Source organism: Rhamphochromis longiceps, linkage group LG2, assembly GCF_057381845.1.
Source record: "Rhamphochromis longiceps isolate RC_006_pf linkage group LG2, R_longiceps_female_GT1.1, whole genome shotgun sequence".
In the NCBI taxonomy this organism is placed as follows: Eukaryota; Metazoa; Chordata; class Actinopteri; order Cichliformes; family Cichlidae; genus Rhamphochromis; species Rhamphochromis longiceps.
The window spans coordinates 29,222,382-29,294,470 of NC_140558.1; the positions used below are offsets into that span (position 1 = coordinate 29,222,382).

A 72,089-nucleotide genomic window follows, 5' to 3' on the forward strand; every position below is an offset into this window, starting at 1 on the left:
AATTAGCTAATTACTAACTGTGTGCATCCAATTTAGCTGCTTAACTGCATATTTAGACAACCTGAACACAAATGTATGTTGTTGTTGTTGATGATGTTTTTTAGGGGGCTATGGTGTGAGTCAGGCTGCAGTGAGGGAAATCTTACTGCACTGCACTTTATGAAATAACTCAGCACAACTTTTTGCAAGCCTAAACACAAACAACAAGAGTGTCTAATCAGATTTAACTGCCCTGTAGTTTTATGTAAATAAGATCCAACTGCAGTATTCAGCAACAGGTTATCATTACATATGTTTATGAATTCAGACAAAAACTTTTTTTAGATTTCAAGCTTCTCATGGATCTGAGCAGTGACCAGCTACTAAAAGCTACAGTGTGCCACCTACAGGTAAAGCTAATAGTTTTTAAAACTATTGTGCCACCTGAAGGCAATGAGTGGTACTGCTGCTGGTTTTAATAGCTACCGCTTTTATTCTCCTATAGTTCTAAAAAAGAAAGCAGCAAAAAAAAGTCAAACGTATACTTAGTAATACAGTTTTTTTTAAACTTTTTTAACTTTAACATAAAAAGCTAGATTTATAGAGAAAACAAAAAGAAGCCAAAAACAGAATAAAGTTTCCATTTTTCCCAGTGCTCAGCAGAATAACTGTACCAGCTACTTAAAAGTTATTTTGATAGTTTAACCCCATAACTTCCGTGCTACTCTTTAACCTTCCAGGGCCCACCCGTGGGCTATAATAGCTATAATGACTTTAATGACTAGAGTTATTACCCTTTTAGATGCAACACTGGCTGTGTTGAACTGACAAATCTTATATATGACCAACAAGTGGGTAACAATTAGTAATGAAAAAAGATTAAATTCCTAGCTAGCAGCTGGGGGGGGGGGAAATGAAGCAAGAAGTAAAGTTATCTCTGCTGAGAATCTATATCTCCCACGGAGTGCCAGAGGGTTTAGAAAGTCTCAGAAACCTAGAAAACCACTTACTCGCCATGCTCCGTGCTGAGGTCTGCGGGACAAATGGTGGTACTCTTTTCATAAGAAAAAAGTGCTTCTGAGCATAAGAGCGCTGTTACCCATGCTGCAAACCCTAGTGGGGATGCACCCCAGTAAAAAGTGAGCTACCTTTACAATACAGAAAAAGGCAAGGCAAGTTTATTTATATAGCACAATTCACCAGCGAGGTCATTCAAAGTGCGTTACAGAGACACTAAAAAACAAAAGCAAATAAAAAGCATGATTTAAAATGGGAAAAAAGAAAGAAACAATAGATAAAATCAGTAGTTAAAATGTAAGTTTTGAAATTTAAGCTTAAAAGTAAAACAGTGTGGATTTGGTGCTTTATTCAAATGCAGCTGAGAACAGGTGAGTCTTCAACCTGGATTTAAATAAACAGTGTTTCAGCGGATCTGGGGCTTTCTGGGAGTTTGTTCCAGATATATGGAGCATAAAAGCTGAATGCAGCTTCTCCGTGTCTGGTTCTGGGAACTGATAAAAAAAACGGATCCAGATGACCTGAGGGATGTGGAAGGTTCATACTGGGTCAGGAGGTCACTGATGTATTTTGGTCCTAAACCATTCAGAGCTTTCATTCAAAAGCTGCAGTTAACCCACTAACCCAAACCCTGCTTTGTTGTACAGCCCTCTGGAGAAGCTCTGTTCATGTTACGTGGATACAGAGATGTCCTCTCCCAAAAAGAGACCTTATAGGTCTGTCAGGCTGTTATCAGTTTAATGTATGTGTCTGAAGAAGTGTATGTACGATGGGTGTTGGTGCTGGCATCTTTAGATTTGGAATTGGCACTGTGCAAGAACATGAAATAGAGCTTTCTAAAAATGCTTCAGATGACCGGAAACTCCTATTATTCCTACAGCGTAACCTTCCATGCTTTTTAAGTCGTTGTGGTATGCATCAGCCCGACATGTAGCTAGATTTCTCGGGAGGTGCACGTCAGGTTAAGTAGGAGGTTGCGGTCCAGGGTTAAAATTGGGTTGCAGTTATGGCGTGAGTTACGACGTAGATCTGACTCAGCAGTATGATTCACATGTAGCATGAATCTCAGACCATGATCTTTTCCAGACTTCAAGCAGGCAGCTTTCAGTGAGTTGATGTGACACCAAAAAAAAAGGGTGGGTTCAGATCAATACTACTAGTATTATAAAGCTGGTAGTCCTGGTCACTTTTCACACTGCAGCTTTGCTTTATTTCTATTATTGAAAAATCTGATTGTCATTTATTGTTTAACCTTTATTGTTGAGTTATTTTGCCAGAGACTAAATGCTCAATATCTGTTCATTTTATCACGGGAATTGAAGGAAAGGTTTGATGTAGTGAGCGCTGTTATTGGACAAGGGGGATAAGGATATAACAAGAGGCTTTACTTATGCAAGTTATTAAATCTATCCCTATTGTTCTGTTATCATGCCCATCCCGTACTTTTTCCACTGAACTTGGGGGGAAAATAATATCAAAACAAATTTAAAAGATTACAAGCATAACACTTGTGATTAATATTATTTAAGGTGAGAAGGTCAGGCGCTCTGCTTTCCTCTCAAAGATGAAAGGCAGTAACAATAGGGACTGCAGAAGCAGCAGAGTCTGATGTAGCCTTCCAGATGTGAGATACAATCTGGAGATTAAATCTTTAAACGTCTCTCATAAAGGAAATGGAGCATGCATCGAGCAGTGATCTCTCTGAACTGTGTCTTTTAAATGATATCAATTGGTCTGGTTTTCAGTGATGAACTACAGTATGGTATGAAAGCGAATTGTTGGTGCCTAAGATGCTTCCTGCGCCTATAAAAACACAAGGTCAGTCAAATCTATTGGACAGATGATGGTAGCAGCTGCTCTAAATCAAATCAGAAAAGAGGGAGCTGTACTGGCTGGTCTGTCCATGAAGCTGCATGCTTTTTTTTTTTTTGGTAATAAGTTAAGACTTTCGGTGTATTCGTTTTCCCCCGTGGCCAGAAACGGTAACAAAGATGGAAAAGACCAGTGACATTTGTCTGTTAAGTTATTTGTTTACTGCCAGGGAAAGAACAGCAGTGCGTGCATAACTATGAAGTGTTTCATCTCTGAGATGCGTAAGAAAATGTCTCTGAAGTTCACGGATTAAACTAGTTGATTAATTTTTCTCTTTGATCTTGTTATCATAAGGCAGAGCTGCAACAGCAGGTCGACGGGATGGGTTTGTATAGATCTGAGCTGTTCTACAAAAGCTAATAACATCAAGAATACAATACAGAAACGCACAGCTTTTTGCACGGCGTTTTCTCTGACTTTCAGGATTAGCAGAGGAGGTCACAGCAGCACTGTGTCAGCATCTGAGCTCTGAATCACTATTTGTCTCCCTCTATTGGCTAAATTTATCCAAATATGATGAATTAAAAGGACTTTGTAAACATAGGAGACATTAACAACACCCCCAGAGTAAGTAAATGAGTAGGTTTAGCATTCATCTTTTGCCCTTTAGGTAGGCCTGCTTCCCCATAAACAATATTCTGTAACATTAGACTTCATGTACAAGTAGAAATAACTTAATCTCAAATACGGGTCAGGATTGCTGAAAGACCTATTACATAAAAAAAAAAAAAAAAAAAGAAAGAAAGAAAAAAAAAATGTTATTATTGCTACTTAGGCTTCATCATAAGGCCACGTATTCATGTACTGGCCATTCATTCCTTTTTCATGTGTCATTAATGATGAATAAGGATTTCGGACAAAAGAAATAAATACATAAGGCCCAGCGTTCATGATTATTTTCATAAACCACAAAGGAAAAAAAGAACACTTTTATCAATAATCCTTTAATATATGAAAGAGGCATGTATTAACAGAATATACAGTGTAACAGACCAAGTCCCACAGTTTTCATTTACAACACTTCTTCACGAGGTTACCCCTCGGAGTAGGCAGATCGGAAAAATACGGCTGATTGTGGTATTATTCTGCTGTTATCCACAAAGCTTTAAACATAAAAAACAAACAAACAAAGAAAACAGAGGATCTTCAGAAATTTTTGTGGTGGTTTATATCAGACTGACAAACAAGTTGTCTTCATAAATGTCATCTCTGTAAAACCCACCAAATCAACACAAATGCGTTTTCATACCAGCTCAAACCACAAATGTGTTCGATTTGGGAACGTCGGTACTAACACGTGTGGTATTGCTGTTCGTATGCTAGCAAACGAGCCAGTTAAGCTGCATTCTGTGTGACATGAGCACGTGCACACGATGAGGTAAGACGTACAAATGTCTGATGTGCTGCTCATTTCTGTTAAACATGCTCGCAGGACATGTCATCCGACGCACTTGGCAGCCACTCTGAATTATACCTGTAAAGCAATTTTTAAAAGGCTCATTCAGATAATTCAATCAGTACAAATGAATAATCGATAATGGTTTATTCCAACCTGAACAGACAAGTTTGTGTATTTAAAGAAAAAGATCCACATATTCAGCTACACAGAGAAACCAGGACGATGTTAACTGGTTGTATCTGCTAATTAAAAAGGTTTTGTGATTGCATATAAATGTAGGTCTACACACACACACACACACACACACACACACACACACACACACACACACACACACACACACACACACACACACACACACGGAGACTGAGGAAAAGGAATGCTCATCCGCTTTCATGCTCGCTACAACATATTTAAAAATGTAGAAATCTTCAAGAAAAGAACATTAAAACATCTCCGCATACTCTTGATTCACATTCCTTATCTCGATTCATGTTATGCATTGCACTGCATCAGGATAAAGGGAAGTTCAAACTGAATGTGGAGCAGTAGGTCCACGCTGATAACAGACTTGTACATTCATGGTATGTATAAGGCTCCTTCTCGGGAATGATTTAAGCACCCACAGGGGGGAAGCAGAGAAAATTAAGAAGGTGTTTCTTGATGCAAGGCCATTATGATAAAGGACAAAGCGTAATTAGCATCGTTCTCTCCCTCCTGCTTTACCCTGCATTACAGGAATACAAAAGCAGAATTAGCCAAAGCCGTTAAAAACAAACATACTTGAGCAAGTTCACCTCTGTGGAGTCTGCATATTTAAATCCTGCCAGGCGGCTACTGCGAATTATTATGGCATCATTATCCTTATTACCAAGGTGACTGTCTTGGCACATCCATTCAAGCATGATGTTGGCTGCAGAGCGGTTTTTATTTAAGAGCTGCAGAACTGTAGTCCAGGAGAATTGACACTCACGGCCTCCGCCTGCGTTCAGCCAGATCCTCAGCATAACTCAAACGGCTGCAGCTCTTCACTTCATCAAACATCACACAGGATCTCATCCTATGCAAATGCACTCTTCTGTTATTTCTCTTTGGTCTTTGGAGGGAACGGTGTGTTAAAGACCCTGAGCAAAGACTTTCCAATTAAGATTTTTAGAAGAGAGAAAAAAAAACCCCAAAAAAACCATGAAAATGCTTCACAGATTTGTTAAACTTTCTCATTTGTTAATTAGTGGCACACATTCGTTTCAACCCACAGATGTATGGAGGGAAGAGAAAAAAGAAAACAACAAAACACACACACACACACACACACACACACACACACACACACACACACACACACACACACACACACACACACACACACACACACACACAGGTTTCATCCAGATTCATCTAACAGACTGAACAGTAAGTGAAATCAAAGAAGCCCACACACAAAGCATGACAAACAACTTTCGCGGCACGTCACGAAAATATAACTCCAGGTGAGAATTAACTGCAAGTACATCCTGTAAAACGACTCCATATTTATTCTAAATGAAATCTGTTTTTGGAGATTACTGGAAGCTGTTACTCACTGATTAGACCTAAAGTGCTGATATAAAAGAGCCTCTCCTATACACACACATCTACCTGAACCGGGGAGAAGTCATTAAGGCTCTGTTGCTCTTGTGCAGATGCATTGTTCTCCGCTGGCGATATTTCTACTTGTGCATTCGCGGCGCCTAAACTCAAATGACTCCCACTTTGTCGTGTGTTCCTCTTTTGTCAAAAGAGCCCGATGTTTAAAAATACATCAGAATGGTAGAGGCTCTGAAACAGGTGCACTATGATCAGGTAGATTTTTGATTTTTCTTCTTTCTTTTTTTTTTCTTTTTTTTTTCCAAAAGGGAGGGGGCGTGGGTGAAAAGCAACATGTGACATGTGCACACGACAGACGATCTTAAGGTGGCGCCGCTGAAAGAACTCCTATGTATATGTATTCTGCAGACCGACTCTGAGAGAGAAGCAGGGAAAGTTTTCCTGCACTGTTCACAGAATATTAATGCTACTCATCTTTCAGCTAGTCTGCATTGCAATTCCAAACATGTTTTCTCATTTTTGAGAGTGTGTGTGTATATATCTAAAGTGTGTATATATGGACCTGTGTGTGCAGTCAAGTAAATCCGTTCCTAATCTAGCTTGTGCAATGTATCCGAATGACATTGTGACAGCCAGAAACAGCTGTTGTGGTTAAATGCTTTGAATAATATACAGAATTACTGAGTGAAGCCAGTTATAGCAGAACTGAACTCACTCCAAGAGTGTTCTGAATGACTGAATAAATGGGGGGGGGGGGGGACCCCATAATAATTAAAAAGGCGGTGACGTATAATGTGTAAACTTTAACATGAAAAACAATGTGACTATTTCCTCAGATGGAAACCGTAGCGGCCAGACCGTTTTCTACAAATGCCGCCACGTGAGATAGATTGTTAGCTCGACTATTGTAATACACCATCAATAATCTAGTCAAAGTTAAAAGCAGCATTCATGTTATATTGAGACTGTCGCTAATATTAAAATGGTACGGCGTGTATTTGCTATTCTATTTAAAAAAAAAAAAAAACAATCCAAAAGGAAAAAAAAAAAGACAACACTGAATTAAAAGATAAAAGCGTTACTGTAACATTGTTTAATTGTCATTTGATTTCTAGGTTCAACTGGCACTTCCCACATGGAGGGACAATGAATTCACATTTTGGCCGTGGAAATGCCATTTGTTATCGTTTGGCATTCCTAATAACAACAGAATTGTGGCCAGACAAAACCTTGGCAGTTAGCTAATGATATTATTTGGTCTCCATTAGGACCGCTAACATTCACAATACGAAGCTAATTTGCAGCTGACTGATGAGCTGGAAGTAAAACAGGTGCCTGTAAAGCTTAACAATGAACCCGAGAACAGATTTATCTATAAATGACAGGAAATGAATGAAGAATTAAAAGAACATCTTTAACAACAGACATATGTTCTTTTGCAAAGACAAAAATATAAGACAAATATGGTACACAGAAGTCAAGTAAAAAGAAAAAAGAAGATAAAAAGGCCCCAAACTAGCAATCCCATGTGCTTGAGGGATGCTCGGAGATAAACAACAACCTCTATCATTAAACCCTCTTTCTCTGTATAGCACACACTTACAATCCTTACTATTTCATGTCATACAATACACTCAAACAGATGATGCAATCACCATAGGGCGAATGGGGTAACTTTTGGCGTTGATCTAAATTCAACAGACACGGATGGAAAAATAAGATATGCTTTTAACTGGCGGAAGGAAACACATTTTTAGCCAGGCCCTGAGGTATAAGGGAAGGGAGCGGTCGAGGTGCACAAGTTCCATGTACAGAACAGGAAGGACACAAAACTGGAAATTAATGGCACTTTTTACATTTGAACTTGAACAGAAAACTCTTGAAGTGACTTAAATTTGCAGATATGACCGACCAGTGTTCAGTTCAGTCTCTCTTTTGTTTGTTTTTTTAGTGGTCATAAAAAAGGTCACAAAGGAGAAAAATGACACGCAGACGAATCCATGCGGCCAGCCAGTCATCGTCCTCTGGAGGAGAAGGAAGTGTGGGTGTGGGTGCGAGCTGACTTTAAGGGAAGATCTTCAGCCCCCTTGCGGAGCAGGACAAAGGCTCTGTGACAACATGTTGCTTGAGTTTTTTTTTTCTTTTTTTTTGAAAAAAAGACGTTTTTCCTCATTTTGTTTTGTTTTTTTGCTGTTGTTGTCTTTTATCCATGGCTTCTGATCTCCGAGTTTTCTGGTGTCCTTGTGCAACTGCGTGCCTTAAATAAATTTCTCGAAAGAAAAAAAATAATAGAGGGGGGAAAAAAGTAGGCAGGACTCTCTTCTGTATATTTGGGTTAAAATCCCAGCTGAGTGGTAAACAAAGTTCTGACTGTTTGGTTTGTCTGTGAAATATATTTTCTTTTTCGAGCGTCACTCACACACATATCAGTGTGTGAGAGCATGTGTGTGTGTGTTGCTTAGCTCAGTGGCAAAAGTTGCCGGCTGTCCGCCTCAGCCGGACGGTGTGCTATGCGAGTTTGGTGCTGGGGCCGCCCCACTTCAATTCTCCTGTCACCAGTTGGCTTTGACAGCTCTGATGTCACTCACGAGGTTTTGAGCAAGGCAGATACCAAAAATCTAGAAGAAAATAAAAACATTTTTTAAAAAGGCCACACAGGATTTTAAGTCACCGGATTAAGGCAAAAAACAAACAAACAAAAAAACCAAACTACAGTTACATGTTCTCAACACTAGATGGAAGCGAAGACATAAAATCAAAAAACTAGAACTATTGTTAGTTTTAATTAAAGGCCTCATTTGCGATACAGCAGGTTTCTTAGTGTGAGAAATCTCCAAACAACAGCTCATTACCTGTAAAAGTGCAATTCCAACAAAGACGCCGGCTACAATAATCAGGTTGTCTTGAAGCCACTTCTCAAACTGTCCCACGCAGCCCTTCGTATAGATAAACTTCTGCCGGTCCAACTCCTTTTTCACAAACATGAGCATAATTCAAGTGCATTAAAGTTTTGAGCGAGAAAACGTGTTTAATTTACAGCATATTGAATGATCTGCTCTCTGAGAGGAAGCTGGCATTGCTCATTATTTAAACAAAAACTGGTACTCTGCCCTATGACTAATGCTGGACACAAACACAAGATAGTGTTTTGCCCACTGACTCCATCACAGTTGATGAGGGCGTGAAGACCTCACGATAAGCTGAGTCACAGCCTAAGATTGCAACATGTCAGTGTTCTCAATTACACTGACTATCAATGCAGTGTATTCTTTTCCACCAAGGACACTGGTGGACTGAACAGACAAAAGCTGTTTCCTGTTGCCTGACAGATGGCCATTTCTGCTTTTGGATCCAGCTGATGATGTACGTGCTTTACTCAGACACGAACATTTTTACAAAAAAAACAAAAACAGGTTTAATTAACGCTGCAACGAAACTAAAAAGGGGATAAGAATCGGTGCCGCTGTACAATTCATTCTTTGTTATCCTTCAGACAAGTCAACCAGGAAAATCTTTTGTTCTCTCCCAGAACTTGAAATCTAGTTTTAGACCAATGAGGTAGAGAGAGCCACTTTGCAGCCAAAAAAAATAGCAGGAAATGCAATGTTGTTATAGCTGTGGACTTCCTCTAAAGCTATTTCAGCCCTTTGCCTTTGTTGTGCTCCTGTCCTTGCCATACTTCCTGCTCTTCCTCTTTCCCACCCTGCTCCCCGCTCAGGTGCTGCACAGGAACTCTCTGCACATCCCTGATAGTTTCAGCAAAATGTCAATGGCCAGGGCGTTAGCGCACAGAAAATGAATTCATAGCAACTCAATGGCAGGTGGTTCACTGTACTGCAGCTCGCCTAGCAACAGCAATCTTTCTGACTGCAGTGCAGTGAGTTGTAACCACCACACCCACACACACACACACAGAGGAAAAGGGAACGGACTGGCATAACCCACTGAGTCGCCAATTACAGAGTGTAGTAAGGCTGCTCTTGAGGCTATAACTGGAGCCTAATTATCCCTGTTAGAAGAACAATCTGTTATTAAGGCAAGAAGCATACAGACTAGTCTGTGTAAGCTACTTAACCCACTATGTTCTCTATATCTAACACCAGCCATCTGGTTTTACCTATAGTAGTTTTAAAGAGAGAATGCAGAGAATGCCATAAAATCTCACATTTAATTGGTTTTCCTTTGCATTTCAAACACAAATTCACTTTTTGATCGACTGACAATCAAGTCCAATACAAATGAACCCAACTGTCACTCTGCGTTCGACAACTTAGACCGTTTCAGTCAAACGGGTTTGCAGGCTGTCAGTCAATTCGCCCTCGGGAGTATTTCTCTCCAGCAGCATTGCATCATTTTAACCAAGATTTCTTTCTTCCTGCAGAACTCCACATTTGCAGCTGACTCTATCGTATGAGAACTGGTTAAGCGTTGCAATTTGTTGGGACTCTAAATTACAGATTTCCTTGATTTCCTTGTCTAAAGAGATCTACAGAAATAGAAGAGATACCAACCATTTGCTGCCGAACATCATAACCACACTGTGTGTTGATGACATCCTCCTGCAAAAAAACCAAACCAAATGGAGATTAAAATGGGATCCTCGACCACATTCATCCGTTACAATTTTACCTAAGGTCAGAAGGTTTGAAATAATGACTCTTTGCATGAGAGAAACTTCTTATGTTGACACACATGATGCATGGCTACAGAGTATTACACGAAACAAAAAGCTGATTATGGACAGTTGTTTGTGCTGCTGAAACGCGACTCACTGCAGGGTCTTTGATGCAGCATGAAAAGGGAACGCCACAGCGCTCCCTACTGGGATTCCTGTCAGTGCAGTTGAAGTAGATGTTCATGTTCCAGTCGTCAGGCCCGTGCGCTCCACAGCATGACCACTGGGACAAACAACAACAACAACAAGCAGAGATTAAACAGCTAACTCTAGTAAACACACAGATGTACCTTCTTTGATCTTGCCATCTGAGCCCTTAACAGGCTGGCTCAGGTCAGCCTAGGTTGTTAGCTTACTATGGCAGGTAATGACTACAAACAGTGAGATTCAAGTATGAACACAAAAGCCAATCTAATCGCCTTTAGGGTGCCTCATGACAGAACCTAGCGTTTACACACAGGAGCAAATGATCTCAACTGCTTCCTCCACATAATTGGATAGCCATTTGACCGAAATACAATCACATTAATCAGAAAAACCACTCCACATTTGCAGCAGCTGAGTCTCTTCATTCTTACCATAACAAGGCTGACTCATCATTTTCTGAGCTCACATGTACAGCCGCATTTCTAAGAAAGGGAGTAACTTCTTCCAGCAAAGAGACATGAACGATTTTAAGATAAGAGATACCATCGGTGGGGGTGAACTCACATATTCCTGGGCAAAGTCGATGAGATTCTGCAAGTCGATGTCATCGCGGTATGCCTTGACATTATTGTTGATGAAAAAGTTAAGCTGGTCTTTGATCCAGTCCTTAAAGACGAAGGCAAGGATCCCTGCAGTCAGCTCCAGGAAGAAGATCAAACCCAGGAACACAGAAAACTGAAAAGTACAAGTAAACACATGCAAACAGAAAACAATACACCTGTCACTTCAAGCAGGGAACAAGGAGCACCAAAGAAAATCCTGTGCCTTTCCCCGCTTTTGCTTAAAAATGAGTGTAAGAACAACTTTAATGTAATGTTCCTGTGCAGGTCAGTTTGTAGGGCCTGCCCTGATTTGCTAAGTGAGAGTGTGGCAATAAAAACTGCACTCCCACAGGTCCTATTGAATAATCCCTTTACAGTAAATGTAGGAGAAGATGCTGATGATAAATGCACAAAAGCCGCATTAGCTCCTCACGCTGATGCCTGATTTACTGCTGCTAATGGACATCTGCTGGAGTTAATAGCTACTCAGAATCACAGGCAGCAACAAGGCGAGTTTGTCTCTGTCAGTCACAGGTTTTTATCAATAAAGCTGAACCCAAATAAATCCTGGTGGTGTTGTGGCTGAAGAAAGAACTGCCTAATACGCATACAAAAAAAAATAGGCTTCAGTGGATCAGTATACCTTTCTGATCATTAAACAGGATTTGGTTTACTGATGAGGTATGATGTGCCACACCACCATTCATAGCATTTGGCTCAGACGAGTCAAAGTGACACCTGCTACACAGATACCTTCAGCCCTGGTGTGAAGTGCAGATCTAAGGGGTGTGAAATAATTAAAACAGTGTCTGTGCACATAAAGCCTAGAGGTGGCTTACAAATTTAAGCAGTAAGGTGTTCTCTCTGAGCGCTCCGATACATCCAGCAAAGCCCAGAATGAACATGACCCCTCCGACGACGATGAAGAGCCATACAGGGTCAAAGCCCCCTAAATCTGTGATGGATGACAGATTGGACAGCACGCCCTGAGGGGGAAGACAAAAAGAGTGGTTAAAATTCAGACCATAATATTTCCAAAATCAATCCTTACCATCCCCATGACAAGGTCTCAGTAAAAATTCTCCTTTTACAAAAACACAGTTAACCTTGAGAAGAGCCTGTGATGTCAAAGAGAAAAAGTGAGATTTAACTAATGTCACAGCCTGCTGGGCCCCGTTCACAGATGCAGACTTGTAGCAGGGAAATTTAATAAACTGAAATACTGTTATTCCATTACATTCTTATATATCAATGTGATGTTTTCAAAATAAAATAAAGAACCTCGCTGAGGTTTTGTTATCAGTTTAAATGCAACATGCACTCACTCTATGGCATTTTTGTGACAAAATTATAAAACAAGTAACTTCTCACAAGAGGCAAACTTCAAAGCCTCCTGAAAATACAGAGACATTTGCCCTTCCACTCTCCTCTCTGAAAGCCACAGTGTGACCACCATCTTATTTTGTCAGCCTCTGCGTTCTTAGAATTATTTACAACAAGACAGACTTCACATGTAATCATTCCCAATTCTTAACTATATTGTATATTGCAACTTTGATGCAATAAATTTGATCTTAGGCTGAATTTTCCAAAATTTTCAATTAAATGATTAGTGTCTAATCTTTATGATAGTTTCATTTTAATGGAGGTAGATAGAATATTATCCAAAATTCGAGAAAAAACACATTACATAAAGTTTGCATTACATATGAAATTATTCATGTCATTGAGCGAAACAAGTATTTCATCCTCTGCAAACCAGCCAGAATTCTGGCTCCCACGAGTGTGTGTTGGCACAGAGCCAATCAATCAATCAGTCAAGGATAGTCCTGATCTCAGCCTATTAAGCGTAAAAAGCGTACAAAGCACACCTGCCAAGCCTCTCCACCACCAAGGGCGAGACCAAAGAGCTGTCAAAGTCTGTCAGGGACAAAGTGTAGACCTGCACAAGGCTGGAATGGGCTACGACACCATCACCAAGAAACTTGGTGAGAATGTAACAACTGTTGGTGCGATTATTCCGAAATGAAAGAAATAGAAAATGAACATAAATCACCCTCAGTCTGGGGCTCAGTGCAATGAGAAAAATCTTACCACTGTGCTTGCCAACTGAGGTTTCTCCACCAAGTACTATGTCATGTTTTGCTTGGAGATCAAATACCTATCTCACTCAAAGCCTTGCAAATCAATTTATAACTGTAAATGTGGGTTTTTTCCCCTACATTTTTGGTTTATATTCTGGCTGTCTTTATTAAAATCGATCGTGGCTCAAGAGTTGGGTGTTCGTCTTGTAATCGGAAGGTTGCCGGTTCAAGCCCAGTCTCGGTAGTTGTGTCCTTGGGCAAGACACTTCACCTACCGCCTACTGGTGTTGGCCAGAGGGGCCGATGGCGCGATATGGCAGCCTCGCCTCTGTCAGTCTGCCCCAGGGCTGCTGTGGCTACAACTGTAGCTTGCCTTCACCAGTGTATGAATGTGAGAGTGAACGAATAGTGGTATTGTAAAGCGCTTTGAGGGGTCCCGAAAAGCGCTATATAAATGCAATCCATTATTATTATTATTATTAAAATGAAAAATAGAGACAGTTTATTTCTTTGGAAGTGAGCAAACATCACACAAATCCAGCAGGAAATGAAATTAGTATTTCTTCCGCAGTAACAGTGGGCGTCGTTATTGTTTCTGGATAGCACACTAAAGAAGGTACTTTGCGAAAGCTCCATAAAAACGAGTTCAAGCTTGTTTTATTAACATATTTTTGTACAACCCTGATCCCTGCTATATTTTTCAGTTATTTTGAAAAAGGAAACCACTATGTGTATCCACTCTCAGTCTGACATCCTGTTTGCTTGTCATATATTGTAGTGAACATGCCCAACACTTGCAGCTAAAGTCGAGACAGCTCTCGTACTGAGTTAATCTCCCTCTGCATTGAGCAAGGACAAAACTGTAGGATGAAGGCAATGCTGGATGCTCATGTTTTTATGGCACTGCTGCAGAATAAACTGCACGCATTTAAATTTTAGCAGGAGGCCCTGAAACAATAATGTAGTCTGGCTGTGCACAGCAGGCTTGAAACTAATCATCTTAGTCACTGAGACCCAAACTCACCATTACGACTTTCCAGCAACCACTATTCATCATTCACCCTAATCCCTTTAAATTATTCACGCTGCTCCACAAAGGTACTCCAGCACAGGCCGATTTGCACAGAGTTCATGACCAGACGTTACTAATCAGTACATGGTTCCACGCTTGTGCAGCGATTTCTTGCTAATTAATGAACAAATTGACTGGTAACTCCTCTGAAAGAAGTTTTGAACGTAGCCATGACTCACTGCACATGAGAGGTTAATGGCAACACCTGATCTTTGTAGCCTGTCCAGCGTTGACAATAAACAGCGAACCAGTTTCTGCGCAAATATACGATCCAATTTATCGTGCAACAGGCTTTCATACGAGACGAAGCACAAGGCATTCAAATCCTGGTAGCTGTAAGTCAAATGAGTGTGTCATTTGGACCCTATGGCTCCTTATTTGCAGCCACAGCCATTTAAAGCTCCACTCACCGGAAAAACAATTTAACCATTAGCTCGATATTGGTTCAACAAAACTTAGTTACACATCACACTGGAGCTGCAGCAGTGAGCATAATTCATATCCTGAGACGTGTTTACCAGGAACATTATGAGGTTATATGCCTTTAAGTGCTACAAAGTGTTACAGGAATAGAGCTTCTATTTTCCACGCCACTCTTCTCAAAAGCTCTGTTTACATCCAAACTCCATCCGATGAATTATACTTCCAGCTTATTACAGCTAGGATATCTGGAAGAATTTTAGCTATGTGGTAACCCGTAGCCAGCGTGTTTGTGTGCATGTGTTTATACATACCTTCTCCGCCCATGCCCACAAGCCTATACCCAAGAATGCAGCTCCTAGTAACTGTAAAACAAAGCACAGAGATGCGGCAGTGAGACGGGAGGCAACTGATACAAACTGAAGCAGTTTATTACAGATGATACGGTTGTTATTGTAGCAAGACCGGGAATGGTTTGGGAGTGGTGTGGATTACACTGGTGTCCCCCTGGCAACATATGTAAACAGCAGAACTGCTTGAGTTTTACTGTGGTAATTAAAAATCTAGTTCATCTTTTGTCATCCACTGCATCCTTTCTAACAATATTCACATAAGAACAAAGGGATCTCTCATTTTTAATTATCAGTGCACTTAAAAAAAACAGAGAGAATCACACTGCTTCAACTTGACTGAAAGCCAAGTGGCTGTGTTACTAGCCCACGGTGTCTAAAGATGTAAAAATGACACAAAAACAACAGAATAGCAACAGGATGAGAAAAATCACCGGTTTCTGGTGTTTACACGTAGAAATGTTACTGTCTAATCAGCTGCTTAGCTGCTACAAAATGGCATTCATAAGAGTTTTAGGATGTCGATGGAGAGAGCTGGGGGCAAACTCTAATGGTAATGCCTGAAATATAATAGCTTCATTGAAATTGTGTTAAATCATTTGTTGGGAAGCTGATTAAATCGCGAGAAGCAGGTAAACTAATGGCAGCCCATTAGCACACACCTAACAAGATCAACGTGACAGTCTTGCAAACAACAACAGCAGTCAGCAGTTGGATTGGGGGGGCTGCCTTGACCTGGTAGTTATATAAGCGTCTGTAGCGAAGGGTGTGGTAGATTCAACTGGAAAGTGACAAGCAGGAAGAGTCAGTGTATGCAGGCAGACATCAGAAGAGATTAGACTGACAGAGTGGGAGTATTACAGCACTTAGCCTTTGACTTCAAGTTTTTCATGCAGATTAAAGAAGCTGAAAACCGTGACAAAGGAAACCACTTGCGTCTTGCGGCATGAAATGCACAGCAACACAATGCATCAGAGTCGCCAGACAACATGGATAACTACTAATTCACTTATTCAAAATAAGGACATTTGTACAAGGCTGCTTTCATTTTTCTATATTTGAATGTTAATAACCAATTTGGGGCACTGAACTACTTAAGCAGCTTTGTCAAGCTTGGCTTCAACCCTAAAATGGAATCTATGGAAGCTTTCATTCATTTTGCTTCTCTACTTCAATGCTGATCAATATTTTTAGGCAAAAAAGAAGACATTTTAGCATCAATACAACAGTTTTATTATCCGAGTCTGAACAGCATATAGGACCAGAGCAGAAAAAGGCAAGCATATGACTCAGGTGTGCAAAAATTCCAATCAGTTTCACATCATTGTTTTGCAAAGTGCAACCTTAGCACGCTTTGACGCACTGATGAAAGAAACTGAAAAGCTTGGAGGCAAAGCAATTCAATAGACTGGACATTTTGGAGCCTGCTCTCAGTTTCCACCTCTAGTGACTACACCCAGAAGAAGCCTTGCTCATAAGTGCTCTGTTTTCCAGTTCTTTTCCATGGTTCAGGAGTTTATTTTAAAAAAAATAACCTTTTCTTGGATATGATAATGGTTCCTGTAGGTCCCTACACTACACCGCTTTACCACAGTTGTGCACCAACACAAAAAGAGCAGTACACAATCTATCCAGGAATCTCATCAGTAGTAGCTTGTTTGCCTGTCCTCCCAACAGAATAGTGAACTTGTAGTCAGCCTCAAAAGCCAGGGCAGGAAAAGGAAAAGAAAAAAAAACCCCAAAAAAACCATACTGTTTTTGCCAATTTTCAATGAACCCATCGCCATGTTTTTAGAAATCTAAATAAAGTTAGGAGTCAGAAAATTTACCTAATCTTTGGCACGCAGCTTTAAACCACACCAAAATCATTGTAGTTCAATTATGCAGTAAGAAACAAGCTGAATGGTAAGCTGTGGCATTTTTCCAGTTCTGCTAATGGAAACATTTTTATCTGAGAGGGTCAAGCGGGACATGCTCAGTCCAGCTACTGCTTTCGCAATATTCCGCTTAATCAGGAAGAATTCATGCCAGTAAACACACAAAACCAGATATTTTCACGGAAATGCATTTAGTTGGCTCATCAGACCTTGGAAACCACAACACATTCTGAGTAACAGTGAAAAACATTACTTGTTTACAAGAGAACTCCATATCACTTTTAGGCTGCATTTGGTAACAGTACCAGTACCCAGAGTTACACACCACAAACATTTATCTACACACAGAGAGGTACACCACACAGGCTTTTAAAATAACTAAATGTCCAAAACCCGATACAGACACCAACATTTTTCGCCCCTTTCAATCGAAGTGTTTGTTGTTATTTCACTAGGGATGTCACTCTGCCTCCTCACTGGATAATATCAAATAACTTGCCAAGCATCCTGGTATTATTTTGGTGAGCATAGTATTAAAATTTTCAATCTTGCATCTTTAAGCTCATCCAGTCTTTTTGATTTCATCTAAGAAATCTAACAAACCAACCCCATCAGTCGATACCAAGGAAGCCTTTAGTACATAATCAAAACATCTCCCATCTAGATTCTGCAAGTCATTTTTAACCTCCTAGGACCTGGCGTTCACATACGTGGACATCACATTTTGGGTTGTCTAGACCTAAAAACACTAAATTTTTCTCTACAAGGGCCTGATATCCACTTACGAGGACATTCTACTGCCACTGTTCTATCAAAATTTAAAACGAATGTCCTTATATGTGGATCTTATACTTGTCAGAAACAAAAATCAGGTAAAAAAAATAAAATAAAATCTGTCAATTCTTTGTTTTTACATTCATGAGGTCCTAATATGCCCAAATATCAAAGAGATATTAAAAATGCATGCCATGGAAGAGCTCGGGTTTTAGGAGGTTAAACGCACCCCACTCGTTCTTGCAGTCCTCTGCAACCAGCCTAGCTTCTGCTCGTCTAGGCAGTAGAAGCTAGGCATTTAAGAAAAACTAACAGGTGATCACATTCATCCTTATTCTTGCTTCGCTGCATTGTCTTCAACTGGATTTTAAAATTCCGTTGAAGACTATTTTAAATGTTTAGTGACATACAAAGCCTTGCTGAGACCTTATTCCATCAGTCAACTTCTCTGACCATATTTTGATTTATTTATTTGACATGTTTTTTAATTCATTACATCACTGAAATGTGAAAGAAAAGAAAAAAACTGATGTGGCAAATACATGATGCAAAATCTGTTCCACTACCAAAACGTCTGGCTACGACTGTGTATGTGTGTGTATTAGGGCTGCCACGATTACGTCGACTATTAAAATCGTCGACGACTAATTTAATAGTCGACGCGTCGTTTGAAGCTTTGTAAGATCCCAAAAGATGCAGGAACACCATGCAGACACCACAAAAGTATTTTGTGATGTCTGGATGGTGTTTGGTTATAGAACCAATTTTATTATTATTTTTATTTCCGTTCAAGAAATAAATCATTGTTTCCCACATCAGGTTGTATTTCCTCCTGCCACAGCTTGAAGTGGCACTGAAGACAGTGTTAAAGAGACATCTATGCCTGGTACTAATTTATTCTTGGGGGGGGGGGTCTGTGAACTGTTATTTTATACTTTATAAAGTTAATGTAAGTTTCAGACGGGATGGATTCCTGAAATTTCTAATTTCTACTGAATGTGTTGTTTTGTTTGTTTTTTAATCTATTGCGGAGATTTGACAGGACAGATCAACTAAACAGTATTGTGAAATATTTACCGTGATAACTGGCAGTATGTGTTTGTGCTCTGTGCTTTTTGGAACCTTATCTGTAAATCAAACTTCCCTTTAAAGACCAGTACATTTTAGACTGAACTTACTGAAAGAATACACAACACAAAAAGAACAAACTGTCTTTGTATAGTGCTTGCGTATTTTGACTAACTTTTCTCACAACCTGAATCTAATTCAGGTGAGCTTGTGGCAATAGAATTAGATATGTGAGACAAATCTCTAAATACCACTCTCTGTGGCAAAACGTCCTTCACCTTATTAAGAAACTCCTTAAGCAAGACAGCTGGCTTTGGGACTTTGTTGATCAGGTGCTTTGATGAAGGAAACCTGCTACCTTTTCCCCAGTAAAGGTTTTAACAGAGAGGACAGGAACAGCGCTGCAGTTCTGGACGGTAGAAACATGTTTTCTTTCACTCAACCTGAGCTCACCATCTGCTGTTGTTGTGTTATCAGTGTTTTTGTTTAAAGTCTGTTTTTAGTCGCAAATGTGGGTTAAACCCTTGCGTCTGTCTGTCCATGGTGACAGTAGTGTGTTACAGAGCCGTGTGCTAAATGAAACGCAGACGCAAAGAATTTCTGTCGAAAACTTTTCTTTTACAATCGAATTATTTGAAATACTCAATAAATCGTTACAGCACTAATCTCTTTGTACAACACAACAATGTACGAGTCACCACCTTTGGTTTTTTAACAATATGTTATTAAAACACTCAGGATCTGTTCATTTAAATCTCACCCGCATGGATAATGCATTTCTTTTGCTTTTGATTAATTTGATCATTCTGTCAAACCTATGTATTTTACCAGAAACTAATTAAATAAAGTCTGAATCTAGATGTCTCTTTATTTGCATTATTATTCAAATCAAGGTTCCTTCGGTGTCAAGTGCTGCTTGTAAAATATGTCCTTCCCAGAGCGAGGGTTTTCTCTCCATGTGGACTAAGAGATTATCAACACTTGAAAAGATGCCTCCCTAAGCCAGCTGATCCCATTAACCTCTACTAACTGTCAGACAAATCAAGCTCCCCACTCCTGCACACGCATGCACACATACACACACAGGATATAGTGTGAATCCCCTTTCCATGACTCCCTAAAAAAATGAATATTTAATGAGGGGGATAGTGTGACACCGTGATTCTCAATCTCAGCAGCAATGTCAACAGGGTGAGCAAATTGTTAAGCTCCTTACATTCCACAACATATATCTTTACTACTAATACTAATACTTTCATTTTGCATCACATGGCTACAAAATATATATACTATTTTTGCAGTTTAATTCTTTACATCAAAACTTAATTCGAACGTCCAAAGAAAATAAACATTAAAGATTCAACACCAGATTCTGAGACAGAATGAATGAATAGAAAAAAGGAAGAAATATCACTAAGCGCACTCTGACACCATGTGTTGGTAGAAGTAGAAAATAGGAAATGTAGCACAAACGACAAAACAGGAGGACGGCAGAAAATGGAAACAGACATTTAAAAAAAATATGATAGCATTTCACAGAAAACAAACCTAAATGTAGACTATGCAAAGCGGCGCTTTCCTTTCACGAACGTACCCCGAGCTGTGATGTCAACTCTGAACGGGTCAATTTTAGAGAGTTAAGTTTATGTTAATAATGTTTATGTTAGATGACCTCTCAGAAACTCCTCAGGATGATACTTGCTAAAGAAACACCATTTCAGTTTTGTTAGCTAATGAGTGAAATGTGATAGTAACCCATTAAACAGGAGTAGCTACACTGTCTCCTAGTCTTTTATTTTTTCCTCACTCTAATATTAGCATTTATTCTACTAAACCTCTTCCACCTTACATTAGGTAGTTATTCTTTGGGTTATAAAGTTTCATTTGCATTGAACACTACACTGTCTGAGAAACTTTGATATACAACTACAGTGATTGGTAACTGTCTTTTCTAATTTTGTTTTGTTCTGTTTTACTAGTATTAAGCACAGGCGTATAGATGAGTTGGTTTTAAAAGGGGGCTCTTGCACCTCTCAAATGGCTGAAGTCATGACAGAGAGGATGTCTAGTTATCAGCAGCTGGGAACATCATCTCAAAGACAAGAGCAAGCCTCATTCCAGAGCACATCCACTGCAATCATGAAGTCATAAACTGAATCATCTGTAAACTTTGCAAACTTATTATTTTGGACTGGAAAAGAAAATCTTTTTGATTTCTTTTAAATATTTATTTGAGTTTGTGGGCAGAAGCCATTTTTAGTTTTCTATTAGCACGTCTTTTGTTTAAATACTGCTGGCACTTTTATTTCGTATTACATAACATTTTTATTTTTTTCATTTTTATTCTGACGGTCCTGTTGAGTAGTGTTAAGAACAGTGTTGGTCAAGTTACTTGGGGAAGTAATCAGTAACTAATTACTGATTACTTCCCCAAAAAAGTAATCCCGTTACTTTACTGATTATTCATTTTCAAAAGTAATTAATTACTTAGTTACTTTTTAAAAACACGATTTACAACCTGAAGAGGTGATAAAGCGATAGATCTTTCAGCCCAATTCTACTTTTTCTACATAATCCATCATATAAAATGTAATCAAATGGAAAATTATCTTTTTTTTAACTTGTTTTATCAGTTTTAATCTTTTAACTTTATGCATCAAGCAGAAATTTAATTATATGCAACATTCTCTGACTGGAATAAATTAGTTTAACATTTAAACCTATTTTCTGCACATTCCAGCACATAAAATAAAATATTTTTTGTGTTTACACTCAGTCTTTCAAATAGATGCAAGTAAAACACAGCAGAAAATAAATAAAGTCAAAGACTCAGCGGTCCTTTTGCTCTATTTTCACCTGTAAAGCAGGAGTAGAGTAGGCGGAGGTTTACACTGGTGCAGGTGTGCTGCGGTCAGTTGAAGAATCCGCGAGTTTCTCTGTGAATTTCCCATTACGTCGTTGCGCACTCGGTGCTTGTTTAGGGGTTTTGTTCGCTGTAAAAAGAAGTTTTCTTCCCACGCACAACGGACACTAATGTAATTGCAAAGCTGTCTGACAAATTTATTTACATATTGTGTTCAGTGATTAAGGCTACATATCAATTCAAAATGATCAATAAGAGATAAAGGCAGAAGTGGCATAATATATCATATAACTGATCAGCTGCCATGTCGCCATTTTAAGGTAGAGTCACTGAAACGGCCTGATATGAGAAATGCTGAAAATAAGGTAGCTTATCAACATTTATTCCTTCATTTCATAAATACTGAGAAAATCTGACTGTCCTCTGTGCCAAAGGTAAGGCAATAAAAAGTCTTGCTCTCCTTAAATGCTATCAGTAATGCAATCAACATTGCAATAACTAGACAAGTTTATCCATGACTAAGTCACAGAGCATGTCTCCGAATAGCGTCACACCTGGTTGTTTACAGGTATGCTCCAGAGCTGTAATCATGCAGCTTGCCTTTTGGTGCCAAATGTGAAAAGACAGAGCTGTAGCTCTCCCTTGCATTCAACCAACTCAGCAACTTGGTTACAGCTTAACAAGCTCTTAATTACAGCGTGCAGAGCTCCCAAACATTTCAGCAGCTCAGGCAGAAAACGTGATTAATTAATTGGATGTGGGGAATGTGTCTATTCTAAGGATGAGAGAAGGTGTGTTGTTCTTGGGTGAGAATGCCTGGCTGTCAACAGCAAGCCTGGGTACTGCGAAACCTCACACCAAAAGCAAGTATTGTTCCATTTTGTTCACAATATTTATGGCCTTACAAGCATTTTGTCTCAATTTAGGCAGCCCTTTCAAGCCTGACAAGATCACTAGAGGAAAGACAAATGGGTTGATTTGTGGAGTATAAACCCCATCTCTTTCTATTTCAGCAATGCACTGGCTTGTCTGTCAAATCCAGTTCTGCAGCACACAGACAAGAGTAGAACATCTTCTAGTGATTATTAACGGAAACAGCCAGCGAGCTGGAACTTGTTCCACTGTTTTACAGAGAATTCAGACACATGACTGTTAGCTTGGCCTAACTGTCAAACACTGCAAAAGAACACAATGAGTCAGATACAATGCTGAAAGCCCATGACTCAATATTTCCTTGTTGATTGCTCATTCAGATGAAACTACAATAAACTCTGTATTTATGTCGATAATAGTAGCCTCTGTATCTACAAATATCATGTTCATGGAAATATGTGGCAGGTATGGTGCACTCATATTTGTTTTTGAAGGAAAAGTGTTGCGGAATGAGGAAGCGATAAGGAAAGTTTGAGCAATGCCAGAAAAGGCAGATATACATGAAGTCCGTGTTCCTTGTGAGTCTGATAGAGCAACCGTATGATGGGAGAAAACACAGACTTACAAGCCCCCCTCCCAGCCTTTGTTCTCACCATTACTCTTTGTGCATTTGTGGGTGTGTGAGCGAAGACAAACAATGCTGTCCCGCACAGTCTGGGTGCTATAGTATAGAGTGAAAGAAAGCATGGAAAGGGGAGGGTTGGGTGGTATTCAGACTGTATGGCCTTTTCCTTTAAACTGTGTGTGGGAAGACCTCCTGGGGCAGACAGACACGCCATTCCTTCACCCACAGACATTATATTATACCAGCCCACAGAGGCGATGCAGATGAGTGAGGAGGGAGGTGTGGGCAAGACTGAACAGAGAAACTTTTCAGAGATGGGATAAAGATGGAGGGAGGGGTATTGTAAAGTAGACGTGCAACCACTTGCCACTGCCCCATCAGTTCTGGTGAGAATTATGCTATTGCTCAGCTCAACTAGGAGCAGAAACTATTATGAAAGAAAATTGCTCCTTTATTTTTCTTTACTAAACTTTACATTTAAATTGAGAAGTTACATTTATAAGTAATCTGTCTCTGATGGCCAAAAGTTTCTAAATGGAAAACTGTAAAGTTTACAAGTAATAAGCAGAGGCACGCAAAAAAAAAAAAAAAAAAAAAAAAATCTAAATCCTAAATAAATGGAGTGTGTAGCTGACATTTTAGGGCATGAACACTGTCCTACATTAAACAAATAATTTCCTCCTCATTTACAACAATCTACTTCTGTGCATGACAACACACTTAAACATCAACAACACCGCATAGATGGATGGGGAAAAAACGTGACTTTCATTAAAATCAAGTGACTCAGGAAAAAAAAAAAAATATATATATATATATATACTAGATGGAGCTCAGCGATCAACTTCCATTGGCCAACTGCAACGGTGCTAACGTTCCCGACGTTTACACGAATGTGCACTTCAAGTTATCACTAGTTACGTGAAATTTCTAATAAAAACAAAAGGAATGAGTAACAACATTGTGTTTACTTACCCAGAATACAATGTTGAATCCAAATAAAACGTATTTCACACAGCAGCTGACTTCGGCTCCTTTAAAATGACGGTGTTTTCTACTCATTCTTCCACGGAAAGTGGTGGCTAACTGACGAGCTAGGCAACTACTATGACTGATAATCAACCAAAGCTACAGTTCTTAAACAACTGAATACAAGGTTAGCTGGCTCCATCAGCTAAGCAAACCCCGCGTTAAGTCTTCCGGGTTGGTTAAAACTCAGACATATGTGGCTAAACTGTCTTTAACTCGCTTTGACTATTAGCTTGCTAGGCCAGCTAGCTCGCAACTTCTATAGTTAGCATTGGCTGCTAAAAACAACAAATCCAGGAGCACTTCAACTAAGGCACACAGATGCGGCTCTGCAGCTCCGTCGACATTCAAGTTGCCTGGTGTTTACGTCGCTTCGCTTGCCGGATGATCGAGATGGCGGTACTTCAGCTACACTTCCCTAATGTTATCTGTGTCGCTGCATCGCCGCTTGTGAGTCTTCATCCTTGTTGTTTTGTGCTGTAAAACAAGCCCCTGCTGTCAAACGGGAAAACCACTGCGCTGGCTTTCGCCCTTTTCGCTTCAAGAGCGGCCTCTTGTGTCTCAGCCTAGCTTGACCACACAGAGAATAAGCACTGTATGTACGAGGTTGCTTCATTAAAAGCTGCAATAGGAAGTGGCCAGGTTTATAGTGTGAGTTCAAATTGAAGGAGTGCACAGTAATTAAAAAAAAACAAAAAACGGGACAGGACAGTATGAGTAATGATATTAACAATCATGTATAATGATTAATAATTAGCTAGATTCTAGCTCATTATTTACACCTTTGCCTACACCTGCCACGACGCATTAAAATATCTGCAGTGAGAAAGGTCGATTAAGAATGACACTCTAATAAACTGGGGTACTCAAGCGCAATTATATATTCATAATTTCAGCCATAATGTTCTGGCATGACAGGCTGAGTAATTTCACTCCTTTAAGTAAGTCAGTGAAGGAGAAATATAGATAACTGCAGAATATTGTGAAAATGTTGTGAAACGTGATCAAATGAAAAAGGAAGTGAACAATCTGTTCTGAACAACTTTGCCTCATTTGAACTTCTGTCTGGAGTCCTACAGATGGCAGTCTATGATCCTGCGATAAATGCATTTCCTTTTCACCTCTGGGTGCTCCACTCTGGGGCATGCCAACCTTCTAACTATTGCCAGAAATGTGTATTATGTTGTACTGACAGTAAACACAGCATAAAACTGTAAAACCAAACAGTATTAGCCTGCATTAGCTATTAGCTACATGTAATATTTTCATCCGGTACTCTACTTTTTCTCAATATGGCATAAACCCGCACCTAATAACAAGACAAAGACATATTATGAAATTACAAATACACTGTCCACATTGTCATATAATTTTAAAGGAGCAGCTGTTAAAGGGCCTTAATGTTGTAGTGATACATTTAATAGTACATTTATTGGCTGATAAAGTTTTATTGATTATAGAATAAAAACACTAACTTAACATTGTAAATGCGGATATGTTACTACTTATCTTCCGTGACCAGCTTCACATTTTATTTAGATACATCATAGCTAGGGAAATGTTATGCCACTGATGAACAATGGCTGTAAGGTCAGTTTCTTGATCATTAATATGTAAATTGTCATGACCATTGATCAATGTACCATTCACAGAGAGTTGGGAAATGGCTGCAATCATGAAAGATGTACCCTTAGGCCCCTTTCTTGATCTAGCTCTTTCCCTTTTCACATAAATGGAATCCTTGACTACCCGTTCAAACCAGCGTTCCTTCCTGTCCAGGATGTGAGCATTCTCTTCATTGAAAAAGTTGGCACTGGCCCGTAGGTGTGAATAGACTGCAGAGTCCTGGCCTGACGACGTAGCTCTTCTGTGTAGTGCCATCCGCTTAGCCAGAGGTTTTTTGATTTCCCCGATGTAAAAATCGTGGCAATCCTCCTGGATCTTAACAGCGTTACTCTGTGCCAGGGGACCGGATTCTTGGGGTGGACCAATTTTGAGGCAGTGTGTTTCGGGATTTAAAAGCGACAGAGGGGGGGTGTTGAGAAAAAATGCATCTCAACTGTTCTGACACATAAGGGATCACTTATGCCGAGAGCATCCTTTAAATTTGCTCAAGGCCTTCTTGATGTGATGTTTTTCTGCTTCCCTGGCTGCTGTACCTGTGGGGATGGTGTTCGTCATGTGTTGTAGCGTCCGGATGTCACCCAGTTTGTGTTCCAGTGGTTGATGATGCGTAGGTTTACAGTACACATCAACTTTTAAATATCCCCATTACTCATGGAAATCTCACAGTCTTTAGACTCAAGTTCACATCAAGTTCGCCAGTTCTGTAAACTTGTTGTGTTGGTCCACCGAGTTTATGTGATCAGTGAATTGTGTTATGTCCTGAGATTTGATTTTCACCCAGGTGTCATCCACATACCTGAACCAATGACTTGGTGGTGTTCCAGGGTAGAATAACGGGCCCTCTTTTTTCAATTATATTCCTCATTAGGGTGATGGTTTTATAAAAGACAATAGCAAAGACAAACTGAAAATATTTAATCTAGTGTGGCATTTTTTTTATTCTGCATAAAATCATTCAAAGATCATACAGTTATGCAGCATGGGTTATAAAATGCAGGCATGCAATCAGCCCCCCCCCCCCCCCCAAAGCACTCCAAAAAAAACCTGCTTTCAAATTCAAAACTATAACAATTCTTGTTAAAGTCTGAGAACTTCTGCAGTCCACCTAGTGGTGACCCAGGTTGAACTCAAGCCGTGACAGTGATAGGCCTAATCCTGCTGAAGGAGCCGGGTCACTGTGTAGCAGGAGTCCCCGTCACTCAAAAGACAAACAGGGTAAATATTTAGAAATGTGCTGATGCTTTTGGCCTGAGTGTCAGGGAATGAAGGAATGATCTGTTGTGCTAGCAAACGACTTGAGAAGGTGGTGTAATATGGCTCCACACTTGAAACATAACATCGTTCTGGCAGCAGTTATGTTTGCGGCTAAGTGCCACCATCATCATGTCAGCATATTGCATTCTCCAGCTGTGGGCTTTTATTTTTTTACAGTATAGAAGTGTTTGAAGGTAACATTTTGAGTGACACTTCTCAAAGCAATCAAGTTTTTGAACAACCCCTTCTTAGCTGATGAAATGGAATGAAAAGAAGTGCAAATCAAGTATGAAGAGAAACAATAAAAATGAACGAGAACATACATTTGATTTTTTATATGCATTTCAAATACATACTGGTCCTCCAATCATCTTCTGACAATCACTTTACAACGTACAACATTCTTCAAAATCTTTTCTCCCTCCTCTCCATAAAAGCACACACTTGTGTGACATCCACTTTTACTTCTGAACTCCTCTCGAACAGGCTCTCAGTGAAATATATAAATTTTAATCCATTCCTTGTCTCAAACCTTAATCAACCGTTTTTCTGTCGACAACAGCAAAAGAAACAAAAAATACAACAATTTTGACATCTTTCTTGGAACTCGGAAACAGTGTTTGATTGAACAGTTGTATCAATGCCCTGTCTTACCTCCACATAAGTCTCTGTATTTAACATTCCCTTTTTTTCTGTCATTCTTCGTCAGTCTGTCTATAAAGCTTACATTCATTTCAGCAAATCAGAGCAACATCTATACGCTTTGCTAAACTCATTATTGCACTGTGATATTTATGCATTTTACTTACTTTGCAGTGGTTACAGCTGGTAATAAATGAGTGTGTGCTACCTAAATACTGCTGTGTTTTTGTACTATGAGAATGCCTCATCCAAAGCAGTTTAAACTCACTTGAGGGGTATATTTACATGTTACTCATTTTCTTCAACATTTTTAGGTCTCAACCCCAATTTTCTACTTGCATCATAACAATAGTTCATTAATGATGTTTAAAACTGATACTTTTTCTTCAAACGCTTTTCAAACACAGTATCGACAGTGAAGATTCTGTATGTTTGTTGTGAAAGTATAATATGTATTGAAAAATCTTTGGTTATTTTGAGTCTTTTGCACTTTTTTTGGCATGTAAGAAGCATACAAGCCACAGCAACTGTGTTGTGTAAAAAGCTTGTTCTTGTCAGGCCATACTACGAATGTGAGCCATATGAAATACTATAAACTACCTCGATACAACATAATACTAATAATGGATACTTTATTGATCCCCATGGGGAAATTACTTGTTTTTCTCTGCATTTGACCCATTCACTCAGTGAAGCAGTGGGCAGCCCACTAAGCAGGCGCCCGGGGAGCAGTGTGTAGGGACGGTACCTTGCTCAGGGGTACCTCAGGGTAGCCGTTAAGTGGATTCGAACTGCCGACCTTCCGATCATGGGGCGACCACTTTACCTACTGAGCTATCCCTGCCCCAACATATACCATTATAGGATTTGCAATCAAAGTTACTTATGTAGTACTTATCTAACATTAGTCTGATGAAATGTCTCTAGAAACTCAGTTACTTGGTGATCTACTTCCACAAAACTCTATGAAATCAGAAACTGTGCTTTTGCCGACACTCAATAACGCCCTCACAGGTCAGTGGAGATGGTACTTCGTTTCACCCTCAGGCTGCCGCCCCAGCCGCGGGGACAAGTGTTGTAGGAGTGGAGGCCGGGCGAGCGGAGGCCTGAGTCTTCGGATTCAACAGATGCGTCGGAGTCGGTCAGGGAGCGAGTGTTGTAGAGACGCACAGGAGAACAGATTCTCTGAGTTGGAGTTGGGGGAGGGCTGGTGAAAGTAGGGGACTGTGCCCCCAGTGACCGTGACTGGAAGAGGTTGACGGGTGGTTTCTGACCGTCGTAGCTCAGTGATGAGATGGGAAGACTGTGACCACTTAGTGCACCAGGAGAAGGGCTGTTTTTACGTTTGGCTGCATTGATGATATTTTTGGCCAGCAGGCGATGGTTGGCTTTAGAGTCCAAGTTGTTAACTGTGGGAGACATGCAGCGACTGTCTTTGGTCAAGGAAACAGGAGAGGTGACGGAGGATGTGTAAAGAGGTTTAGTGGTAGAGAGAGAGAAACTGGTTTGAAAGTGTGAAGGAGACTGAGAACGTGAGCCCCATGGAGGAGACACAGGAGATGTGACTGTAGATGGCTGGGATGGTCTGGATGTGGAAACTAAGAAGCTAGAGGACTGGACCTTTTGGCTTACTAATGGTGATTGGCATCTTGATCCCCAAGGAGGGGTGGATACATTTGTTTTGGAAGGTCTGGACGTAGGAACTGAGGAGCTAGTGTAAGGCTGGGTATTCACCACTGGGGATTGGCATCTAGATCCCCAGGGAGGTGTGTGTGGTGAAGTCGCTGTAGATGATTGGGGAGGTTTAGATGTAGAAAATGAGAAACCAGTGGAGGGCTTGTTGTTCTGGGTCGTTGGGGATTGGCACCTTACACCCCAAGGAGGAGAAAGGGGAGAAGGAGATGTAGAAGTTTGGGAAGCAGGAATTGGGGAAATGATAGCGGACTGGCTGACCACTGGGGACTGACATCTTGAACCCCAAGGAGGAGAGCGTGGAAAGGTGGCTGTAGATGTTTGTGAGGGTCTGGATGTGGAAGTGGAGGTAACTGTAGAAAACAGGATATTCTGAGTGCTCATAGGCGATTGGCATCTTGAATTATTACGAAACGATACAGGGGACGTGACTGAACGGATGGAGCTTGTGAGGGGTGGTGGGCTTGTTTGGAGGCTAGAAGTCCAGCTTCCAGTAGCTGGGCCGCCCGGGTTGCCTGTGAGGTTACGTGTCCTGGTCGGTGTAGATGTCTCACTGGGAACTTCAGCAGGAGTGGACTCCTTTGGTGTCTGTTGGATCAGGACAAGTGTTTCTTTAATCTCTTAGAAATATGTATTCAAAAACACAGTATATTAAATACACAAAAAGTTAGGCTATAGTATTGTTAAGCATGTGGATAAGTAAATGAATCTAAAAGGTTTTTAATTAAACTGTGTCAGGATGTGTTGTTCGGAGAGTCTGTTCAGATGAAACTTCACACAATACACCCAGAAGATCAACTAGGTAAACTTAATAAGTGAACCTGTGATGATAAAACTGTGCCCAGCCTGTGCCTCAGCAGCATTCAGGTTATGTTTGTGCACTCCCTCCATCTGTATGTGTTTATCCAGCCTCCCCTGGCTACCAGCCCACACAGGCCCTGTCTTAAGTGTCTCTCTCGGGTTACTGTCATCTGGCTTTCACGTAGAGGATAACCTTTGCAGAGATATGTAGTTACCTGACAGAAGCAAGGCTCGCATCCATCTCATGTCTATTCTAATTAGGGAATACTCCCACTCAGTATGATATTATGATGAAACTAACCTGCTAGGATCACCTTCCCGAGAAGTTATGGTCTCATAAGACGAATGTTAATGGTCATATTTCAAATGTTCGAGGCTACTTTGAAAGAAAATAAGGCCTAGGTCAGGAGTCATAGCATTTGTCTAAATTTCTGACCCCCTCAAGGCCAGCCAGGGCAGAGTTCAGGCCTTAACATGAACACGCATAACTCAAATTGTTATGGGGGAAAAAAACATCTTGTAATGGAAATCTTCAGTTTTTTTCCCCAGAACTTTAAATGTCACACGCTGTGTAACAAAACAGATCTGCCCCCCCCTGCCGCAAGCTATCTGTGTACTTCAAGGAGGTATAAATTTTATTAGTGTGTTTCCAGTGATTCCTTAAAAGGCAAAAGAGTGAAAGTGACAAACAATTAACATTGGAAAAAGCCAGTGAAGTCAGGAAATGAGGAAAAAAAAGTCAGAATGGAATCCGTGTAGAGGGTTAGCATAAAGCTTTAATCAGAGGAAGAAAAGGTTCAGTCGTACATAAAACAATTGGATAGAACAGACGGAAAAGAGCAGCGAATCAAGGTTTGTGAAATGAAACAGACACAGTCCCTGTGCTCTGAAACAACAGCGTTTGATGACGGAACTACTGCTTCAAGTCATGAAAAACAAAAATATGTATATAGCAGGCAGATTTGAAACACCAAAGAATTCAGGCACACACCATATAGTTAAGTAGAGCATGCTGAAAAGCAGAGTAAATTAGCATGAAGGCATAACGATAGAAAAGTAGTTCTCTTGCTGCAACTTTCATGTCAGTGAACAGCATTAAATTGCAAATCGTAGATCATAAAGCAGATGCTAGACCATCTGTTAAAGTGCTTTGTGAAGCAGCATCACCCGAGTGCCCAGTGGAAAAAAGTGTGAGGCTGTTTCTCATCATATTTTAAAATGTGCTGAAAATGGACGTTCTTGAGTGCTGATGTGCTTCGCGGCTTTGGGAATGGCAGTTGATTTTCATTACGCTGAGGCACATTTTACATTTTCGAAGGATAATTACCAGTCTTTGGGTTTTTTTACTGACAAAAAAGACAAATAATATGCACTGAACAGAAGATAAGACACAGATAGCCATGGCTAAAACTGTTAATCTGTCAGTAGTTTGATGAAGATGTTACATAGTGTCTAAGAGACACATAAATTCTCTATAATGTGTGGGATTATAGTAATAAGAAGCACAAGAAAAAGAAGAAGGCACACGTTAAACAGGCAGTGTAATGAATCGTAAGTTTTAGCCCTATCAAAATCACTTCTGCAATCATGTGTTTAGTATCTAAAAAAAACCAAACATTTTCTTTCAACACATTTTCTAAAAACGGTACAAAGAGGGTCTCCACACCTGCGGTGCAATCCCTGCCTTTTTGGCAGAAAATGTGGGCCTTGGTGCCTGTACTGATGACCGGGGAGAGGACACCCTGTCTGGAGAAAAAGCAGACATCGGAGAGCTGATCCTCGGATGACCAGATGTCGGATTTGAAGGATAATCTGGTCCTCCTGTAGGGCTGAGAGGTATTTGATGAGACATGCACTGGGCACTGAAGTTAAAGGGAGGATTGTTAGGGAGTGAAGTCTGTCTGGAGAAAGTTGGAGTGGCGAGCTGGTTCCTGGCCTGTGGTGCTCCTTTGGGTAGGGTACTGATGGGGTCCTTGACTGGGTTAATGATGAAGAGAGAAGAGTTAAGCTGGTATGGCCGGTGCCTCGACAGATCCATCTCTATCTTGGAGCAACCATTTTCCAAAGGCGGCGGCTCTGGAACTGGTTCTGGTGGTGGAGGTTTTTTCATTGGTTTCTGCTTGACTGCTTGTTGCGCCTTGAGATTTTGTGAAAGTTGAGCACACATGTCAGAGTTTTTAGCAATAGCTTTGACCCTACCAGGCATGTTTGATGGGTAAACCCAAGATGGTGGCAGAGACATTGTAGGAGAAGGAGATCTAATTTGGCCTGCGTTCTGATTCTCAACCACATATTTTTCCATCCTGGACTGACGCTTAGCAAACAGTTGAGCACCTTTTCCGGACACATTTGTAAGCGACTGCTCCGGTTGGTGCTCTGCCCTCGGTCGGGTCCTTGAGCTCTTGAGACAAGAGGCCCATTCTGGAGCTCTTGCTCCCTCTGTCCTGTCCTCTTCCTTGGCGAGGAAGTTGGAGGCTTCTGCACCCAGAGCCAGTAACTCTTCTTCAGATCCTGGCTCAGGGACAGATTTGTGTCCATGCTTCTTTCTTTCATCCGCCCCTTGCACTAGAGAAAGTAGCTCAGGGTTTGGAGCGACCACCGGTTTCTCTTTGAATGTGAACATTGACTTTTTATTTGCCCTCCTGGCAGCACCCTCCTCAAGTATTCCTGTTTTGATTGGTGTTGTCATCTCCCTCTCCCCTGATGGCTTAGGAACAAAAGTGGAGGGTTTCGGGGCTGTGGGGGGGCCATAATGGGGCAATTGTGAATACTGGGAAGCAGAGAAATGGGATGGTGGAGGAGAAGAAGGAGATATGACAGGAGACATTGGAGGTGGACTGGAGTAGTAAGTCTGTGGGGGCTGGTTTTTAAAAGCAGGTAGAGGTGGTGTGGGATATGACGGAGGCGGAGGGGGAGGTGAGGCCACCACAGGCTGGGGGACAGTAAAATCAGGGAGAGGAGGTGTCGAGTAGGAAGGAGGAGGGGGGATGTCCATGACAGGCCTGACGGTCTCCGGAGACTGCACCGTGGGCGGAGAAAAGAAAGGTCTGGCAGTTCTATTGATGAAGGAGCTTGCCTGCTTAGATGTGGGCACAGACACCTTCTCAGGACCAGAGGCGCCATGACAGCCATTAGGAAGCTTTCCAGCAGGATCTGGCCCTGTTTGCCTCCCATTTATCTCTGCTTCTCCTTCAGCATGTACTGACACTATCACATCAGTGGTTTTACTCCCTGGCGGAGTCTCACGCTCGGCCTCATCCTCTAGATCCTCGTGAAATTGATGTCGTGCCTCTTCCTCTTGCTCCTCCTTGACAGGGAGGAAGTGTCTCTCTTGTACAACACGGTCATCAGTGTCTTCTTCTTTGTGGAAATCCTTAGCCGGCTCATCCATGATATCGCCCACTGAGCGTACTCTTGCAGGTGTCGAGAAGACCGACTTGTCAGCGGTCGTGTTCTTTAAGTTTAGGTCTCTGTCCTTTTCCTCACTGCTCCTCTCTGCCCATGTCAGTTTGTTGGATGGGGGGTTTGTTTTCACATTCTCAGCTCTGTCCTCCTCTGACCTTTCTCCACAGCTCTCAAGTGTGAAGGCGTTGACTCTCTGCTTACGCCGATTAAAGAGCTGAACACCCCTGGACTTGGAGTTGGAAGGGACGGTGAGCTGAGCAGCAATGATCTGACTCTTGACGCGAGCCTCCTTTAGCTCCTTCTCTGACAAACTGGCACTCCTGGTCAGATCTAAAGTGAAACACACAGGAGAAAAGACAAGAAAGGAAGTTCAGCTAAAAGAAAAAGACAGAGGAGTTTTGCCTTCTTGTCTATATTAAATAATAAAAGGAGTAAGACCTCTGTAGACTTGGCAACGTGCTGCTATTCAGAGACAACTCCCTAGCATGTAATTAAAGTTTGCCAAACTGTTTTCATGTACAAATAGAAAGAACCAGAAAGGGCGATTTTTAACAAGTGTGGGATAGAAATATTCTCTTTAAAACCCACATAACTGTTTTGGCACCATGTGGTTTTGATTGCCTTTTTTTTTCCTTTTTTTTTTTTATTATTTCAGAGTACTTTTGATTTCAACCAATCTAGCAAGGGGAAAAAAGACCTTGTGGACATTTGACTCAGCAGACCAGAGCTGTAGGCAATGAGCCAGGAGACGTAGGCGGAGAAGCATTTGAAATAAACATGTCAACAGCTGCTTTACTAAAGTTAATAAAAATTAAAACAAACAACAACAAAAAAAGATCAAGGTCAATGTCGAAAGCTGCAAAATAGGGAAATTACAGCGAGTCGGTGTCTTACCTTGATTTCATAGGTTTGCTGATTACTGGAATTATAAAATAAATGATAGTTTGTTTTCTGAGCTTGAGAGCTCCCTTTTAGGCGGCAGAGCTATTTCCTTCTGCAGTAGTCCCTCCCTGAGCATTCCTCCACCACTGAGAAAACTCCCTGCCTGTGCTTCCAGCATGTCTTTGGTTTCTCTCTGTACTTAATTTGTGCAGAAATGCAGCTCAAACCCTTAATAGACCATTTTTACAATCTAAAACTAGCCCATTTTTTCACTGCCTTCTATAAACATACTATACAATTAAGTGTTCCCATTTAAAGTATAGTGAACACATCACTCTTCAAAGTCCACGAGAGGAAAATCAAAGCTGCATCTTTTGCCTTTTTTAGCTCCATAAAAACCTGCAGTCAGAGTCTCTTTGTCGTTATGGTGACACATCTGGTAGATTATTCACTGAAAGCATGTTACTCTGATGGAAGATATTTAAAATCCCTGCAGGACGTTTCTCAGACAGCTAGCTCAGCCATGACTGGTTTTTTTTTTTTTCATTTATTAAGGTGATGAATCCAGACAGCTACATTATTTGATGTAATCATGTGCCAATCATAATAATTACGCATAAATCAGTCACTTGTAAAGCTGTCCTATAGAACTGAGTCGGCATGCAGTTTTCCCTGGCACAGAGTGTAAAGCCAACACGATCATTCCCCCCAGTAAAAAGGAATAATATGCATCTGTCACTGATTTGACAGACTAAATCTGGCCCTCAGTAATTGAATCAGCTCCTTGTGAGGTATCCTAGAGCTTTTTTTACTTAAACTTAGCTAAAGTTCAAGAGCATACGTGTGCCATCCACTCTTTATTATTTTTTTCATGAACCATGCACCCTGGACCTGCTGTAATAACAAGCAGCGTGTTAACAAAGTTATCCTCTGTGATGATAACAATGATGACGGCGGTTATGTCTGCAAAAAAAATGGATAAGTATAGACTATATTAAATCATGCACCTGACACCAACATGATCTATCCCCCATATTAGATATTTGTTCCAGTATAACAAGGATAAACACATTACCACACCTTAGACAAGCAGTCCTCTCATAACTACACAGAAATGAGCCTACCTATCTCACAGGTACTTTATGTAGACTCGCTGCCTTTTATCATTGTCGTCACTGTAAGCAGTAGCACCACCAGGGGTCCCAGTGACCATTTTTATGAGCTATTTGCTGTTTATAATTCACGCTACCTGAATATACCAGAGCAGAGAGGCTTGAAATGAAGTGTCCTCGCTATAAACATCTACCTTGAGTGGGAGCCAGCTCTGTTATCAAGTAACATTTCAGGAGCAAATCCCAAGCGGTACCTTTTATTTAATTCGAATTTTGATTTTAATTAGCGTTAAATTCTCAAGTTTTTAAGCTAATCTTATGGAAAATTCCAACAACAAAATAAGCTGCAGTTATTTTGCATAAAATGTATATTTTAATCAACAACAAATACATAAAATGCTCAGGTTAGGCTCAAAAGTACAGATTGCATGATTACACACAAATCTCAGTGATCTTTACCTTTTTAGTTATAAGGAGAAATAACTTTAAGCTTATGAGCCAGCGTCTTCTACAGAAACACTGCCAATAGTAAGTCATATTTCTTCATAAAACAGACAAGCACAAGCTGCTTCAACGTGTTAACATATTCTCACATTTCTTGAGTTTTCTGAAAGCCTGCTTCTCTTGCTGGATCCACTCTAGTGTCTAATCCCTTACCTTTTTCAAGTGAAAACTCAGGGCTCCGCTGTTTTGTAGTACTTCCACAAGAGTTTTCAATTTAATAACTGCGCTTGATAGCTTCACACCCCCTTTCTGGAGCGAGGTGGGATCGGATTTCTTTTTCCCTGCAGTCCAGCACACAGACAGGCAGGCAGGCAGGCAGGGGAGGAAAGGAAGGGAAGAAGGGGGGAAAGGCGGGGAGGGCGTGTAGCTGGAGGCTGTGCTGTCTGTCACTCAGCCTCCAGTGTTGTTTTACTTTTTCAGATCTGTGCCATCGCACTTCCACTTCCACATCCACTTCCCTAATTATATATATATATTTGTATAAAAAAAACTGGGACGTGACTGCTTGACAAATCTGGGTCTTTCATTTTAGAAAGCTTTACAGAGGCTGCACTTTATTTTGAAAGTTCAGGAGATGGGTGCAATCAGCGATAAGTAGTCAGCAGCTTATCTCTGTCTAATGTCCTCTGTCCTTGCTGCCCTCAGTGCACGTCTCACACTCCAACTAAGTGTCTGCCCTCTTTGAACCCTAAGGCCTCCAACCTGCAGGAGTGGGATAGGAATTTCCTGTCCAACATTAGAGTCAAAACTCAGCGCTCAACAGCGATGCAAGAGCCCCTACATCATATTGCCTACCCTTCTTTACTCCTCCACCTCCAACTTTCTCTACCTCTGCCCTCTGCCCCATCACCTCATCCCAGCACGGGTGAGATCAGACAGGAAAGCTCCCCCCGCCCTCACGGCAGCGGGATTTAAGTCAGGGAGGCCAACCCTGCTTTTGTGTATCAAAGGTCAGATTACCCTGTCGGATGTTATCTTTCTCCGGGTGATGGCTGTGGGGTAGGCATGGATGACAGCACCAGCCCCTGCGGGTGATGCGTGAAGCGGTATGGAAAGACGAGGATTAACAGAGGTCCTGAGATCCTACCAGACTGAATGTGACCTAAACTCTCAGCAGATTCCCCTGGGAGGAATAAAGAAATCCAGTTCAGAGGTGGAAACCATGCTCTCCTGCTCATAGCGTTACTGTTTCATGTGTTAGGAAAGATCCCACCGGAGCAGTTGTCCACTTTCTCCGCCGCCTTTTTGTTGTTCTAGTGATCTCTGTTTCATTTGAGGAAACTAGTGAGTAATGAGTGATAGGAAGGGTATTGGAAGCCCACAGGCTATAGATCCATATCAGGAACAATTATTTGAAGGCTGGAAACCTTTCTTAATGCACAATGCCTTTTTACTCACTTTGAATAGTGCATCTGAAAAACTTGTCACCACCAGTAGTCATGTTTTCTGTGTCTTTTCATGGATTCAACATTTCTATTTTAAAACAGGTTTTTTGAAGTTAAGTTGGCAACTGTAGAGGTAAAAAGCAGAGGGGCATTTCCAAACAACGTCTCCCACAAGTTAGCCTGTTATTGCTGTGGCCAGGTTGTATATTAAGACAGTCCTTTAGCAGTGAGGCATGCTTGCATTGGCACAGCTGCTACGAGAACCTGTATTTTTATGACACGGAAACAGATGTCTCAGAGACCAGTTCATTGTGTCAAGTTGCTCTGATGAGTCCAGACTCAGAAACAAACCACTGAATGTGCATTTAGAGTTACATTTTCTTGTAAGAAGTCCAAATAAGGAGAGAAAATAGCAAATAAACAAGCACTTACTTGTTTTCCGGCTCATGTGTTCTTTGTTGAATCCTGTCTTCTCCCATGACGCATTGTAGTCTGTCCCACGGGTCTGCACGTCTTGAGTTAACTGGAGAGGTTTTCTCAAGCCCCCCGGGCTCCAGCTCACCCCTCTCCTGATAGACGTATGTCCCTTCTCCATCTCCATCGCCGTCTGTCGCAGCAGGAACAAGCCCTCAACGCGGGAGGGAGAAACGCTAGTGCTTTGTCCCGCTCGGCTCAGCCTCCTCTCCCGATAGGATGAAGCAACTGGTGAAAGATGAAGTTTTACTCCTTACTGGCAAACAGTGAATTAGCTGAAAGAAAACACCCACGCAGAAGATGAGTGAAAGGTAGTAGCTCAGTTTTCCCAGTTTCTGTTTCCGGTCACGGCTCCCCTTTCAGCAATAATTCTTCCAAATGTTGTCCTGCAGACAGCCGAAATTTGACGGAAGAAGCGTGTTCTTTCTTTGGTCTTCATGAAGTATTATCCTGCATCTAATGGGACCTCCCAGGAGGGTCAGCTTCGATGAGCATTGGAAGAGCTCCCATGGATAAATGCCACGAAAATTGCACAAGATTGTTGTGCTGTGTTAAAATTCTGGCACGAAGGGCTGAGAAAGAGTCCAAGCTTCTCTACTCACATCTCACTAATACTCCTTTTTTTTTCTTTCCCAGATGTTGCTCTTCCTTCTCTTCTATTTTAGTCACAAAAACAAGTTTTTCGCCTGCACCCCAATCTTCAACTCGCAGATGACTTTTCTTTTGGAGAAAAGGGATCTGCCCTTTATCTCACAGATCATAACTCTTGAGTGGCTCGCAGGGAAGCTGTGTATATGAGCGGCTTCCTGCTTTTGGGTGCGTGTGAGGAATAGCATTTCATACTGGAAAGGTCACTGCAGAGGCTGGTTTGTATTCAGTGTTCAAAAGCATTCAATTAGGGCTGCTTTCACCTGGTGTCCCGTGTTATTTCTCAGGCATTAAAGCCAGACACGGTCTCTGAAAGTAAAATGATCGATTTCATTCTTCTGCTTTTGAGGAAAGCCATATGTGAGAATGAAGATTCCTATTTCATGCGGCGGATGGTCTGACTTCCACTGAAACACATCAATGGGCTGCAGCTAAGACTTCAACAGTTCCACCAGTTTGGCTGATTGTTGGATTACAGATCGCTGCTCTGCTCTGTGTTCGCTGTATGCCCAGAAGCGCCTGCAAGAAAAAGGAGAATATGCAGTTATGTCAAAGGTCAAATCTATTTTAGGTCAAATAAAAACTGTATGATGCATCTAACCAGTGTTGTCTTTTTTAAATAATTTCACTGCTTCGTACACGATTTCAGGAAGGCCATCTGATATTTAAAGACTTTTTAATGACGTGGTCTGAAGAACATCATTTACCTAACTCTTCTGATGAAAGTTTAGTTAGTTTACTCTCAAAAATAAAAGCATCAAACTCAACTTATCTCAGTTTGTAAGACGGCAGGAGTCAGAGATAAAGATCAGGCTTCTCACTTTGAAGTGCAGTCACACTAATGGTGCAAAGTCGGAAACGAGAGGCGCCTTTTAAAAAAACAAAAGAGTCTGATAAACTCTGTTGTCTCCCATGAAGGGAGGAAGGCTGCAGTCCATTCAGGTTTGAGTGTTTGGGATCTACTGTGTATTAAACCTGTCAGACACAACTTATCCCTGCCTCAGGGTCTGCGATGCGATAGAGCACACTGAGAAAGTGAATGTGGACTTAAGCTTTCCATTCAGTGTGAAGTAAAGAGAGAAACAAAGACATGAATATCTTGCAGTGACATTAAGTGGGCACACATCCTCCTTCACTCTGACCCTGTAGAGTATTTCTTTAGCTCAGCAGTGTCATGTTCCTCCTTCAAAGCCAACAGGAGCCACTGGCAACATTTGTAACGGTAAACCACTGTTTGCACATCTCCTTGTCCTTGATCGGACTTGCCTCACCTCGAAGCTGATTGGGGTTTCATTTTTGCTTGTGAGTCACTGCTCATGAGTGGGAGGCTTGTTCAAAAACTACACACACACACACACACACACATTTCACACTTATTATTTTTAAATGCCTTTTCTGAGATTACTGAGAAGCAAAGCAATGCTGCTTTCTCGAGGTGTCTAAGCACCGTAAACTTGTTTGGATCGTTTGAAGGCTGTGTTTTTGTTTCGTAAAATAACAACTGAGTCATGAAAATTCATAGCAGGGCTGCACATTAGTCCCTGGACACAATCAGCCCAAACAAAACCCTGCCCCACCTCCCTGCTGTAAAAAAAAAACAACCCAGCAACAATCCTAGCTTACTGGCATGATCGTGTCAAGTGACATGAAGGCTGGTATTGTTTAGACACTCTGACAATCGCTCTTTGATTCCTCCAGATGTGCGATCTGTGCTTGGATCACTCAGAAAGCGACACTGTCTCTTCAGATTAGCTTTCACCGTGTCACTTTCCTGCAGTGGTTTTCTGATATTTTTCTTCACTCGCAGTTGTCTTTGTTTCCTGTCTCCACAGAGAACATAGGTGAACACGTGTGGAGGACATGTCCCAACACCCCTGGTTTAAACATGGGTTGATTGCCAACTTTGATCCAGTCTGCAAATATTTATTAAGTGACAGACAAGGAACAGATGTAAGAACTCTACATGAGCAGAGGCTCTGGCTCAGGAAACAAAACACCAGCATATGGACTTTTGAAATCTGCATCTGTCCCAATCCTTTCTTTATCTCTTTTTCTTTCTACTTTTTATTCATCGCGGCTTGTTAATACGCAGCTTGACGTTGTATTTCTCCCAAACAAACCTGTGATATCTATCCCACTCTGGCGATTATGTGCTTGCCATACGTAATAGTCTGATATCTCTTCCACCACCACCACCACCTGGTCTCCAATTACCTTAAAGTTCAAAAAGTATTTCGCAGTGCCCACCTGTCCCGCTTGGCTTCCACCCCTGCACAATATTCCTATGCCACCCATCTGCCTCCGTGATCAGGAATCAGGGATCTAATTTACAGTTTGGCCCCGCAGGCTGCTTTAATGTGTAATCACAGAGTTCCTGTCCATCGCCAGCTCATGATGGATTCATACCAGACAGCAAATCTATCCCTCTGCCCTCTGCGGCGTGTCTCACATAGTGACAGCGCACAAAAGAAATTGCTTTTGGCACCCTTACAAAACCTTAATCACTCATTTGTCCTTCATGGCTGTTGTCTTGTGTGTTTATTACGCATCTGCATCAGTAGTCAGCTTGTAGAATGCGTGTCATCCACCTAATAGCTCACAAAGCGCGTGTAGTTTCACCCCAGTAACGGCATCTGCACATCATCAGTTGCTCGGGGCGCACATGAGCGGATGTCAGGTGAGCGCGCATTCCACCTACTCTGTGACTTGAAGTGTATCATTTACCCAGCTTATAATGAGGCATCGGGTCAGAGCATTGACTTGAACTGCAAGCCTTTATGACTGAATCCCTGAGGGGAAGATCTGCCGTGTGTCTGCTATCGTCTGTCTTTTGCTGGGATGTTTTACAGTTAGCAAAAATAAATAAATAAATAATTTAACAGTAAAGGCTAAAGGCTTTAGCGGGGCCTCTGTCTCTCTCAGTCACTCTCTCTTGCTTAAACAAAGAGCTATTCAAGGGCCCTCGCAGCACTACAAAATAATTTGGGCTAGTGCTCCAAAATGGGCATTCCTGCTTCATAATTCCTCAAGAGGCTGTGATAGTTAACATGCCGCAGCTTGTGCAAGCTGATGACAGACATCTAAAACATTGCAAAGAGTCGTCCCCAATGAAACGAACAAATGTCTCTCTCTGTTTGCCATTGCCGAGAGTGCGATCATAAATCATGCAGTGGGAAGACCTTGTAATAAAGCGTCTGCTTCGCGCGCAGCTCATCCTGCTCTCGTTGTCACAGGTGGGGAACTTCAAGAGGTGAAAATAAATACTTGAAGTAGGTGTGTGTCATCCAGTGCCAAAAGGGAGGCACCTCCTTGAAACAATCAGTCATAATCTGAAAAACTGTTAGACATCAAAGGCAGCGGGCACAAACACTTTTTAAAAATGTAAAGTTGCAAGCAGGAAACTACTGGCTTTCTGTTCGCACTGAGACATTTGACAAAGTAGGTTTCTGCTGTTTCAAAGCATCTCCCATTACAGCAAAAATAAAGGAGGTGTAGTTTGCTAATCTGTGTAACACACTGTAACATATAGCAGAACAAAGCCTCCTGTTGCTCCCCCGTAAAGCAGTTAATGGGCCTCACCTGTTGTGTTAACAGGAAGCAATTACTTATATATGCGTAAGTCAATACAGTCTCCAGTCAGGACTTTAATTGGATACACCCTCTAATGTTACACAGTGAAGTTCAAGTCTATAACATGGCCACAGAGCGGGCTCCACACAGTCAGGACAATAGGCTTGGATATCAGTGACCACAGTGCTAATGTAGCCAGCCAACACCCCCACCCCAACAACCCCTGCAAGCCTACAGCCTTCGCCAAGGGAAAAAGCAGCAGCCACAGATGTTTGTCATCTACTCAAACAAAGACTTTCAGAGTTTCCCTCCTCTTCTGCCCCAGTTCGTCGCATTCCCCGGACTCTCTCTCCTCTTTCCCCAAGCAAAGATAGTGTCTTCTTACCCCATAAAGATAAACTTAATAGGCTGCAAGTGACAAAGTTTGGTGCAAGCGAAGATAAAATTCCATGATTCATTAAAGCAACCCCCCCACACCCCCTCCCTTTTCTTCTTTTTTTTTGTTGGTTAGGTTTGCTGCTCACCTGTGCTCCGGTGCGTCTGGCTGTTTGAGGCGGCGAGGGTGTGTACTGGCCCTTTTCAGTTCCTACGAGTGTGCGAGCACACCTCCCCTTTTTACCTCTTCTCTCCCACTCCCTCTCTCTCTCTCTCGCTCAGTCGAAGCAGACGAAGGATGGGGTGGGGTGGGGTGGGGGTGGGGGGGTCAGTTGGAACACAGAAGGCTCTTTGTCTGGGATTTTTTCATATGGTTTCCTTCAAGCTTGCATACTGAACGAGCACATTATGCCATAATATATTTTCATATTCAACGCAGGGATGTTGAGGGACCAGTAGGCCCCCGCTCTGTTCTCTCCCCACTTCTTTGTTTCATTCTTGACCCATTTCCAAACCGTGCACACCCGGGCAGAAAAAAAAATCCAAAGAAAGAGTGAAAAGTATGCAGGAAAAATGCCAGGCTGGGTTTTCCTCTAAACTCCAAGAATTTCTCGATGCACTTCTTACATGTCTCCAAATATTAAAAGTCAAGGGAACAGATTTCTGTTTGAGATATGCAAACATAAAGACTCCACAGAGCTTCTTACCTCAGACGTCCAGATTCCTCACAATAGTAACTTTACATTCATATTTGATGTACAGCACACGACATTTGGCCTTTTCCTCTGGGATGTTAATCTTAAGATTATGGACGTGCACTCCATATCGCCAAAGATTTACATACTCGAAGGATCCCTCAAGTACCATAAAATGTCAGTAACATCTGGTAAGTGTCTGAGCCTTAAAATGATTAGATCTGTAGATTTATAGAAGAACGCTATAAAGCTGCGTGAACACGTTTCACCTTCTACTTCAAAATCCTTTGTGCAGAGACCTGAAAGCCTTCAGCGAGATGAGGACTGACTGCGGGCACTGGATTTTTGGATACACAATGGAGCCTGCTTGGCTAGGTCATATGCTTGAAAAATGGATCTTGAACTGCTGCCAGGCTTTAGGAATAACATCTTAATCACCTTTCAGCCACAGGACAAGCTAACCTTATTTAATGGTGCACTTATTCTGATTGTGGTTCACCACTCTTTCAAAGAGCAGGTCACCCAAAGTTTAGCAAAAGGCACGTCTCTACATCTCAAATCGGGCTTGTGATCATGGGCGTGTTTTTCAAATGCACAGATTCAGCATCTTTTGTAATCCCGAAGGTGTGGTTTGCTGGTGATTTTGGTGCGACATGTCTGGACTTTCAGCACTTCTCGTCACCTGCTGGATTGTCCTGTCAGTCCATCTCCTCGAGGCTGGGAAACGCCTTTCCTTCTGCTCCCAACCTCTATTCTTTTATATCTTTTCCCTCTCTTTCCCTCACATATCTATCAGCCCTGGATTTTCCAACTTCATGCAACTTATTCCTATTTTTACCCTTCGGTCTCCCTTTCTGCATCACCATGCTCTCTCCCTTTTGACCCTCTCCTGACATGTTTATGTGTCTCGGACCCCATGCAGCTGGGAGAGGAGCCATTAGCCGTCGTGTCTATCTGTCTTTCCTCTCCCTTTCTGCCTCTCCAGCCGCCTGCTCGGTTCTGCTCTTGTGGCATGACTCTCTGAAGGGCAGCTGTCTATGTGGGAGACCAGGGAGCTGAGGGGGAAATCTTAGCTCGCATTCCTTCAGAAGAGGGGCACTTGCTGCAAACGGACCGTTGTGGAATTTCCAAAGTGATCTGGTTTATATTCCCTCTCAAGCTGGATTCATCTCCAGAAGTTATTAGAGAGGGGCACGCTCTGGCCTTAACTGATTAAAATCATACATCTTTGCTTTCTTCCCCACCGTACCAGCTCTCAGTACATGTAATGAGATACAGCTACGAGGCCATGCACAGACACGGCTTTACTATAAACAAAGACAAAAACACTGGGACAATTCGCCATGCTTTTGAATATTTTGAAGTGCTCCTAACATCTCATTCGAGACGCCATTTCCGGATTAAAACGGGTTGATTGCTGCTCTTAAAGGATACGGTATGTATGTAGCACTAACTCGGTTGAGGCTCACGCATGTTTCAGCTCTGCCTCTGTTTATTTTCAGTGAATGGGACATCTGTATTTCTCATTAACTACCTCAGAGGGTAGTTGCGGCCTGAAGCAGAGATGAGTAAGCCCTGGTAGAATCAGGGTGTGTCTGCTTGTGGTCTGATGGTGTTTATATGTCTGAGGCGTATAAACAAGACAGTCCAAAAGCCTAATTACTCCACAGTGTCAGTACATAGTAGTGCCTAATAGGCTACACTCATTTCGCATTTGAAGTGCATGCAGGTTTTGGATGCCAGCCTGGCGCCTGTAACACATTTAAACACACACAAAGTTTCCAAATCCAATATATACACTAAATATACTACATGGCACAAGTCCCACTACAGCAGTTAGTGGCCTAAATTGCTTCCACAGACTGGCCAGGGAATCTAAGTTGCCAGCGGACCCCAGAGTACTATTTTGTTGTTGCTTTGTTGCTGTGTATGAGTGCATGCTCATTTATAAACTGTATGTATGTGATTCACACATAACAAAAAGTAAATCAGCTATATGCCCACGCTGTTACCTTCTTTAATGCAGCTCAAGAATGTGGGAATCAGAAATAATAATTGCAGATGAGTCTGCGACGCTTGCTCTGGAAATAGAGGTTTCTTCACTGCCAGCACTCGTGCTTTTGATTTGTGATGTTTTAATGCAGTAAGTTTCTGGTGTTAAACAGTTTTGAAATTGCACTCATCAGTGTTCACATGGCTGCAGCAGCCAAAGCAAACAAACAGCGGATGTTGCAAAAAAGAAAAGGAGTTTGGTTTGATTTAGTCTGAGTTTATTAGTGGAAGAACATACAGACCTTCTGATCCCCTCTCTCCATTTATGGACAACACACCAGGCCATGCGCGTCGCATTTTATAAGCTAAATGATTATCATGCTGAGTGAAGTGAGTCTGTATCACAGGTCAATGACTGAGTAGCGCTGTGCAGTTAGAAAGCTACAGGATATTTTTTGATTCACAGGAATGTCATGCAGCGCTGTTAATCTTAATTCACTATATCAGGATGTCAAAGGTTAAAGAATGAGAGGAAATGTGTGGGATCTCAAGAGGTTCACACCCCTCATACGCATGCTGCAACCCGTCACTCGGCTGCGGTCGCACTTTCTTTCTTTCACACGCTGCATCTTGCAATCAATCAGGGTTTAAACACACTAAATAAACATTGATCAACATTGTGCAGCGCTTCAACCATTAAACAAGCATACACGAAAGCTTACAGATCGATTGATGTGACATCCTGTCGTGTCTGATTCTGTTTGGTTCAGCCTGTTTCCATCTAAATGCCTTTCTGCTTAGTTGCCGGGCCTCTCTGCAGATAGGGTAGGAACAAGGCAGGAATTATTCTCCCAACAGAGAGGCTCGCTCTTTGTTTGGATCAACGCTCCAGAGAACGTAATCAAAATTTACGAGAGGACAAAAACAAAATGCCTAATGCTGATCTGCTTCACTGACGTGCAACTTAAGGGCTTAATCTGTGTCACACAGTGCAAGGTCCTAATAAAATATTTATTCGTCCTCCCCAGTGCAAATGATATTAGCGTGTAAGCCGAAAATATGAGCCAAGGTTGTTGTGAAAGAATAAAGTAGTAAAAAAAAGTTGGATGTGTTTGTATGTGTGTGTGTCCAACAGCTGTGCAATGGCTTGTTAAATATTTAAGCAGCCAATCACATCGAAGCATCTCAGTGGATTTATGCATGTATCATGGTCAAGACGGGCGGCTAAAGTTCAAAACTGAACAACACAACAAGGGAAAGAAAGGTTATTTAAGTGACTTTGCTTGTTGGTGCTAGACAGGTCAGACACATACTTCACAAACTGCGGATCTACTGGGATTTTCCCACACGACCATTTTTAGGATTTACAGAGAATCGTCTGAAAAAAGAGAAACTATTCCGTGAGCAGCAGTTAAGTGCTTTGTTGATGCTAGAGGTCAGAGTCGGGTGGTCAGACTGCTGAGTTAATAGAAAGCCACAGTAACTCAAATAGCCACTCATTACAACCAAAGTAGGCAGAAGAGCACGCAACATATTGAACCTTGCAGCAGATGGACCACAGCAGCAGAAGACCACATTGGGTGCCACTCTTCCCAGCTAAAGACAGGAAACTGAGGAACACCATTGGCTGGTCTGATGAGTCTCAATTTTCTGTTGCTGCATTTGGATTTGGACCATCTTACCTTGTAGCAACAGTTCAATCTGGTGGTGTTTTATTGTTAGGGATAATGCTGCAGAGCATCTTTGGGATGTGGTGGAAGAGGACATTCGCATTATGTGGAACCCTTAGCAACTGTGATAATATCATGCCAGGTTTAAGGCAGTTTTGAAGACAAGAGGGGGTCCAACCCAGTAGTAGTGAGGTGTAACTAATGAAGTGGCCAGTTACTGTGTGACTAATAGCTGTTATAGGGTGTACTTAGCAACAGGATAAAAAACAGACTCCTGCAAAGATGAATTTAGTTCACCCAGCAGTATTTTCTTCACTGAGCAGTAATAGCAAAGGAAATGCTCTGACTAAAGCGCGCATCTTCCTGTAGTGAAAGAAAAGCTCTTTAATTCAGGGTAAATGGGTAAATACATGCAGGTTGGCTTTAAATCCATTTAGTTATAATTACACTGTTTACTAAATTATGATTCACTCATCTTTAAATGAAAGCAGCTCAGTTTGTGATGCTACAGAGGCTTCCTCCGTTCATTACTGATTACTTCTGACTGAACAGCATTTCAGATGTTTCCTAGCTGCTGCTTTGCACATTACGGCAGCGTGAGAAAACTAAAACAGTTCTTTAGCTTAAACGGTGCACGTCAGACGAGTAAAACACAAGATGGAACTACTTACTGCAAACTTGGGAAGGACTTTTCATATAAACGTAGTGAAGGATTTATGAAGAGTAGAAGAGAGCCATTCCTGGATTTGTCATTTATGGTGACACCAGCAGCAAGCTGTCATCGCACTGCCTAAGTGTTTCACACTGATGTCGATTTAAACTAAAAAACCGTCACAGAGCAACTTCCAGTCTAATTTCTGCCTCGATTTGACCTCATTTTGAACAATTAACACTTTGAGATTATGAGTAAGTGCTCAGATCGATGGCACTGCTCATGCCTTTGCCACATTTATTTCAGACCAAACATACTGAGGTGACTAGTAATAATATTCATCTCCATCAGACGTCTCTCCCGGGGTGCATTTGTGCAGCTACAGCACCTTGTACCTCCCTCTGCTTGCATCGTGTCTGGAAGTAATTAAACTCATACCTTCATTCCTCCTGCCATCTGTGCTCTACATGTCTTTCTCACTTTTTTTACTCTGTGAATTGAGAGACTATGTCGAATCATTTTCCATTCTGTGGGTTCATATTTATTCCCAGCACACTATAGGCTTTGTTGGTTCAGACTTTTCTTTGCCCTTTTTTAACTTTCTCAGTGGAAAATAACCCACTAGAGAAGGTTCAGTTCTCTCACCTGGGAATAGCTTACTGTAACAAGATTTTCAGAGTTAACATACAAGTATAGGCAGCTGCAAAAACACTCATGTGAAATGGCTGTAATAATATGATCCAAATGAGAGGCATAACCTAGAATGACTTCATTCATAATGCAAAGTCAGTTTACAGGACTCATTCACGGAGAAGTGTGATCAAAGGGCAAAAGCTGAAGCTCTGTGTCATTTAAGCTGCCAGGCTTTGCCTGAAGGTTTGCCAGACCGGTAAGTCGGGCTGTAATAGGTGTTCCTGCTGTTCACATTTATGCAGAGTCTCCACAGTGTGCTTTCTTCATCACTGTCACTCCGCAGGTTTAATGGTCTCTCACCGGCCTGTGGTAGATCCCATTTCTCTGAATGGAGCGAAGACACTGGCAAGGACATTTTTTTTCCATTAAAGAGAAAGTGCTAAAAGGGTCCGAGGAGGCGGCTGATAGACGGGTCATGGTGAAACTGCTTCACAGGAGGGTGGAGGTGGTTATTTATCTTCTTCAGCCAGGCTCGGGTGACCACAGGAGATAGCCGTGGCTGACAAGAACCCCTCGGAGCTCTGACAGTCGGGACAAACAGAAGCACCGACAGCTGGCCCAACAGCCTGAAAAAATAACCCAGGGACTGATAATGGGCAGCATTTCCCATTTCGCCAGCTTCTCCCTTCCTTTCTGAACAATGATGAATAAAAGTTTTCTTCTTACTCAAGTATTAACAAGAGAAGGAAAGGTGCAGGGCTCTAGTATGTGATAGCCAGCATAATTAAACATGGTGCACGTCATCCATGAAAAGTGGGGCATTTTGACAGGTATTTACGATGAAGACTCTTGTGTCATGGAACTTACCCACAAGCTGTGGGAACCCCCTCAGTGACTGGTCCATTTCACCACAATGACTTATTCAATCATGGTTTGCACCAGTAAAAGAGATTCTGAAAAATCCCCCAGGTCAAAATCCAGAATGTCTTAGGAAAGAATTTCCTCTGTGCTGCAGGCAACTTGATCACACTTGTATGTAAAGGAAAGCTCTGACACACTCACCACACTCACACACAAAGTAAAGCAGGGTGAACATCAATCTGAAACCAGGGATGAGATTCCCAGTTTTTATGGGACTGCTAGAAACGTACTGAATCCTGAAGGTGCTGCTGAGCCAGATGACAGACCAAAGCATTGACCGTCACTTTTAGGGTTTGGATTGTGTGTGCGTGGATGGACTCCTTTATAATGTTGATTTTTATGGGTCAGCATGAGGCTAATGTTTCTCACAGTGCTTTCCACAGAAACATGGAACAGGTCTAATTGTACAGACTGTAGCAATCACTAAGCAAGTGGGAGCCAGTTATAACAAAGTGATTTATTAATTATGTATCAAGAGAAAATTTGTATGGATTTGCATCATGAATGTAAGTAAACTGGTTCCACTGAGCTTGGTTTAACCTAAAGGCAGACTTTCCTGCCTGTGGGGCAGGGGCATGTATTGTAATTACAGTGATTATAGCGGTTTGTAACTGTTGGCTCATGGTCTATTATTTCATTTCAGATCATCTGTTTGGTAAATCTGAATTTTTAGATGGCTAATCAGCTTTATGTGCCTTAGTATTTTGGGAGGGGATATTACTGTCGACTCATGTCGAGGGGGATCAGCTTCTGTGGTGCTCAGTATCCTCTGGACTTCTGTCAATGCCAGTCACAGCTCACTGGTTGTGTAAGCATTGCAAAGTATCATTGGCTCTTAAAGATACAGTTCTTTTATTAGACTGAGTTTTTTTTGGAGATAATAAATTGTATATATTAGCAGACCGACGTTACATAAGCATCTATACGCAGGGAGATTATAGCACAGAAAGAGAGTAAACTAGAGTTGGTATTTCAGTGCTAACTCTATAAATCAATAGCGATAACGTTGCCATGTTTGCTCTTTTTAAAAAAAAAAAAAAAAAGGAAGCATAAATGTCACTTAGAAAATTTAGACTGAAAAGAGCGAAATTATTGTCGATCATCCGTCATTTCTTTCCTTCGCACATATACCCACGACATTTTGTTTCACGTGTGTCTATTTTACTGTTGGACACAAATTTAATCTTGATGTATCCACAGTTTCACTGATTTGATAAACCCAGCCGTTTATCAGATTACCTGACAATGACATCGTGGAGCCTCGAACAGGTCTTAGAAGAAAAGAGTATCCAGCTGAATGGTCTTTTTTTTACAGCCGATATTTGTTATAGAGTGGGTAATCTTTCACAAGCATTCGGGTTAAGGACTCAAAGGTAGATGTAACAACAACAACAAAAGCCAAAAACCTAAACTTTATTAGGTCAGCTGCTTAAGCCCCATAATACAAAAACCCACTGAGAGAAAACAAACCAAAAATCCCACGGATTAACACAGAGCTCACCGGGGAGAAGCACAGAGAGGAATAACAAAGACATTTTAACAAAGAACAAGGGAGAGGACTATATATACTCTAAGGGTAATTAGAGGAAATAGCAAGGGAACAAGACGGAGGTGAACAGAATTAGGCACAGACATGATGTCGGATAAAACTCACAGAAGAGACAGAAGTTAACAAAGTAAAAGAGGAAAGAAGAAATGTTATGAAAACACAGGAGAAATGCAGGGACATGAATAATTTGACAGAGGGGAAGACACAAGGAAGAGATAGAGGGAATACTGAAGAAGTAAATAAACTCAGAAAGTCAGAAAGTATTATCATAAACTTTAATAAAAACAGGAACAGGAACTAAGAGCTAATAGCTCGAGGTAATAAAGAAAAGCATCAAAATCCACATGTAAACGTAAACAAACTTACCACTAAATAGAGAACGCTAAAGCAGAATCTAAAAAGTCCAAAAAACCCCGGGGCCACGGCACAAACACCGCTGATGACAACAGCGAAGCTTCTCTTCTATTTGGGAGCGAGCCTTAATTAATATAATTACTAACACCTGTGTTTACCTGTTGTTTCATAGCTAAACTAAAGGTGTGTTATCTTCAACTTATTCAACTGACGGTCACGTGGGGCTGGAACCTATCATTTGTTTTTCCATCTAGTCTCTCAGCATCCCGGATGGTAAGTGTTGTGGTCCCATTCACCCAGACTGTAATCAAGTGTATAATGCAACTTCTAATGGTGTGGCAATGGGATTAGAAGTGTGGCCCCACATCAGCACCGTGACAAATTAATATTTTTTTTATGTGCCACTGGTGGAAACAGTGTAAACACAGCATCTTTCAAACTGTTCTGGTTTGTAATGAGAATCCCATTCTCATTCACGATGACAGATTTTTAGTCTTGTTTGTTTTTCTTCTTCTTCTTCTTCTCAAAGGCCGCTTTTTCTTTCTTTCTTTTTTTTTTGGTTCTTCACCATCGACTGTGACTCTGTAAATGATGCATAGCTCTTAAAATCGCTTTCTTGGAAAACTAAATACCAGACAGGACCAAATAACATTCTTTAATACCACAGGTGGGTGATTCAGTCTGAGAAAGCATGATGCAGATGTGTCTCTGATGCTGGCCGCCGTGATTTAGATGACTGGAGCTTCACTCTGCACCCTGTAGGTGTGCGCGAACATATGAACTTGCTAGCACACGCACGCCATTACCAAAGCTTTTAAATGATTCTCAGGTGTATGGGTGCTGCCCCGTGCTGAAAGCAGCCGTGGCCCTAAATGTCTGCAGAGGACTCTGGAGCTCTGGAGCGCTGACATCATCCTCACTTCCCATAAATACCAGATCCTACGCATGCCTTTCCACTCGACCCCACGACGGGCACTTAGCGAGGCAGGGCAATGTGGAATCAATACCCACATTTTTCACACAGCATGCAGAGGAAGTATTCTTTCCTATTTTTAAGTAAACTCGTTTGTTATTGCTAATAAGAGGTTGCACCCTAAGACATCCAAGTTGTTTAGAACTGCTTGTGGACACCAGTTAGTGAGTTTTATCCCATCTGTGCAGCACATGGCTTTGAGAACAAAAAAAAAACCAATTTACAAAACGTGTTTTTCCACCTGATACTGTTTGTAATGGAAAACACATATATGCCTCGGGTAAACCTCTCATCCACTGCTGTTAGCAGCCACCCACCTGGATGATACCACCGTGGCCCTTCCGTGCTTAGACATTCAGCGTGGGCTAAATAAAAACAGACTCCAGAGGCTCTTTTTTTTTTTTTTTTTGAACCATCCTGCACAACATTGGTTTAAGCTTTTGCACCATTCACAAGGAGAAATACAGTTTATGCATGCTCTTGTGTGAAACCCACAGCCTGCAGCCTTCTTGATTATTACTCTAGTCACAACCAGGCATTCCAGACGGCAGCAATGACTGTGTTGTAAATAGACAAAACAAGCTTTGACAGGCTTCCTACATCGTCTCCATTTTTGCAATGGTTTCTTTCACTTTTTTGTCTTTATTTTGACTTCTTTCTTGTGTTTTTTTTTCTCGATTCTTGCTGTACTAGTAATCACAAAACCACAGATATTCTCTGTGGGCTGAGCCAGCTTGGTTAGGAAAACGGAGTGCAGTGGAAATGTCCGTTTATAATGGAGGCTCGAGCGGTTGGAGGAACCCAAGAACTTAGCGCTACTTTCCCATGAGCTGTTTGCGCATGACCTAGGGTTATTTTATGCTAATGTAAGTTTAAGTCACAGCTGCCAGAACTCTGTCTGCCTGTGAGAGTTATCTGTGAGAGTTCGAGCTGCAGAAACAGTAAAAGTCGCCACAGAAGAGAGGGACCCCACATACTGGCAGATGAATGACAAAATAGATATACTTTACGGTCGAGAGGATGTTTCACATGCCGCATAGTTTGTGTGTTTCTGTCACTGCCTGCCTGATTTACATATGCATTAGTCTCAAAAGGGGCTTGTTTTTTTTATCTCTGTGTGTGGCTGACTTTGATTGTGCACACTCACAAGCGTGCATGAATGCTGCACAATGCGTGCCTCTCTATGAGTGAGCATGTTTAGTCTACAGGCAGAGGAAAAGGGGCTCGTGGTTTGACAAAGACGAATAGCTGGGTTTGTTCCTCCGCTGTGAACTGAACCTGTATCAGCACATGACATCACCTCTTCAGTTTTCACTGGCTGGCAGTTAGCGTGCTCCGTGCATGCGCACAGCCCTGCTATACCGCCCGCAAAGAGCAGGATGCACAACTGGAAAAGGAGAGAGGAGAGGACAGAGCGAGGCCCGGCGCAGTGCCCGATTAGATAGACGGTATGCCATTGTCACAGCATACAGCGAGCTACTCTGGGGTATTACCAAAGTGTCAGCGACATGTGCAACATCAGCGCGAAATTATGCTGAGCAGCAGTGACGGTTTCTTTTGTGGAGAGAAAATCATTACATTGAAAATACACACAAGTTAATGGCAAACACATGCTGTGAATGTAAAATGCAGTCCATGCCAGTACTAGTTCTTACTCCCGCTTATTGCTTCTTAGATGCAGCGACTCAATTCGAAAGTTCAAAATCTGCAGTGGCTGAAAACAACGTCACAGAGAGCCAAAGCAATAAAGTTGTGGGTATTTCTGGCCAAAAATGAACCTCCTAATCATTATTGATGGTATTTTTGAAAGTTTAATAAATATAATAGCGTTTGCTGTGCAGAAAATAGCCACATGTGCACAGTCACAAAAAAGCTACCTCTTCAGTTATTATTATATTTCCAAACTAACTTTATGTAACCTGAATAGCATTTCAAAGTCATTTAGTCAGAAACATGGAAACAACTAAATGGACTGGTTCTTGTGCTTTTCTACTCCACTTTCTAGTGCTTTCTATCAAACATACATACAGTGAATGCACTGGGAGCAACTCAGGGATCAGTGTCTTGACCTGTGCCACAGTCACCGCTTAAACTAGAGTTCCTCAAAAGGCTGATGAAGCTGGACACTCTGGTGACAGTGGCAGAGAAAAGGACATTAAAGAACCTGATGGACATTATGAACAATGCTGGGCAACCTCTGCACATGGTTGTAAACAATCAGAGGAGTCTGTTCAGCGACAGGTTGCTTCTTGAAAAAGTCAAAAACCAACAGACTTAAAAACTCCTTTGTCCCACACGCCATTAGACTGTTTAACTCCTCACTGGAAGGGAGGGGGAGGAGAAACAGGGGGACAAGGAAGGGCGCGAACAACTGAGCTGTAGTGCTTCTTTACACTGTGCAATATTTGTAATATTTGTTTTGGGGTTTGGTGTTTTGTTTTGGGGTTTGTTTGGTTTTTTTTTTTTTGGGGGGGGGGGGGGGGGGGGGTCTTATATCCGACTGTGCAATAATCACTGTGCAATATATGCACTCAAATGTGCAATCCTATTTATCCATAGTGTATATTCTGTATTTATATATGTGTATATGTGTATATATGGTGTATTTATGCTTATGTCCTTACTCTCATTCCCCTTATTGTATCTGTAACATGCAACTTCTTTCGGTGCTGTGCTACTGGAAACTGAATTTCCCGGAGGAACCCACCCGAGGGATTAATAAAGTTTCATCTAATCTCTAATCTAATCTAAGGCTTCAAAAGTGGGATGATTCAATGTTAAAATCTCCCATTTTAGAGTTGGTGGCAGGCGAGTACATCATCGCTTGTATCATCCAGCTGTCGCACAGGCTTTAAAATTAGCCGGAGTCACTAAAGTTGACCTTTCAACCATGATTGCTTTGTTGGAGCATTTTTGAGAACTTTCAAAAGAAGAAAAAGTCTGTGCTAATGTTTTTTTAGGAGGGGTTGGTAACTAAATTCAAGCATATTACTTTAACAGTACTTAACACTGATTAGTTGGTATCTGTGTTGGCATAATCCAACCACACAGTCTATGGGTGTAGCTTGCTATCCAAGCTTTCTAAAAGATTACCTGAGAACTTAGTACTCCACCCTCTCATCCAAATATGAAAACTTCTAGCCTCAAAATTTCAAAGAGACAAAATACCGATGGTCAAAATCCTCATTTGGAGATTAAGTATGGGAATTTCAGGAGCGAGACCATGACTCCAAACACGCTCATTCCGCTTCTCATCTATATAGGTTCCCCCAGTTCTGTAAGCTGTTCATTCTTGTTTACATGCCCCACCCTCCCTCACCTTTTCAATTCTTTAACTTCTTCACTTCTGTGTAGTACATGGGGATCTGCCAGGCCCAGGAGCTGCCGCCAGTCCCCTTTGAGGCCTTCCCCCCAAAAAAAATTCATGTCCAAGCCATTCACCTTTACCACTTAAACACTGTCAAACCTAAAATGAGGACATGGGCCCAGCTTGTGAATTAAGATTATGAACACAAACCGGTGTATAATGCCGTGGGAGCTTCATCTGTGTTTTAAAAACAGTCTTTGATTCAACTACTGTGGCAAAGTGGAAATGGCTAGTGTGAAGGATTTAGGGGGCTATATTAGCAGTCTAATCATTTAGATGGTATTGGGCCAGATTTAGTGACGCAGTGCCCCGGCATAAATTGGATCCTGGCCTAACAAAAGTTGCGTTGATATTTACCGAGAGCACATTGACAAGTTTGGTGTGAACGCAGAGACTTTTGACCTTGTTGTGTTTATGGAAAATCCTTTCTCAAAGTGAGAGAATATTCAAATCAAGCGCCACATCTGTGAGTGCTATTTGGGGATTATGCTCACACGTTACTTTGCCCTGTTTAGTTAATCTGGCCCTTTGTGTCTTATTAGTGAAGAATCACTGATATCCTGTATCCTGTTTTTGTTTTTCTAAGCTTAGATTGAGCTTGTCCTATCTCAACAGGATCCAGGTCCTTATCCATGGAGCCGAGCTGAGTAATAATCTTATTACACTAGGCCAAGAAAAGAGTACGAGTTTTTCTAATTAAAAACTGTACTGCTACTGAGACTGTGTATAATAAATGGGTGTAGCACCATCACCCATTGGTTAGTGAAGTCCTACGATGAAGCCTCGTACTAAGCATTTTGGACCTCGTCATGTTGTTGTTTTGAAACCAGACATGAGAGGCGAGTGCTGTGAAACTGAGCAATGCTGCATGATGATTTGTCAGCCACAAATTTGCCCTGCCTTTAAAGAACGATTACAGAAATCTGCCATAAAATCTATTTTTTTAACTCTAACGGGGATCATATTTAAAAATAAATAAACATTAAGTCATATTCAGTAAGCCATGAAACAATCAACTGGGACCACAAACTCACCAGCTGTTTATTTTCAGTCATAGATCAAGTGAGCTATGTTGTTTGGCAGCTAAAGGGACCGCCCTTTGGCCGCTGGCCATTTGAAAGAATTCAGTTTTAGGCTTCACTTTTCAGACCCCAAATCTGCCTCCACCTTTTAAATACAGTCCATGTAAAAAGGTCACTCAGTCCTCTTAGTGCGAAGATCGTGCATCCTGTGCCTCCTTCCTGTCGTGTTTGGGTCAAATCTGACCAATTTACAAATTTAAAAACTCATAAATATTGTGTTTTACATCCGATTCCCTCAAGGCCTTATGGCATCCTCCACACTATGTACTTGAACATATAAAGGTGATGACCACCTCTTTCGTTGAATTTTAAGTGTTTTAATCAACTTAGGTTACATCTGTGGTGCTCCCGATCAAAAGTGACTGCCATAGGAAATGAATGGGAAGCCAACCCCCCATCCCCCCTTTGGCCTTTGACCCCCTGAATGGCCCACAAAATGACCAAATGAAAGACCCACTTTTCTGACCCGCTGAACTGAATTTGGTGGTGAAAAATGTTTATGTTAATTTAAGAGTTGTTCAAACTGACTGGTCTATTGTGACCGGGAATACTAAAGTAAGAGGGGTGGGGGTGCACACAACCAGTGCAGTTGACTATGTGTCTGTATGCTGGAATAGGTATACTTATCTTTAATGTGTGGCTTTTATTCAACCCGTGATGCAATTATTAACTTTTAAAAAATAAGTTTTTTTTTCAAAGCTCAATGACCGATGGCAGTGTTGCATTTTGAATACAACATTTTATATATAACATAGCAATTTATTCTATTTTTTTTAACTATTCATAAAAGCTGCTTTAAACACTTAAGTGCATGAAAACAAAATTAATGTGCAATGCTAATACGCGTGACCACAAACACTGCAACCACTACAAAAAGATCCCCAGTCTGTCCCTGCTTTATGAGCGGTTTTGTCTTTACATGTACAATACCTCATAAAGGGTTCCTAACACCACCCTACGACCATGATCACAGCAGAGGTAAAATCAGCTTTAACACTGCAGTGGATTTGTTAGCTGGCTCTTACATCAAGAAATCGGTGTATGTTATTGTCATATGAGTCTTATCACAGTTCCTGTAGTCGCATTTCTTCTTGCTTGAGCTCAGTAACATTTCCCGCCATGTTCCTTTGATTAAAAGCACATCTGACTCCCATTAAAACTTCCACATTCAGATCCAGGGACTGCCTTTGGAGCTGGATGGAAAACTTTTTTTTTCTTCTTCCCCCTTTTTTTTCTTTTTTTCATTAAACCAGAGGCCAACTTGAGCCTGAGGTAAAGAGACTCCCTTGCAGTAAAGGTTCAGTGGGCTATAAGAAAGTGTCGAGGAAACTGTTTTCTCATTAACACATTCCGGTTTTAGCTACACAGGGCAGTGAGCTGAAAATGCTTTAATGACTTGGCCATACCGGGGTTTGAAAGATTGTTGGATAAGAAAAGTCGGCCTTTGGCAACACAACAAAGCCCTCGGCCAAATGCCATTCAGAGCCTGGGAATTTTGAAATTATTGACAGTTCCAGTACGCTCACATTTCACAATTTAATTTTCCAGCAGTTAAATGGGAAAAGAAACAGAAAAGCAAAAAGTGTCCCTGACACTTGTGGGCATGTTTGGACTGTGGCAATGCTGGCCCATAAAAGCAGGACAAAGATGAGCTGCTGCCAAGTAGTTCACTGCCTGGCAAGGACAATAGGATGTGATATGACTAATCCACGGATTCCAGGGAGGAAACGACACGCCGTGGAAAGCCTCTGAGGCTGTGAATCCCACAGAAGATCAGCGATGTGGAGTCCACCCCTGAAGGAGAGACAGTCGTTTTACAAGCTGGGCACATATTCTAATGCCCGTGTGACTGTCCTTTGGGACAGATTGTCACTCTGACGGGAGTTCATTGCACATTTGAGACGAGACGAATGCTGACGGACTGGAAGAGATGAGGACAACACATCATGTTCACTCAGTTGACACAGCTCCTTAAGCTGCTACAGCACAAATATGTGTGTAAGTCTGTTTGTGTCTCTTACTCTGAGGGATGACTATCAGTCAGTCCACCACTCAGACTTTTTTCCCTCCTGGTACAGAATAGCTTTTGAAGTCTTTCAGAAAAGCAGTTTCAAATTTTTAAACTGTTGGATAATAACTCTGTTGCGGCCTGAGCTGGCAAGACCAGCTAGGATTGCGGTTCGGTATCTGTGCAGGAATTCATCCTCATTCGCAGGGCATAATAGTAAACAACTCCGCGCTCCATTTGGCTTTCACCTGGTTGCTGCTTACTTTGCAGAGGACAGTGGAACTTTTCTCAATTTTCTCCTGGAATATCACTGCGTGCCCTTTTGACTCTTTATCTCAGAAAGCACCGCTAAGCTGCGTTGCCAGCTCCCGTTCACGGTTAATTACAGGAGATCCCTCCGCCTCGCTTGAAGCCCGTATTTGTGAACCAGCAGTTGTTAGGCTCAAAAGAGGTAAACATGAGAGCAACAAAAAGGAAAGGGTTCAGTATTTCCACCACATAAACTTGATTTATACAAGGTTTTGAAACAGTGTAAAAAATGTAATTAAAAACCCAGTGGCACCCTGTATGGTCTTCTGCTGCTGCAGTCCATCTGCTTCAAGGTTAAGGGTGTGTGTTCAGAAATGCTCTTCTGCAAACCAGACCTACTAGACTTTTTACTTTAATATCACTAGATGAAATGATGTGCAGAGGACCCAGACAACTTTATTTCGGCGAAGCACAAAATCCAAAGCAAATAAAAAGCCACAAACCAGGAGTCCCAGAGTCCACACGAACAGGGAAATTACCAGTAGGATCTGACAAAGAAAAAGGAGGAGACATAGCTGTGGTCTGTCCACTCTTACAAGGATATTTTTTTTGGGAAAAAGAGCTTTTTCTTGGCTTTTGATTGGCCCGACTTTCTATATGGTCAGGGCTATATTGCCACCTGTTGCTTTTGCATGTTTTTAATAGCTCTTGATATTTTTTTTTCAGGTAAATGAACAGTACTTTTCAGACAGTGGTTGTGTGGTCAGAAAATGCCAGGTCTAATACATATCCTTGTATATATATCATGTATATTCTCTGGGGAGGAATTGGGGATTAGCAACATATAGACCTGTGTGCATGTAGACACAGGTGAAGCTAATTAGATAAACAGGAAGTAAAAGCTGAAGCAAGGCACACAAGAAAATCAGCTATTGTAGTGAAGCAGGGAATAACCAAAAGACGGTCATCTATTACGACCAGTATGGGAGTAAGGCAGACAGACGGGACAAAAAGCAAACTGTGGAAGAGAGTCAGAGATTAATAATAACTAATGATTAAATGCAGATTGGTGTGTAAGTACACTGAGAGTGAAGATGGGAAGCTCCTAGCAGCCTAGGCCTTTTAAAAATATATGCTTTATCAATCTTAAAAGTAGAGAGAGTATCTGTCTCTCAAATCTAAACTGGGACCCACAGAAGGCTTCGCCTCCCATTCTCCTTTTAGAAACTCTAGGAACCACAAGTAAGCCTGCAGTCCAAAAGCAAAGTGCTCTAATTGGTTTGATGTGGTGTTATGAGATCTTTAAGATGAGATGGGGCCTGATTACTCAAGACCTTATATGTGAGGAGAAGGAGTTTGAATTTGATTCTGAACCCAGAACTTGGTAGAAAGACAATTAAATCAAATCAAGAACCAGAATTCACAAGTAATATAAGACTAGAGCTTAATGCTGCTCGAATAATGATGAAAAGACAATGTTAAAATCCTGGGAGCGTGACACTAAAACTTATTTCGAGCTTCAGCACGTGTATTAAGCATTCATCACAGATTCCTGGGATGAATCTGTGTTTCTTCTTAAGACAAACTCAAACAGAAGCCCTGGAAGTGTCAGACTTCTCTCCAGACTGTATGGGAGGTATTACCATTCATGTTCTGCATCATACTGGCTCCCGGCGTCTCTTATATTATAGCAGATTCATGGCACTGACAGAGCAGCTATTTCAGGTCGTGCACCCTGCCACAGCAACCCAAGCATGTTGTAATTTGTGCTTGTCGCCAGGAATTAATTGTCTGCGTTTTTTGTTTTTCTTTTTGCCAGAAAACATAAATCAGCTGTCCACATCCTTTCAGTGTCAGTCGCCTTTAGCGCAACGAGAGGCGGCCGGCCTTGTGAATTCCTGACAATTATAGCACCGGGGTGGGCCGCAACCCACCATGAAATCAGCCGTTCAGGATGCCCGGACAAAAGATGCCGGGGAGGTAAAGGTGAAGTTCAAAACCTCCAAACAGCTGATGTCATTTCTTCCACTAACATTTGATTTAATTTCTTAACAAAGTGAACACAAGATGTCTGATAATATCTCTGCCAATAATCAGTAGTATTTGTAATGAACGAACAAGTTCGGCATGATAGTACCGCTGGACTTGTTTTCATAAGTTCCTATTTCCTGCAAGTCTGCCTATTTTCTAGGATTAGCTAAGTGTTTGCAAGGTCCAACTAAAACAAAGATGACGGTAGTTTGAGTACTGCCCTAAACCACCAGTCGATCTATCTACTGATCTCAGCCTAGATCCTGTCCAGACAATGCCCCGCTTCCCCCTGCTGCACCAATCAAAACACATGCCATTATAAGGCAGCCGGGCGAGGGCCTGCAGGCAAAGACGAGGAGAAAGGAGAGGGAAGGTGACAAAAACAAGAGAGAAAAGGAGGAGGAGGAAGAGGAGGAGGCATGAAGACAACATGGCATCTAATAAAGAGATGTCTGTTTTCACCGCCTTCGCCACCTTTGTTTGGTCTTTTGTCCTGTTCTCGTACCCGTGGCTCTGCTGACTGCATTGACTCTACTCTCCACTGCTCTTAATAAAAGCCTTTAAGTGGAATGGAGAGCCGTCCTGAGTGGCTGATACTGCGCTCTGATGAACTAAAGGGACTGGAGCTTGCTGGTTGGGAGCAGTGAACTCGGTCTTCCACTGGTGCTCTCTAACAGTGTCTCTAATCCATTTAGGTTGAGGGCTGGCAGAGGCTGAGGTCTGACAAAGCACAGCTCTGTCTCTGTGATCCGGCCCACTGAGTCGTAAGTTTTTACAGATGTGGAGCACAAATGGGCATGCAGTTAGCCCAGACTGGGAAGGCTGACTAACTGGACACAGGGTGCTAAATCTGCTTCTCAACAACTTCCTGATTAATCTTTCACGTCTGCTTTCCGAACTGACCTACCCAAAGCACGGTGAACTCAGACAGCCGCGGCCTGCTGGGTATTTCCAAAACTGATATGTCAAAATTTGCACGTGAGCATTTTGATTTCTGAAACCTTACATTTCATGTGTGTGTGTGTGTGTGTGTGTGTGTATACAGGGCAGGCAGCCAAGCATCTTATCAGCCCCGATGTTGTCTTTCTTGGTTTCAATCCCAGTGCTTTCCAGAAGAAGAGGAGGGCCCGACGAAGAATGCAATTTCTTTTGACTCGCATTTCCACTCGAGCAGTTGTCATGCTCGTGCCTTCAAACAAACCACTGCAAAATGTGGAAAAATGTCTCCGATCAGACGAGTCGCAGCAGCGGCGGCGCGGGTACGGCAGAAATTATGCGAGACACATCAAAGCAGACGGGCTGAAGTTGTCTTTGATGATAGGCGGTTTATCTAGATTATGTTATGGCAGACGAATACAAAAAAGATTTACACAACATACGCTGAAACAGATGTTAGCAGTATGAGTTACCATGGGAGTGCCCCTTTCTTTCCTTTTCCAGTCAAGAAAATAAGTTACAGGGGTGTCATGGTGAATGACCCCACCCCTGCAGTTTAGTGCTCGACTGAGTTCGATTTTGCTTGAACAAGGCCAAATTCAAACTTGGAATGAGAACAGCATCCTCTACTGTACTCCTGGTAAATCGCACAGACACCGAGCTGCAGCAGCATTTTTTTTCTTTTTTTACTTTAAGCTGTACCCATGAACTAAGAAACACACCCACTACAGTTGGGTGTAAGTCAAAACCAAGATGAGCGACTGTGACTGGGAAACACACACAAACACACAAAGTGGACAAGGACGTGCTAACTAGCTGAATAAAATGGGTGTATGTTCGGCAGCACTTTCCCTGTGCTATTTCCTGGCCACCTGTGTGCCAGCTAGCATGAATAGGAAAGTATTGTGCTTCTCTATTTTTTACCATCTCCCACAGCACTCTTTCCTCCCACTCCTCCTCCTCTCAGAGCACTCCAGCACAGACTAGGTCAGACTCCATTTGAGAAAAACTGTGACCCACACTAGTCATTTGGCCAAACATTTCCAATAAAATGGTTGAATCATGTGTGGGCTGTCTTTTTTTAAAACTTTCAGTTCAGTCCAGTGTGCCTCATAGCCCCAGCATTTCATGTGAACCATAAATAGTTGAAATGTTAAGGAAGTCATTTAAAGGGGATGAAAGTTTATCATAAGATCGGGAGCTAGAAAAAAACTAAAGTAAGATAGAGGAGAGAAAAGAAAATTCAACTTTACCTGCTGCTTCTCAGAAGTGCTTGGACATTTTAGAGTTATGCTAATTCATTTCTTGCTACGAGTCACATGAGACAAGCAATAGTGCTGTCTTATCTACCACCAGCAGCTTCTTTCTTTAATTTAGCATAGACAGGGGACAAAAAAAGGAAAAGGAAAGTGATTAGCTCTGATCCTTAAAAGCTGGTCTTACAGCTAGCATACTTGTTTCTGTTAAGCTAAGGAAATCAGTGTAAGCTGTAGCTTTATTTTTACCATACTGATGAGAGCTGGACACTTTTCAAAGTAACATGCATTATGGTTGAGTCAACCACAGTTAAAAGTGATTTTCTGTTGGCGACTAATAGCAAGTAGTTGCACCAACCAGCTGGTCATTACCATGAGTGTGCAGCATCCTCATCCTCAATGAGCAACCACTTTAAAATGCAAGGTGATTGCAGAGATCGCTTGGCGGGAGGCAATTTGTCTCCATGGCAGACTGACTCCAATCACTCTCAGACAGATTAGTGAGGGTGCACAAATAATCACCGTATAATTTATAGACACAGACAGACTGTCAACACGTTGGAATCAATCCGAGTCAGTCTGTGCTGACTCATGTGCAACGCATCTCTTACCTGGTTGCCAACTGGTTGTATTCTGCTTAAAATTCTGATGTAAAAACAAGGTTGCTAATTTTGCAGTTAAATCAACATCCTGCAGGATGGTGCAGCAGCATACAGGATGGATACGGATCTATGATGGTTTGGCTGGATTCTTTAGTAAACAGATTTTTGCCAGTTTATTGTAGTTATTATTGCAAACAGTTTGCATGTAATTGCCAACTGGTCCCTGTTCAATTGTGAAGTGAATGCCAGCTGGTAGCAGATTGAGTCCACCTTATTGACGTTTTATGACCATTTCCACCAACTGAAGTCACTTTGAAGAAGCAGTTGGTCCTCGTCTTTGAAGCAACCATTTCAAAAGCAACAATATCGTAATTCAAAGCAAACAGTTGTAATTATTTAGGTTGTGCTGTGGTCTCCAACCACTGTGACTGTAATTTCAAGCTATTGTTTAGGTTTGAGGTATTTCTTTATTCGAGGGGGTTGGCTTGACAGAAGAACAACAGTGCCTAAAAGAGGCGATATGAGCAGTGATGTGATGAACAGAGACTAAGAAATTTTAATGGAACCTGCAACAATAACATGAAACATAAATGGTGGCAAGTAAAACTCCTCTGCATCCATTCAGACAAGCATTTTTCTCTACGTCTAAGTGCTTTTCTATGTAACATTCATACTGGGTGCAGTTCAGGGTTAGGTATCTTTCCCGGGGATACCTTGGAAAAGGCCAGAGAAGCTAGCGATTAAATTATCAACCATCTAGTTAGTAGATGACCTGCTCTCAGTCAATACTAACTAGGCCTGACCCTGCTTAGCTTCAGAGATCAGATGAGATCTGGTGTGTTCATGGCAGTAGGGCTATCAGCCAGTGAATGGAAGTAAATCTGTAGGTGAGAGTAAGCTCATTTTGATAAATCTGATAGTTTTTGCAAGCTTTTAATTTGCATGTGGCATTAAATTTTATGCATTCATTGCTGTTTGAGCAAAATGACCAAGATTAGCTTCCAAATTCCAGCTTAAAAGCACATGAAGGTCAAATTCAGAGGGATTCATTTTGAATCTTGGACAAAGGGGCCTTCCGAGGAGCACGAATGAACACAAATCAACATGATTCAATGGGAACACATGCGACAGGGCTGAAAAATACACAAGAGTTATCTGCTCAGCCAGACCCTGTAGCAACCAACTGTCAGCTACAAAGTAATGGAGCAACATCAAAACCGCTTTACTTTGTCTTTTCATTGTTACACATCCCTGAGCAATTATTCTCTGGTCTATGATGACCACATCACTGCTCGCCTCTTCCTGTGCGTAAACCTCTGAACACAGAGGTTGAACCCAAACCAGTGCAACACAGCAATGTTATTATATTCTGCAGAACCAAAGAAAGCGTGGACCATTCTCTCTGGGATTTCATCCAGACCAGCATTCTGCCTTGACTCAGTAACCAGTGTGCGATTTCCACTGGCAAGCCTAATTTAGGGTTAACTGGCAGTTTGGGTTGTAATGTATTTCCTTTCGTAAACCCTTAGAGCTGAAATGCAACACCACAGAAACAATTAAAACAAGTGCGGAAAACTCATGTGAACGATACCTTATTTAGAAGAAAATGCATAAAACCCACCCCAAAGGTTGCAAAGCTGCAAAGAGTAAACAATCGAGAAATGACTTGAAGCGAGCGTGCGCTGATGAACGTGTAGACTCATCAGGTGTTCGTGTAACAGCCGTGAAAGTTTGAAAAGTATCCCTGGAGACAAGACCAAATATAAACAGCCTGAAATACACGCCTGTTAGTTCTAGCCAGGAGCAGCCATGTGGGCATATCCAGTTGCAGTGCTGAATAAGAAAATGAGAAAATAAATAGCTAGCAGGACTGAGTTCCTGTTCGGGCTGACTCAAGAAAACCACCTTCTGCTGTTCCAGCCCACAGGTGATCAAGCCAGGCTAAAAAGCTTGCTAATAAATTCAGCACCACATTCCCCCAAGGTGTCTGGGATTTGAGGCGTCCTGATTAAGGGGATGTTTGACCTTCTGGTTGGATTCCCTGTCTGGGCCTGGAGCTCTTTGCCTCCAGAGAGCCTCTTTCAGCACTAAAAAGTCACACTGGGTTTCACTTCTATGACCCAGTTAAAAGCTATGTGTTGGCAGATGTGCCCAAAAGGTTTCTTGTCAGCTTCCGAGCTTCTTTTTTTTTCTTGCTTCCCTCTAATTACGGGCTGGGTGGAGAAAAAGCAAGAGAGAAATGGAAAGCTAGTCAAAGAAATTCAGAAAAAGGGAGTGAGGGTGATTTTTAATGAGAGGGATTGAGGGAGCATTATAGAGAGACAGAGAGAGATTGAGATGCAAATGTTTTTATTCTTTGCAGAAGGAGAAGGGAATATTTCGTCCAGTTATTCATGAGGTCATGTTATGATCACCCTCCGCATGAAAATATTTACGAACTCAGTGAAGGGAGGGAGGAAAGGGACCTCAGCATCGAATCACGCTGGACATTCGCTGGCAAAAAGTTTCTGCTAACAATGTTGCGCAAACAACACGAGAAACGTGAAGTCATCAGAGTCCCGAGGCTTTACGCCCACATGTTGTTTCACTCATAATCTTGAGTTTTAAAGGACTATCTCGACGGCAACACAAAGCTCTCCACGTGAGCCTGATCTGTACAGAGCCGCACCTCAGAGGTGGTCTCTCTTTTAACATTTAGCCGACGGAAACTTTTCCAGGAGATGTTGATCCAGTGGGGAATGTGCTGCTCTTGCTCCGGGGTGGGGAACAAGGTCGAGCACAGAGGGGTCAAGCTCATCCATCCTCCAGCAAATGGAAAGATGTCAAATCTGCCATGTGCTCCCCTATCTGTAGCTGTGGGTGAGCTCCTGTGTGTAGATAGCAGTCCAGTCCCGGCTTTCCACTTTGTTGCACTGCTAATGCTGACATTATTCCCGACTGGTTTGTGTTTGACTTGAATGGAAATGACAGTTTCATGCCGCAGATACATGTGGAAAGAAGACACATGTAATTTCAAAAGAGGACCTAATAAAGGGAGTTCTTTCAAGAGGTCCTGCTTGCCAAAGCTTGAGTATTATCAGAGGACGTGATACAGGAAAGACCTCACAGATGCTTCAGATTGGTCCCAGAACAAAATATCCCCCACCTCTGAGGACATGTTTTCTTCCTTTAGCACCCCACCCTTGTGCTTTATCCTTCTCTTTCCTTTAACCTTCTTCATGCACCGTGCAATCTCAGGCTTATTGCATAGAAACAGATCTTGCTGTTAGTGGTAGGCATTAAAAATGAAATGATTAATTGTCAAAACTAAATTCTAAAAACATGATATATATATATATAGCAGAGAGCTGGGGGGGGGGGGGGGGGGGGGGGTCTTAGAGATAAAGTCAACTAAAGTCGGTTCACTAGCAACAAGATTATTTGTGCCGCATAAGCAGGAAATCAGATCTGCGAGTCTCATCAACAGGAAATTAAAGAGAGCAACATGGTTTAGAGAAAAGCAAACAAAGCTCAGGCTACTCAGATTCTCCCAGCAGCAACATTAACTGGTGACAAGCCCTGGCAATGCTCGAGGATGTCCTCACAAAGAACCACCCTTCAGGTCCGTCCAGTCCGTGGATAAACAGAGGCATTGGCTCTATGTGATTGCAGACATCCTTGTGTAAATAAAATCTGAAAGAATGCCGTCTCCATTCTGTTGTGAGGCTCATTTTTCGTCTCCGTTCTTAAATTCACTAGAAATTACTGCTGTTTGAGACTCAACCCTGCACACTCAATGAGATCTCGAAGCTGTCTGTGTTTCCACAGCTGAGCTGACGTATCTCATTTGCAGCCAGTGTTTTCTTTAATTCAGTACATGGGTGCACAGGTTCTGCAGAAAAACCTGCTGGTTCACTGGGGCTTTTCTGTGCACTCCCAAACTCTAGAGATCAATCTGAACCTGAGTGTGATCTGTGATGAGCTGGTGACCTGTCTATAGTGTGACCCCGGCTTATCCTAACTGGATAGGAAAACGTTTAGATGGCCTCCATACTGAATCACATCATGGATCAAATATGGTTTAAAAGCAAGTTTGTACTCTAGCAAATGTAGCCGCATGCCATAAACAAAGATCAGTGGAAAATTGTCCCCGTACGAAAGGGAAATGCATTCTTTAATCCGAGCACACAGCAGAGTCTGGGAGAGTGAAATACATTTCATTCACTGAGACTTTTATGGACTTCTACCTTTTAGGGGCTCTTCACCCTGTGAAATGTGCCACTGATAGAGTCACAAATCCACATCTACAGTTTGGCATTTCATATTCTTGCACTGTAAATCCAGCGATGCTCTCATTGATTCCACACATTGATTTGACTTAACATCTCAGGGGTGAAATACAGCACTCGTTGGGAGCTTGTGTGTGTGTGTTGGCTACCTATGCTGAATGTGGACAGTCAGAATTTGTAGTGTGATGTTGGGCTGGACTTTTGTGGCTTCTGTGGGTCTTCTGCGGAAACCATGTCTGTTCTCGAATATCCCAGCCACACACATTCTCAGCTTCAAGCGCGCTTTCATCAGAACCTAATGGGCCTTAGCTGCCCAAGAAGCCTGCGGCTTTACATTGAGACAACAACAGTACTTCTTTTGTAAGTGTTGTCCTAATTGAAATCATCTATTTACTTAACAATGCGCTATCGCTGGTGTGTGTCTGACTTTCTCCAGGGCGTGTAATTCTTCTAATTAATGAAGCTTGTTTGGATGATACTTGTAGACCACAGAGGATTAGGTAGTGGTTTGTATTGCTCAATTAGGATCTTGCTGAAGCAGGTGCAGAGATACTTGACTTTTCCTATAGACTTGTCTATAGACATGATTTCTCTTTTGTGATTTAAGAAAATGAATGGCTGTAATTAGTCTACACAGAAAAAGCTACCGTGGCTATTTCTGGGTAACATATTTATCCTTTTCTTAGTCTTTCATTTTGTTTTATTTAGAGCTAGTCATTGGATTACACTAAGTCCTGTTTTGAATTTGAGCTGAACATCTGGATGAAGAATGCGATGATATTATGTAAAAGTGGTTTTGTTTTGCTTTTTTCATCTAAGGTTTGCCAAGAAAGCATTTAATTACAAATATTTTTAATGTCATTTAGTCAAATATGTCATTACTGTTCCTCATGTAGCCAAAACCTTGTGTTTTTATCTATCCAGCAGTAAGATTCAGCTCCAGCAGCCTATTTTTGTGATCTGATCTTTCTTTCATTCTCTCTGATTTTCTCTGCCGGAATAACAAAATGTTTGCCTCTGGCGAAGCCATTGATTAATCCCATATTTGGACAAGCTTTGCTGCGCTACCTGGGTGCCTGTAGAAATGTTGGATTTTAATTTAAGCTCCAGCAAACAAAAACATTTTTCTGGTAAACTTGTATTGTATTTTATTTTATTTTTCTTCTTGGGTTTGGCAAGCAGCAACCGTCACGGCTGAAAGTTGTAACACAACACAGACATGCAGTTACCTGAGGCCTGCTCAAAAAGAAAGTCAATCCCCATAGATTTAAAATGCTAAAATGCCAAACTTAAAGCAGAAATAAATATGTTTATAGTCCATTTATAACAACTGTATAGTCGCAAATATTCATCTGTTTTCAACTGTATAAAAGCTTAAAGTTACAACCTGTAAAATTTCACCAATAGATGTCAAAAAATTGCAGTCAAGTAAATTCTGTTTTTTTACCCTCCCAGTTCAAGTGCATAATTCCAGCTACGGTGGCTGCTGAAGGACAAACAACTCTGGCCGCCATTGATCTGCAATGAGTGTAGGCTGTCAGTCCACTGTTTACCTCAGCTGTCTATATCCTGTGGTGTCCACATGTACTTATTCTGGAGGAGGCTGTAAAACTTTGTGAAAGAAGTCTGATACAAGTTAATGAGTCAGTGAATCTCACTTCTGTCTAAACACAGAGATACTGAGGTAAGTTGTTCAGGATATCCTGAATTTTTCTTATGGTGGGTGTTGCTGTTAGCCCCTGTTAGCTGCTGTTAGTGTCTGTTAGCTGCTGTTAGCCAGCATTATTGAAACTGTCTTTGTTCACTTGTTAACTGTTGATGTTTCGCCAGTTCGTTGTCAGATGTACAAATGTAATTGAAACAATATCAGGAATAAAAGAGCATGTTTATGCAAGTTTTTGTGATTTAGAGCTCTGAGTTTAGGAGATGAGGCTTCAGGTGCGGAGGAAGAACATGACATTTTTTATTAAGACACCTGTCATGTTGTCTTTTTTCTCCTTCTTTAGTGAAGGAGACCCCCTAACAGATGATAAAACATACAGTACATGTGATCTTTCATATGTTGAGTCTGAAACGTATCAAAATTTGCCTGCAGCAGTCAAAAACCACGAGTTCCCTTCTCCTCCACCTTTGGCATTCTACATATGTGGCTGGTCTCCAAACGCATACATAAAACACAATAAAGCAAACAGCGACGCCCACCTCGGTCACTGTAAGGTGGGTCAACATGGTGGCTTAATTCTTAATCAAAACTTTATTCTAAGTTTATGAGAAAACATCAATTTGTTGGGAGACGTAATTACACAATAATCAATGTGCATTTATGAGTACAATATTCTTTTTTCTATTAAATAGGTTCAATAAATGACTGACTGTACCTTTAAAGTTTATTAGTGTCACAGGTGAGTCCAGACAGACTCTGCTCATGTCGGCACCTTTTTAAGCATATCTGTTTTAGCAGCACACCCTCTCATTCAAATATTGTCATTTCTCATTCCAAAACAAAACCTTCCTCTATTATAGACTCTATGCTTTAAGGCGATCAGATGATAAGTTAACATAGTTAGGGCTTCCTAAATTGTACATTTTTTCTTTAAAAGACATTACTTCCTTCACTAGCTACACTTTTTATCAAATCTCTTTTCTACTTAAGTTTTCAATTGAGCAAGAAGATGTCCAGCAAAAAGCAAATTTTCCATCCTCCGGGGACCTCACAGGGTTCCCTCTTAGCACTGGCCCCAGTCTGGGGTTCTGACAACATACAGCCTTTATTGATAAGATTATAAATAAAGCAGAGAGCGTAGCTGCATGTGTGTTAGTTAAGGCAGACAGAGTTTCCGAGAGAGTGTTGAAGGTCAGCTGCTTTCTCTTTTTCAACCCTGCATCCAAAATAAACATTCCATCCAGCCTACAGTTGTCAGACTGCGGAGAGAGCGAAAGCAAAGCAAGAGAAATTGGAATGAGAATTTCAAAGCACATCGGAGGCGAAAGTGAACTTTTTTTGGCCTCCTGAAAAGCTAAGGTTTCACAGTTTTGGCTTTCCCAGCTCTGAAATCCCCCATGCCTCAACAGTTATTCATCTGGGTAGACATCATCAATTACAACTAATTAACCAGATGATGGTCTGGTGAGCAGAAAATGGAAGAGGTGATTCATCACTTTGAGCACCTTTTGGGCTTCCTGTTCACAAAACTAAAAAAAAACAAAAAAAACAAAACAACGAAACTAAAAAGAGATCTTTTTTTGTACCTGGGCTAATGCCCAGTAAAGGACATGTCATAAGTATTGTGGCAGAATCATTTCACCTGACAGCTAACAAAGGAAACAAACCTCAATCCCCGAGCATAGCACGGTTGGCCTATGAAATAAGGGGCACGGAGAAAAAGTAGTTGGACATATTTCTGTATTATTATTTTTTTTAGATTAACAGAGTTTTCTTCCTCCACTAAGGCACTGCTTCTCTCCTCTTTTGTTTGTCTGTGTCATGCTTCCTCTGTGGGTGAGTTACTGGCGGTTTGGGCGATGACGTAATTGTGGAAAGGTCCTGGGTGCAGTCAGACTTGTAATTCAGTGAGGAATTTTTCATCTGGTCAAGGCTGGCTGCGTGTGTCTTTATAAATAAAGTTGTTAAGTCTTCAAAGGGGGGGGAAAAAAGATAGAGGAGCAGGAGAGACATTAAATGAGCAGGCCCTTGCCTAACCTACTTACTATACAGGCACTGCTGAAAACCCTATGATATTCATTTCTAATCCCGATAACACAGTCACAGGTCAGATTTCTGTGCTGTTTACAGTGTGAGGTTCTGCAAATAAGAACACGCTGATGCTGAGCGTGAAATAATTCCTGTCTTGATCCAGGAAAATATTATCCTGACCAGAACGATCCAGAATTTGTCCTCCAGACAGTGTGTTTGGGGATCATTCAAGGGCTGCTCATGAGTCAGTTAAAAGATGACTGCATAAATCACCATATTCAGTCGTTCTCCATCAGTCACGTCGGTTTAGGCGAATAAAAATGATGGCCACGAATTACACGTTTAGAATTTGCCTTTTTGAAATACAGTACTTTTTTTTTTCCCCAGTAGTAGAGCAGGAGCCCAGCAAGTGCTTGCTTGGTACGCCACTGCAGGGCACTGAAATCAGCTACTGCTATCGTCAGCTTTGTTTGA

At 41.6% G+C, this 72,089-nt stretch overlaps 2 protein-coding genes across 2 annotated transcripts; both read right to left on the reverse strand.

The window, feature by feature from the left end:
• Positions 1-6,114: 6,114 nt before the first annotated feature.
• tspan17 (tetraspanin 17) lies at positions 6,115-24,843 on the reverse strand. Its single transcript, XM_085421675.1, has 8 exons — positions 24,260-24,843; positions 15,169-15,219; positions 12,118-12,264; positions 11,241-11,411; positions 10,627-10,752; positions 10,366-10,413; positions 8,707-8,823; positions 6,115-8,472 (listed from the first exon to the last, which is right to left on the reverse strand). The coding sequence occupies exons 1-8, from the start codon at positions 24,344-24,346 to the stop codon at positions 8,407-8,409; spliced, it is 813 nt and encodes a 270-aa protein (XP_085277801.1). The 5' UTR covers positions 24,347-24,843; the 3' UTR covers positions 6,115-8,406.
• Positions 24,844-26,941: 2,098 nt separating this feature from the next.
• Positions 26,942-42,947, reverse strand: synpo (synaptopodin). The gene is made up of 4 exons (XM_085421676.1): positions 42,833-42,947; positions 38,049-39,257; positions 31,995-34,063; positions 26,942-30,115 (listed from the first exon to the last, which is right to left on the reverse strand). The coding sequence occupies exons 2-4, from the start codon at positions 38,215-38,217 to the stop codon at positions 28,844-28,846; spliced, it is 3,510 nt and encodes a 1,169-aa protein (XP_085277802.1). The 5' UTR covers positions 38,218-39,257; positions 42,833-42,947; the 3' UTR covers positions 26,942-28,843.
• Between the last annotated feature and the right edge of the window lie 29,142 nt (positions 42,948-72,089).

What these genes read in the sequence shown, in the direction of transcription:
- synpo (XM_085421676.1), bottom strand. Translation starts at nt 38,217, where the DNA reads ATGGAGATGGAGAAGGGACATACGTCTATCAGGAGAGGGGTGAGCTGG. An exon ending in ACACATGAGCCGGAAAACAA is followed by an intron (nt 34,064 to 38,048) that starts GTAAGTGCTTGT and finishes GTTTCACTTTAG; the next exon opens with ATCTGACCAGGAGTGCCAGT. An exon ending in AGGCAGGGATTGCACCGCAG is followed by an intron (nt 30,116 to 31,994) that starts GTGTGGAGACCC and finishes CTGATCCAACAG; the next exon opens with ACACCAAAGGAGTCCACTCC.
- tspan17 (XM_085421675.1), bottom strand. Translation starts at nt 24,346, where the DNA reads ATGAGTAGAAAACACCGTCATTTTAAAGGAGCCGAAGTCAGCTGCTGT. An exon ending in GATTCAACATTGTATTCTGG is followed by an intron (nt 15,220 to 24,259) that starts GTAAGTAAACAC and finishes TTTGTTTTACAG; the next exon opens with TTACTAGGAGCTGCATTCTT. An exon ending in TCGACTTTGCCCAGGAATAT is followed by an intron (nt 10,753 to 11,240) that starts GTGAGTTCACCC and finishes TGTTTGTCCCAG; the next exon opens with TGGTCATGCTGTGGAGCGCA.